The sequence below is a fragment of the Vulpes lagopus genome, chromosome 3 (genome assembly GCF_018345385.1).
Source record: "Vulpes lagopus strain Blue_001 chromosome 3, ASM1834538v1, whole genome shotgun sequence".
Lineage (NCBI taxonomy): Eukaryota > Metazoa > Chordata > Mammalia > Carnivora > Canidae > Vulpes > Vulpes lagopus.
The window spans coordinates 89,772,615-89,843,885 of record NC_054826.1 but is presented as its reverse complement, the minus strand read 5'-3'; the positions used below and the strand labels follow the sequence as shown (position 1 = coordinate 89,843,885).

The following is a 71,271-nucleotide window of genomic DNA, read 5'->3' as shown; positions in this document are numbered from 1 at the left end:
TAATAGTCTCATATAAAAAATAACCACTTACCTGCTTCCTGATGACAATCTGGAAACAAATCCAAAGGCTAACGCCAAAGGCAAAGCCCAAATATATGTAAAACCTGTTTATCCATAATGATATTACAGGTGAAGAGAAGTCCCATGTATCCAAAAAACGATCTAAATTTAAAATGATACATACACGTAATTTTATTTAAAGCTACATATACAAAGCTACTCATCCTTATTTTTTAAGAATAAAAAATAAAATAAAACCAACTTTCGTATTGAACTCGGCTAAGAAACCTATAAAAAGATCAACTCTGATAAAAATAATAAACCACTGCATGTAAACGATAACGATAAAATTAACATAACGATAATGCTAACTCAGAAAAAGACACAGAATTGTTCCTTCATTTGGACAGAGCATTAGGAAGCAAGGGAACTCGAAACTCTTCGTGTGGAATCGTGAATTAACTTTGCTTTGTTTTCTGTGGCCCCTAAGAAAATGAGGGGTTTCAGCCGACATCACACCTGTCTTGGAGGGACGTAGGAATGCAGCCGGCCTCAAATGCTGAACCTGGAGGCAGTTTCAGAAGGGGGGGACCTAAATGCGCAGGCGGGAAGGACCCAGAGCCCTCAACACACGTGGGCAAGCAGAGGGAGCAGTTTTCTCGTCGTTTCACTCGAGGCCACAAGCACAGCTCCCTCTGCGCTCAGCCCCAGGCTCACGAGGCAGAGCCCGGCCGCGCTCAGCGGCTCGGGCCCGGGCGGACGAGCGCCGCCGCCGCCGCCGCCGCCGCCGCCGCCGCCGCCGCCGCCACCGCCTCTGAAGGACGGCCCGGGGCGCGCTCCGCCCCGACAGGCTCCTACACAGACGGCTTCCTCCCCTCCCGCCTCACGAATTCTGCCCGCCGGGGGCCCTTACCCATTCTCTTCAGAGCCCAAGCCCTGCGGCCCGACACACGAGGCCTGCAGACCTGAGAAACCTGGCGGCCGGCGAGGACATCAGGGGACGATTACAGCTACCTCGAAGCACTAGCTTCGCACCCCAAACCCGCCGCGCTGGGGGCCGCCATGCCACTCGCCAGCGCGACCGGATTGGCTCAGAGGGGAAGGGGCGGGCCCCGAGGGAAGCCCCGCCCAGGGCTCCGCGCGTTGGAACCGGAGCCCTCGCGGCCCCGCTCAGATTGGCTAAGAGGGGAAGGGGCGGGTCCCAAGGGAAGCCCCGCCCACGGCTGAGGGAAAGCAGTGCGGAGCCGGTCCAGGCGCTCCTGTTTTGGAGCTGAGGGGCAAGGGGCAAGGGGAGGGGGCAAGGGGCGGGCCCCTAAGGGAATGAGGCCACGAAAGGGGGGGCACAGGGGAAAACCGGGGAAGACAGAGCATTGAGGGGGTATCGTCAACCGAATGCAATGTTCGGTCCCGTTTGGACCTCAGTTGAGACACACTGTAAAAAAGGCACTATTTCGGGGAATCTGGCTACGGCCGCGCTGTTAGAGGGTATTACGAATCTCGGTTGATCTTGTCGGGTGCGTCTGTGAGAATACAATGACGTGCTTAAAGCTAGGAGCTTGTCATTTGCTCTAAACTCCCAACAAAAAATATGACAAGAATGGCAAAATGTTGATAATTGTTGAAGTGGGAGGATGGGCCTAAGGGAGCTGTTCATCATACTTTCTCCTCGACTTGTTTATCTTACAACTCTTCCACAATCAAAGGTGAAGGTGGGTGTGGCCCCGAGCTGCGGCACTCCGAGCCGCCGACGCGACGTTTCCACCTGGCCGCCAAAACATCCCCGTGGCCAGCAAACCAGAGCTCCTGACTCACGGGCGGAACTACGTTACCTCACGGAGGAGCGCCGCCCCTGTCGGGCGCGGAGCGATGTCGTAAAAGCCACAGTGCGCAGGCGTGGCTGCTCGCTTTTCCTCTGCCGGGTTCGGCCACACCCGACGCCTGCGCAGTCAGTCCGCCGGCTGGGCTGTGGCGGCCGCCTGGGCAGTTGGCGGTCGGGCCGCGCGCCCCCGGGTCGTTACGGGCGGTGCCGGCGGCCCCGAGGCGGGCGGCGCGGGTGTGTGAGCAGCGGCCATGTCCATCTTCACCCCCACCAACCAGATCCGCCTCACCAACGTGGCGGTGGTGCGCATGAAGCGCGCCGGGAAGCGCTTCGAAATCGCCTGCTACAAAAACAAAGTGGTGGGCTGGCGGAGCGGCGTGTGAGTGAGCCTCCCCGGGCGGCCGCCGCGAGCCCCCTGCCCCTCCGGGCGGGCGCCTCGTCGCGGCCCTCCTCCGCCCTCCTCCGCCCGGCACCCCCTGCGGCCCCTGCGGCCCCTGCGGCCCGCCTCCCGCTCCCACGCGGTTTTCTCCCGAGGAGAGGTGGGGCCGCAGATGCGCCGCTCAGTTTCCAGGGCTCCCTCTCCCTGGGGGCCATTGGGAGCGTTTGTTGTTTCCTATATTGTTGCCGTCTGGGATCTGTGAATGAATTTCCAGGTTTCTGCTGTGTTCACTTAGAATTTTCTCTTCTGTCCTAAGGGAAAAAGACCTTGATGAAGTTCTGCAGACCCACTCAGTGTTCGTAAACGTTTCTAAAGGTCAGGTTGCAAAGAAGGAAGATCTGATCAGTGCCTTTGGAACAGATGACCAGACAGAAATCTGTAAGCAGGTGAGTTCCAGCAGCTACAGCCTAATCAACCCTAATGTTCTTTATAGCAGAACAACGTACAGGTATGTTGAGCTTTAAGACATTATTTTTGGGGGAGTGAATTATCCTACAATAATTTGACCTAAACATCACCACTTCTTTTTTTTTTTTTTTTTTTTTCTTTTAAGAGAAAGAGGTGGGGGAGGGCCAAAGGGAGAGGGAAAGAGAAAATCTCAAGCAGGCTCCATGCCCAGCACGGAACCCAACGGGGGGCTTGATGTCACATGATGGTGACCTGAGCCCCAATCAAAAGTCAGAGGCTTAATGAGCTGAGCCACCCAGGTGCCTCTGCAGCATCACTTTGTTAATTGAAGTATAATTAAATTAGTGATAAGGCCTGTCACCACCTGTCACTGAAGTGTTATTATAGTCTTACTAAATATAGTACATATGCTGTTCTTTTCATCTGTGACTTATTTTAAACCGAAAAGTTTGAACCTCTTAATCCACCTTATTTCACCTATTCCCCGCCCACCTCCCCTCTAGCAACTAGTTCTCTATAGTTAAGAGTCTGTCTTTTTGGGGATCCCTGGGTGGCGCAGCGGTTTGGCGCCTGCCTTTGGCCGGGGGCGCGATCCTGGAGACCCGGGATCAAGTCCCACGTCGGGCTCCCGGTGCATGGAGCCTGCTTCTCTCTCTGCCTGTGTCTCTGCCTCTCTCTCTCTCTGTGTGTGACTATCATAAATAAATAAATAAAATTTTAAAAAAAAACAAATTCTAAAAAAAATTGGTTTCTTTAAAAAAGTCTGTCTTTTTGTTTGTTCGTCTGCTTTGTCTTAAATTCCACATATGTGTGAAATCACGCAGTGCTAGTCTTTCTTTGACTTCTTCCACTTCGCATTATACCCTGTAGGTCCACCCACATCATTGCAAATGGCAAGACTTACTCTTTTTGATGGCTGAGTACTATTCCATTGTGTATACATCTCCTTCATCCTTTCATCTGTCAGTGGACACTTAGGTTGTCCTAAGTCCAATGTCTAATATCATAGCTGTTATCAGTAAGGCTGCAGTAAACATAAGGGTGCATGTATCTTCTTCAAGTCAATGTTTCTGTTTTTGGGGGGTAAATACCCAGAGATGTGATTACTGGATCATATGGTAGTTCTACTTCTAATTTTTTGAGGAACCTCCACACTTTCCCACAGTGGCTGCACCAGTTTGCATTCCCACCAACAGTGCATGAGAGTTCCTTTTTCTCTACGTCGTCACCAACACCATTTCTTGTTTTATTTTCATCCTAGCCATTCTGACAGGTGTGAGGTGATAACTCATTATGGTTTTGATTTTGCATTCCCTTGATGCAAATCATGTGATGTTGAGCATCTTTTCATGTGTCTTTTGGCCTTCTGGATGTCTTCTTAGAGAAAATGTCTGTTGAGGTTCTCTGTTTTAATAAGATTATTTGGCTCCTTTGTTGTGCAGTGCTGTTTTTAATAATTCAGGACATGAACAATTTTGCCAAGTCTAAAAATTAAATCTACTAAGTTGCCTTACTTTGTCCATTTATATATTTGTAGTGGAATATTCCTGAAAATAGAATTTTTCGGGGTTTTCACCGTTTACAACTTTTACTAAATTGCCCTTTTCTCCACCTAAATAAGTTAAGATATTCGAGTACAAGATAATCCAGTATATCCTTTCGGTGAAGGTCAAATTATTTCTTGTATATCAATAGCTGAGAAGGATGGAATTTAATTTTCTCCCCAAGTTCTTAATTCCTGTGGTTAGTTAACAAGTGATGTGCAATAAAGATATTGCTTATTTAAACCTGTTGGGTTTTTTTTTAGATTTTAACTAAAGGAGAGGTTCAAGTATCAGATAAAGAACGGCATACGCAGCTGGAGCAGATGTTCAGGGACATTGCAACTATCGTAGCTGACAAGTGTGTGAACCCTGAAACAAAGAGACCATATACTGTTATCCTTATTGAGAGAGCCATGAAGGACATCCACTATTCAGTCAAAACCAATAAGAGTACAAAACAGCAGGTGAGTGGCTTTTAATGTCAAAAGGTGTCCACGTGAAAATCAATTTTCTCTGAAGAAAACATTAAAATAGTCAGTCTGTAATAATAAAATACTAGTTGGAAGCACTTGGGTCGGAGATTTGGGGGAGGGAGGAGAAGATGGGGCCGGTAGGGAGGAGCAATGGAATTTTTTTTAACAAAGTACAAATGTACTACAACTCTCATCTCCTTTCCAAATCAGACCTTTAGAGATAAAACTTGGAGTTTTAAAGAGTTATTCCAACTCTGTATTTTAGATTTTATTTATTTATATGTAATTCACATGCCACACGAGTCATCTTTATAAAGGGAACAGTTCATGGTCTATTCACAAAGTTCCTGCAGTCTGCCCTAATTTGACAATATTTCCATTGCCACCAGAAGAAACTCTTGTCAACATTAGCAGTCACTCCTTGTTTTTCTCCCTCTTACAAGTGTTTGGCAAATTTGTTTTCTGTTTTCTGTGGACTTTTCTATTCCAGACATTTCATATAAACGGAATCATACAAAATGTGTCCTTTAAAGGTTCTTACCTGTTATTGTACATGTCAGTACTTCATTCGTTCTTAGGACTTGATAATAACTTGTGTGGAAATACCATATTTTGTTCATGAGTATTGGAGTTGTCTAATCCACCATTTTTATTACAGCCAAACTGGATGTATCATTCTGGTTTTGATTTGCATTTCCCTGGTAACTATGATTTCAGCATATTTTCATGTCATCTTTGGAAAAATCACTACTTGGACAATTTTTCAATCATTTGTGTTTTCATTATCAAGTTGTAAGGGTTCTGTATATATTCTGGATACTGATACCTCATCAAATGTGTGATTTGCTAGTATTTTCTCCTATTTAATGGGTTGTCTTTTCACTTTGTTGTTAGTTTTTTGAACCACAAAAGTTTGTATTCTTTAAGTGCAATTTATCTATTTTTTCCTACTGATGTTTATGTTGTCTGTGTCCTGTTGAAGAACTGCCGCCTAATTCAGCCAGGTGGAAACTGCTTTGTTTTGAATCCCTTAGAAAGTAATGCAGCAGAAGGGGCAAAGAAGTGGCCATTGTTTTCAATTTTGTCTTGCTAGGCTTTGGAGGTGATAAAGCAGTTAAAGGAGAAAATGCAGATCGAACGTGCTCACATGAGACTCCGGTTCCTTCTCCCAGTGAATGAAGGGAAGAAGCTGAAAGAAAAGCTCAAGCCACTGATCAAGGTCATAGAGAGTGAAGACTACGGTCAGCAGTTAGAAATTGTAAGACAAAACACTCTTACTCTTTTGCTTCCTTGTTACCAAAGTAGTCTGTTCTCTAGTCGTAAATGTGTAACGAATATTTAGAAGGTAAGGACAGTAAGACATTTCCAGAAACCTTTTATTAATTAAGTAATAATTAAGTAAAAATGTAAAGGTTTAAGTAAAATTAAGTTGTAGCTAAACACACTTTGGATTTTTTTTTAGGTGATTCTATGCTTATTTTGGATGAGAGTATATGTTTTACAGTGAGTCTCTTATTAGGAGGAAATTGGAAATAAGACCAGTTGAACAGCCTCATTTACGACAGAACTTTTTTTTTTTTTTTTTTTTTTTAAAGATCCATTTATTTATTTAAGAGAAAGAGAATCTCAAGCCGACTCCCTGTTGAGCTTGGGGCCAGATACAGGGCTCAATCCTACAACCCTGAATTCATGACCTGAGCTGAAACCAAGGTTTAGGTGGTCAACCAACTGAACCACCCAGGAGCCCTATCACAGAACATTTTATAGAAGCAGCCAAAGCATTTTGTCTTAGAATCTCACCCTAGTGTCAGACACAGTATAGATTCCATTGTCTGCAAACTCATCCCTTAGGACTTTGCGGCAGCTTCAGTTCAAATGAGCTCTGGACTGGGATTGTTGAGCATTTCATTCTAAACGTGAAACAACACATTTGACATTCTGAAGTTCTCAAAGGCAGGCGCTAAACCGCTGCGCCACCCAGGGATCCCCTGAAGTTCTCAAATCTTTTCAAAACTTTACACATGATTTCTAAATGGGCCTTCAAGATTTTCTCCTTCAGATGTCAATAAAAAGAGGTACTTACCTGGAACTATAAATGTTCATGCTAAATTTTAGTACAAAAAGAACTATACTTTTCTAGTCCCATTCACTTTACAGCCAAGAAATCCAGAGAAGTCCTCAGACAGGGAGGTTGATGCCCGTCACAGGGCCTACATGCATAAAGACAGGAGGAGCTGACTCTGGAAGACAGTATGAAGGTTCCTCAGAAAGTTGAAAATTGAAGTACGCTACAATATAGCAATTGCACTACTAATTGCACTACTAGGCATTTACCCAAAGACACTGATTTGAAGGAGTACGTGCACCCTGGTGTTTATAGCAGTATTATCAACAATAGCCAAACTATAGAAAGAGCCCAAGTGTCTATCATCTGATGAATGGATAAAGTTGTGGTGTGTGTGTGTGTGTGTGTGTGTGTGTGTATACACACACACAGTAGAATATTCAGATATCAAAAAGAATGAAATCTTAGCATTTGCAATTATGTGGATGGAACTAGAGGGTATTATTCTAAATGAAATAAGTCAGAGAAAGACAAATATATGATTTCACTCGTGGAATTTAAGAAACCTAGCAGGTGAAAATAAGAGGGGAAAGACAGAAATAGAGATGCAAGCCATAAGAGACTCTTAATGATAGAGGACAAATTGAGGGTTGATGGAGCGAGGAGGTAGGTGGGGGATGGCCATTAAGGAGGGCACTAGTTGGGATCCCTGGGTGGCGCAACGGTTTGGCGCCTGCCTTTGGCCCAGGGCGCGATCCTGGAGACCCCGGATCGAATCCCACATCAGGCTCCCGGTGCATGGAGCCTGCTTCTTCCTCAGCCTGTGTCTCTGCCTCTCTCTCTCTCTGTGACTATCATAAATTTAAAAAAAAAAAAAAAAAAAAAAGGAGGGCACTAGTTATGATGAGCACTGGTTGCTATTACGTAAGCTTGAGTCACTAAATTCTACTCTTGAAACCAAAATTTCATTGTTATCTAACTAGAGTTTAAATAAAAATTGGCGGGAGGGGGCGGGGGAGACACTGGACTAGAACCCCGTCTGCTCCCCTGTGCATTGTCTTCGCTCTTTCATTGTAGAACTGTAGCAGCAGGGACATCCGAAAAGTGTCATGTGTTTGTCTTAGAGGAGTTAAAGCCGTGTTCATACTGTTGCTTTGCTCATCTTCATGTGGTGAGCAGCTGTGTTCCGTGTTTCAGGTGTGTCTAATTGACCCGGGCTGCTTCAGAGAAATTGATGAGCTAATAAAAAAGGAGACAAAAGGCAAAGGTTCTTTGGAAGTACTCAACTTGAAAGATGTGGAAGAAGGAGATGAGAAATTTGAATAACATCCATCAAGCTCTTCAGCTCTAAAACACTAAAGTATTTTCTTTTCCCACAGTCCTCTTTTCTGTGGTCTGCTAAATACTTTCTCAAACTGTTGGACATTTTCCGTCTTTGTGGTAACATATACACAAAAAGACTTTCCTAATGAATATTACACTGTGGGATTCATTTAGTTTTAATGATAAAGTGGGGTTTTAGGCAAAAACGAAAAATCCAAGCTGCAGAGGGCAGAGTAACATGTTGCTACTGTCTCGTGCCTTGTACTTTCCAATGTGCAAGTTATCTGAGGCAACTCTTGTGGGTAAAAAGTTAAACTTTGCACATTATATGTGATAAGATAAATGCGGGAGGGTATGACAATATGACAAAAAGGGAGTGTTTGCTGAAGAAAACATAATGTCTTATATGTACTTAATGAAACGTGGCCTAATACAAAGTTTGGATGATGACTTCCTGATTTGAAAAATAGTTCTGTGATGACTGCAGGACTGAAGGAATATTCGTTAAATGTGCTGCCATAAACTAGATAATTCTCGGTAAAGAATAAAGTCATTTGTTTCTAATCCTTAAAGTTTATAATATATATTAATATAGCTGAATTATATGTAACCAATAAAACCACTCTTTATTTTTATTAAACTGTGTCTTGTGTTTCTAGACAGCTTCTAAGCTCCCTTTTCTCTGCCTTCTGTCTGGTAGGGTTGGAGAGTTCTCAGCAGGATGAAATAAGTCCTTTGAGGAATGGGGAGTGGTTAGAACAGGGCCTGTTCTGATGGACACCTGATAAATCTTAATCGTTTAGGAAGTAATTGAATATAAGTATTTTAGTACTTAAACACTCAAATGGACCACGTGCAAGTTTTTAAAAATCTACTTGTCTTCAAAGGTGATACTCTATAGTGTTTTACTCAAAATTAACATGTGGTTGTATTTCGTGGACAGAACTTTTTAACTGAGAGTTTTTTAATTGAACAGGTCCAGATGGGTTTTATAAGCACATAGAATTCACTGCTGATACAAGCACTCAGAAATGGCCCATTTGAAATTATGAAGTTAAAGTTGCTTCTCATAGTGTTAGAAGAAATACTCCTGCTTGATAAGTTGAGAACACTATATGTAATGTTGAATTACTGTTTTGATACCAGTCCTTAAGATGGCCCTCTGACTGATTCCATTTTACTGGTACAGATGATTGTTTCATAAAGATGATCTAAACTCAAAGGCCCAGAAAATTATTTTAGCCAGTGAAGCTTATCTCCAGCTTAGATAATCAGTGTTTCAGTTTGGAAGTCCTCAAGATTGGAAATGTTCAGTAGCTGCATCTTGAGTAGGAAAGTTCACCAGTTAGAACATCTTTAGTTTTTCTCATCCTCATTATTCATCTCCTAAAAAGCCAGACCTTTAAGAAATGTCAAATGTAGATCACCTGTGAGTCACACATTAAACATTAAAAACTGTTTGCCTTATATAAATCTCATTAAAAAATTTTGGTTCTCAGTCATGCTCCCAGGACCGGTGCTATAATGGGTTGTTTTAAAGTTCTAAGGATTGAGCTGTTTTTTGCTTTTTCAATACAAGCTGTATTGTGTATGTTTGGTCAAAATGATATTTTAGAATTAGTCCTTTCCTGTTGGCATAGCTTCCTTCTGCGAAGCGTTGCTTATACCCATTCACAATTGCTCCAGCCCATGGACCTCACACCACTTTGAAACCCCTCCTAGGCCTGGATTTCACCCTATGTTGCGTTCTGGACAGCGGCTTACAAAATTCCCACCTGGCATGCTAGATGGTGAGTTCCTCAAGGGCAGGAGATGAGCCATTGTGCCTTTGGACCCAATAGACGTGGGATAAATATCTGTGGAGTGATACGTGCTCTCTCAGTGAGGGCTGGCAGAGGTGAGGATGGGAGATGACAAATTTGTCCAGTGAATGACTTGGTCAAATCCCTCTTTAAAGCTAGAACGGGTGTCAAGCTTTGAGCTAAGGCTTCCCACCCTTCATACTGATGCATGCTAATATGCCACTTGGTTTCTGGTCTGCACAGATGCACAGATTTCCCCCACCCCCACCACCCCCAGCCCTCAGAGTCTCTCTGCCTGCAACCAGTCTCTCTTATATTTATTTGCCCCAGGCTGTCATAAACACCTATACTCTATGGACTGTGATGGGAAATAGGGTAGAATTCCCTGGGTGGCTCAGCGGTTTAGTTCCCGCCTTTGGCCCAGGGTGTGATCCTGGAGTCCTGGGATCGAGTCCCACATCAGGCTTCCTGCATGGAGCCTGCTTCTCCCTCTGCCTGTGTCTCTCATGAATGAATAAATAAAATCTTAAAAAAAAAAAAAACTCATAAGCAGTAGCTAGCACCATTGATTTTTTTTTCCTGCATGCTACCCTCAAGCCCACATCTTGAGGTTCTCTACAACTTTGGTAGTAATGAGTCTCGTTATCTTTGTAAGTTTTTTGCCAGCCTGCTCTCACATTACTGAAATTCAAAGTATTGGTTATTGGAAAACATTTTTCGGCTGCTGTACAATGGTGGATGGTTGCACAGATTTTGCCATTGATAGTAATAGCTGAGGGGACAATGGCCATTGATTTTTCATCTCCATGTGTATATACCTACCATGGTACTTGGAAAGTTAATAAGTGGAATTTTATGGCAACAATTCCGAGCTAAAAGTATAATCTTGACCTAAATATCATTTGGCTATTGCAGCTCCTACAGAGGAATGATTTCACAATACACCTAATTGAGTTGCTGGGAGCCCTTTCCAAATACCCTGGAAGAGTCTTCGGTTTCACCAAATTCCTAGTTGGATAAGATTTCTGGTTAACAGAGAGTGGAGGTAAATGAGTTGTGGAGTTGAAGAAGGCAGAGTCATTTTTACTGCAGAGGAAAGTAGACCTGTTTCCTACACTCACACCATATCTCAGGATGTTTTTCCATCTGTTGAGCCACTTGAATGCCCAAAAAATTCATGGTAGAACTCTTCTTGTGGTCACCAAGGATAGTTAACATACTTTTCAAGTGATGAGGTCCACAGGGTTATTTCTTACTGTCACATGGAGAGAGAGAATGCATCAAGACTAGAAATCTTGCATGTAATCAAGGTAAAATAGTTTATGGATTTACAAATAAAACTGCAGATTATATGGATACAAGAGTGGTTCAATATTCAATTTCACATCAAAAAGAAAGGATAAAAACTATATGATCATTTCAATAGATGTAGAAAAACCATGTGACAACATATAATATCCATTCATGATAAAAACTCAACAAAGTAGGTTTAGAGGGAACACATCTCAATATAATAAAGGCCTTATATGAAGAACCCACCACTATCCTCTTAACTCGATGGCAAGAAAGAGCTTTTTCTGTAAGTTAAGGAACAAGACAAGGATTCCACTCTCACTTTTATTCAACTTAGTACTGGAAATCCTATCCACACCAATCAGACAAGAAAAAGGAATAAAAGGCATCCAGATTTCTTTCTTTCTTTCTTTCTTTCTTTTTTTTTTTTTTTTTTTTTTTTTTTTTTGGCATCCAGATTTCTAAGGAAGAAATAAAACTCACTATTTGCAGGTGCCTGAGTGGCTCAGTTGATTAAGCATCTGCCTTTAGCTTGGGCTGTGATCTCAGGGTCTGGGATCGAGTCCCTCATCCACCTCCCTGCTCAGTAGGGAGCCTGCTTCTCCCTCTGCCTCTCTCCCCCTTCTTGTGCTTTCTCACTCTCTCTCAAATGAATAATTTTTTTAAAAAAAATTCAATATTTGCAAATGACATGATACTAAGAAAACCCCAAATAACCCACCAAAAAACTACTAGAACTGATAAATGAATTTGATAAGATGCAGGATACAAAATAAGTGTACAGAAATCCATTGCATTTCTATACACTAATAATGAAGCAGCAGGACACCTGGGTGGCTCAGTTAAGCGACCAACTCTTGATTTTGGATCAGGTCGTGATCTCAGAGTCATGAGATTGAGCCCTGTGTCAGGCTCCTTGCTCATCGGGAGTCTGCTTAAGACTCTTTCTGCTTCTCTCCCTGCCCCCTCCTCTCCGCCACTCAAACAAATCTCTTTCTCTCAAACAAATCTTAGAGAAAAAAAAAAAGGCAGCAAAAAGAAACTAAGAAAACAATCCCATTTACAATTGCATCAAAAATAATAAAAATACCCAGAATAAACTTAACCAAGGAGGTGAAAGACGCTGTATCAAACCTATAAAGCACCAATGAAAGAAACTGAAGATGACACAAACAAATGGAAAGACATCCCATGCTCGTGGACTGGAAGAACAAATACTGTTAAAAAGTCCATACTACCCAGAGTAATCTAGAGATTTAATGCAATCTCTACCACAACACTAACAACATTTTTCACAGAACAAGAACAAATAATCTTAAATTTTATATGGAACTACAAAAGACACAGAATAGCCAAAGCAATCTCAAAAAAGAAAACTAAAGCTGGAAATATCACAATTTCAGATTTCAAGATGCAATACATCAAAACAGTATGGTACTAGCACAGAAGTAAACACATAGATCAATGGAACAGAACAGAAAGCTCAGAAACAATCATGTAGTCAATCTTCAACGAAGGAGACATGAATAAGCAATAGGAAAAAGTCTAACAAATCGTGTTGGGAAAACTGGACCACTTTCTCATACCATGCACAAAAATAACTCAAAATGGATTAAAAGACCTAGATGTGAGCTGTGAAACCATAAAAATCCTAGAAGAGAACACAAGCAGTAATTTCTTTGACATCAGCATCTTTCTAGATATGTCTCCTGATAAAAAGGAAACAAAAGAAAAATAAACTGTTAGGACTACATCAAAATAAAAAAAACTTCTGCACACCAAAGGAAACAACAAAACTAAAAGACAACCTACTGAATGAGAGAGGATATTTGCAAATGACAGATCTGATAAAGGGTTAGTATGCGACATACATAAAGGGCTTACACACGCAATTCAACACCAACCCCCCCCAATAATCCAGTTAAAAGGCAGAAGACATGAACAGACATTTCTCCAAGGAAGACATACAGAAGGCCAACAGACACATAAAAAGATGCTCAACATCATTCATTATCAGGGGAATACACTCCTGAATACAAAGAGATATTACCTCACACCTGTCAGAATGGATAAAATGAACAACATAAGAAAAAACAAGTGTTGGGAAGGATGTGGAGAAAAACCCTCATGCACTGTCAATGGGAATGCAAACTGGTACAGCCACTGTGGAAGACAGTATGGAAGGTCCTCAAAAAATTAAGAATAAAAAAAAAAAATTAAGAATAGAATCCAGTAATTTACTGGAACTGATCCAGTAATGACACTACTAGGTATTTACCCAAAGGATACAAAAACACTCATTTGAAAGGATATATGCACCCTTTGTTTATAGCAGCATTATTTCCAATAGCCAAATTATGGAAGCAAATGTCCATCAACTGATGAGGGATAAAGAATATATTTTATACATACACACACACACACACACACACACACACGAGAGAGAGAGAGAGAGAGAGAGAGAGAGAATGGAATATTATTCAGCCACAAAAAGAATGAAATCTTGCCATATGCAACATGAATAGGTCTATAAGGTGTAATACTAAGTGAAGTCAGTCAAAGACAAATACCATATCACTCATATGGACTTTAAAAAACAAAACAAATGAGTAAAGAAAGAGACAAAGTAAAAAAACAGATTCTTAATTATAGAGAACAAACTATGGTTACCAGAGAGGAGTGGGTAGGGGATAGACAAAATAGGTAATGCAGATTAAGCTGCTTGCAAATATAAACCCCCTAATCCAAAGACACAAGGGCAATCAATCACAGGTATTTATAAAAAATAATAATAAAAATAAAAAATCACAGGTATTTATCACAAAGCTGTTTCTCACAGGGGCAACTCTACATAGTGTGTTTTTGTCTCAAAAGTACCAGATTTATGTATAATGGTTCATTCTCCCAAGCAACCCAAGGAAGCCAGCTAGTCCTTAATAAAATGCTGCTTGCCAAACTTCAAAATCCTTGTTCTCAACAATAGTCCCAATGTTTATGTTTATGAGTTTATGTATAAGAATTTTTTATAAAATGTTTAGCATAAGAATTTTTATAAGATGTTTAAAAATGTTTAATTTTTATTAAAAAATAATTGCATGATTGCTTTCCCAACTCCCTGCTAGGGCGACTCCAAACTTACTAACCAAATCACTTTGGATGAGATGAGGAGCCTGGAACAAAGACTGCCCAGACAATTTTGAAAAAGGTCAATCAGGAGAAAGTTGTCTTACCAAATAATAAAACCATCTGTATGGCTGCTATGATCAAGGCAATGTAGATCAAGGCATAGAATAGACAAGTCAACCAATGTAATAGAGCAGAGCCCAGAAATGTGGGGCCCAAACCCAAAACAGATGAATATTTAATATATGATAAAAGAAGTTCTGGTAGGCAAAATAATGCCTCTGCCCACCTACCCACCCAACCAAAATGCCCATGCCCATGCCCTCATTCCTGGAGCTTGTGAATATACTTCTCCACATGGCAAGAGAAATTTTGCAGATGGCATTAAAGTTACTTTAAAATGGGAGATTATTTTGGATTATCCAGATGGTCCCAGTATAATCATATGTGCCCTTAAAAATGGAAGAGGAAAGCAGACTGACTGGTTCAAAAATGTACAGGGGAAAGGCAGCCCCGGTGGCCCAGAGGTTTAGCGCCGCCCTCAACCCGAGGTGTGATCCTGGAGACCCGGGATCGAGTCCTGCGTCGGGCTCCCTGCATGGAGCCTGCTTCTCCCTCTGCCTGTGTCTCTGCCTCTCTCTCTCTCTCTCTCTCTCTCTCTCTCTCTGTCTCTATGAATAAATAAATAAAATCTTTTTTAAAAATGTACAGGGGAAAAAGAGGCAGGAAAGGGTTGCAGCATGAGAGGTACTTTACCTACCTTTGCTGGCATTGAAGATAAAGGAATGGGACTGTAAGCCAAAGAACTCAAAGGGCCTCCAGAAGCTGGGAAGGACCCTCCACTGGAAGCCACCAAGGAAATTGGCAGCTGAAAGGAACTAAATTCTTAAAAAAAAATCTGGAAGAGTAAGGAAACAATTTTCTCCTAAAGCCCCCAGGATGGAACACAACTCTGCTGACCCTTTGATTTTCCGCAGTGAGGCCCATACTGGGCTTCTGACACACAACATTGTATGAGCTTCTGACATACAGAACTTCAAGGTAACCAGTACATTTAAACTGCTAAGATTGTGGTAATGTCTTAAGTAGAAATTCTAGGGCAGCCCAGGGCATGATCCTGGAGACCTGGGATTGAGTCCAATGTTGGGCTTCCTGCATGGAGCCTGATTCTCCCTCTGCCTGTGTCTCTGCCTCTCTCTCTCTCTCTCTCTCTCTCTCTCGCTCGCTCGCTCTGTGTCTCTCATGAATGAATAAATAAAATCTTAAAAAAAAAAGAAATTATAGATTACAAATGTTTCATTATGGTGACCAAAAAATGGCTGATTGCTAAATAACATTTGCATAATCTGCTGTGTATCTAAACAGACTCCTACATCTAACATAGAGGAAAAATTAATTTTACATGCACTATAGAACTAAGTGTAGAAATAAAGCCATGAAAAGGGTCAGAAAATATAGGAAAATATCTAACCCAAGAATAACATAGTCTTTCTTAAGGAAAACAGAAACCTGGAAACTATAAAGGAAAATAGTAAGAGATTTAACTACATGAAGGTGACATTTCTGAATGACAAAAGACATTTCAAGAAAGTTTAAAGAAAATATGGTTGGAAGAATAAGACAGGTGGAATGCCAACAAGTTAGGACAAACCATTATAAAGCTCCTATACTCATCCCAAGCACTTGGATGGACAGTAATTTGAAATAAACACAGAATAAGATAGTCAACTTCTCTCATAGAAATGCAAAGTAATGAGAAATCATTTTCTATCCATCATATTGAAGAAAAAGTAAAAGACTATTTCTGATACTGTCAAGAATGTGGAGAAACAGGCACTTTCATGCATTATCTGATAGAAGTGTAAATTGCAACAACCTTTAAGGAAAACAATCTGGTGATATCTCTCTTTTTTTTAATTCTAGTATAGTGAACATACCGTGTTATAATAGTTTCAGGTGTATGATATCCTGATTCCACAATTCCATGTGACCCAGTGATCATCATGCTGAGTCATCACCTATTTCACCCATTCCTCCACCCATGTTCCTTCCATAGTTAAGAGTCTGTTTCTTGCTCTCTCTCTCTCTCTCTCTCTCTCCCCTTTACTCATTTGTTTTGTTTCTTAAATTCTACACATGAGTGAAATCATATGGTATTTGTCTTTCTCTGATGGACTTTTTTCACTTAGAATTATATACTCTCTAGATCTATCCATGTCACTGTCAATGACAAGAGTTTATTCTTTTTTATGGCCAAATAATATTCCATTACACAGGTATACCACGTTTTTCTTTATCCATTCATCAGTCAGTGGACATTGGGGCCCTTTCCATACTTTTGCTATTGTTGATAGTGCTGCTATAAACATTGTGGACCATGTTCTAATCACTGTTTGGATCTTTTAGATAAATACCTAGTGTTGCAATTCCTCCATCATACAGTAGTTCTATTTTTAACTTTTTGAAGAAACTCCATAGTGTTTTCCAGAGTGGCTGCACCAGTTTGCATTCTGACCAACATTGTAAGAGGGTTCTTCTTTCTCCACAACCCCCCCACACACCTGTTTCCTGAGCTGTTAATTTTAGCCATTCTAACTGGTGTGAAGTGGTATTGCATTGTGGTTTTGATTTGTATTTCCCTGATGATGAGCGATGTTGGGTATTTCTTCATATGTCTGTTGACCATCCGGATGTCTTCTTTGGAAACAAGTGTCTATGTCTTCTGCCCATTTCTTAACTGGAATATTTGGGTTTTGGGTGTTGAGTTTGATAAGCTCTTTATAGAGCTACCAGGCACCCCCTATTTCTCATCTTCTGCTGCTTTTAGGGTTTATTTGCTCTTCTTTTTCCAGCTCCTTTAGGTGTAGGGTTAGATTATGTATTTAAGACTTTTCTTGGGGATCCCTGGGTGGCTCAGTGGTTTAGCGCCTGCCTTTGGCCCAGGGCACAATCCTGGAGTCCCAGGATCAAGTCCTGCATTGGGCTCCCAGCATGGGGCCTGCTTCTCCCTCAGCTTGTGTCTCTGCCTCTCTCTCTCTATGTCTATCATAAATAAATAAAATCTTTTAAAAAAAAAGACTTTTCTTGCTTCTTGAGGAAGGCCTGTGTTACTATATACTTCCCACTTATATACTTCTATACTTACCTCTTTTGCTGTGTCCCAAAGGTTTAGGATTGTTGTGTTTTTTTTTTTTTTAAATTTTTTTTTTTTTTTTTTTATCTACGATAGTCACAGAGACAGAGAGAGGGAGAGGCAGAGACACAGGCAGAGGGAGAAGCAGGCTCCATGCACCGGGAGCCTGATGTGGGATTCCATCCCGGGTCTCCAGGATCGCGCCCTGGGCCAAAGGCAGGCGCCAAACCGCTGCGCCACCCAGGGATCCCGATTGTTGTGTTTTCATTTTCATTTGCTTCCATGTATTTTTTTAATTTCTTCTTTAATTTCTTGGTTAACCCATTCATTCTTGAGTAGGATGCTCTTTAACCTCCATCTATTCGTGGTCTTTCCAATTTTTTTTCTTGTGGTTGACTTCAAGTTTCATAGTGTTGTGGTCTGAAAATATGCATGGTATGATCTCAATCTTTTTGTACTGCTTTGTAATGTTGCATGTGTACTCAAAAAGAGGGGATGCTCTGACTGTGTCTATTAAGTCTACCTGGCCCAATGTGTCATTCAAAGCCCTTGTTTCCTTATTATTTTTCTGCTTAGTCGATTTGTCCATTGCTGTGAGTTAATGTTCCGTAGTATTATTGTATTATTATCAGTGAGTTTCTTTAAGTTTTTTATTAACTGCTTTCTATATTTGGCTGCTCCCAAGTTGGGGGCATAAATATTTACAATGATTTAATCTTGCTGTTACAATTATTAGACCCTTTTATCATGATATAGTGTCCTTCTTCATCCCTTATTACAGTCTTTAGTTTATAATCTAGTTTTCCTGATATAAGGATGGCTCCTCCAGCTTTCTTTTGATGTCCATTAGCATGATAACTGGTGTCCACCCCCTCACTTTCAATCTGGAGGTGACTTTGGGTCTAAGATGTGTTTCTTATAAGCAGCATATTGATGAGTCTTGGTTTTTTTATTCATTCTGATACCCTATGTCTTTTGATTGGAACATGAAGTCCATTCATATTCAGAGTAAATTATTGAATTCAGTACCATTGTATTCCCTATAAAGTTGCTGTTCACGTAGATTGTCTTTGTTCCTTTCTAGTCTTTGTTGTTTTTGGTCTCTCTTCCCCACTTAAAGGGTCACCTTTAGTACTCCTTTCAGAGAAAGTTTAGTTTAGTGTTCATGAACTCCTTTAGTTTTTGCTTATCTTGGAAACTGTTTATCTGTCCTTCTATTCTGAATGATGGCCTTGCTGGATAAAGTATTTTTGGCTACATATTTTTCCCATTTAGCACAATGAATATATCATGCCAATCCTTTTTGGCCTGCCAGGTCTCTGTGGATAGGATACTGACACCTTATGTTTCTATCCTAATAGGTTAAGGATCTCTTGTCCTGATGTGCTTTCGGGATTTTCTCTTTCTCTCTGAAATTTGCAAGCATCACAATTGTATGTCAAGAAAGTGATGTTTTTGTTGATTTTGAGGGGAGTTCTCTGTGCCTCTTAGATTTGAATGCCTTTTTCCTTCCCTAGATTAGGGAAGTTCTTAGCTATAATTTGCTCGAATAAACATTCTGCCCCCTGTCTCTTTCTTTGTCTTCTGGGACGCCAACTATTCAGATCTTATTTCACTTTATGGTATCACCGATTTCTCAAAGTCTGCCTTCGTGATCCAGTAGTTGTTTTTCTTTCTTTTTCCCAGCTTCCTTATTTTCCATCATTTTGTCTTCTATATCACTGACTCTCTTTTGCCTGGTTTATCCTCATTGTTAGAGCCTCCGTTTTTTACTGCATATCGGTAATAGCATTTTTCATTTCAACCTGATTAGATTGTAATTCTTTTATTTCTATAGTAAGGGAATTTTTAGTGTCTTCTGTGCTTTTTTCAAGCCCAGCTAATATCTTTATCATCATTGTTTTGAATTTTAGTTCTGACATCTTACTTGTATCTATTTTTATTAAATCCCTGGCAGTGAGTACTTCCTCCTGTTCTTTCTTTTGGAGTGAGTTTCTCCCTCTCATCATTATGTCCAGAAAAGAAGAGAGGAAAGAGAGAGAAAGGACAAAAATAACAACACCAGGAAAAAAAAAAAAAAACAGAAGAAAACACAAACAAAACAAAATAAGAAAAAAATCAAACAAGAAGTAAAACACAACAAAACAATTAACCAGATCCTGGGTGTGTTTTGGTCTGTTTGTTAAAAGAAATTAGATCCCAAAATAAGAAAGAAAGAAAAACTTATATATGTGTATATATATACAAAAATAAAAATAATATACAACAAAAGGAAATCAAAAGTAATATTCATATATATCATGTGTATTAAAATAAAAACTATAAAAGAATTTTAAAAAATAAGAAAATAGCTGAAAAAATAAAACTTAAAGACTGAATAATTTTTTTAAAAACCCATGAGTGCTATATACTGCTTTCTCTAAAAAGTGAAGTTTTTCAGTTCTCTATGATTGGTAAACTTGGTGTTAGTTGGTTGTTCCTGCTAGACTCCTGGGGAGAGGGGTCGATTGTGTTGATTCTTAGGTATCCTTGCCTGGTGGAATTGTATCTCCCTTGCCAGGGGGCCAGGCTCACTGTAAACTGCTCAAAATATTCAACTAATAAAACAGAAGTAAGGGATCCCTGGGTGGCGCAGCGGTTTGGCGCGTGCCTTTGGCCCAGGGCGCGATCCTGGAGACCCGGGATCGAATCCCACATCAGGCTCCCGGTGCATGGAGCCTGCTTCTCCCTCCGCCTGTGTCTCTGCCTCTCTCTCTCTCTCTGTGACTATCATAAATAAATTAAAAAAAAAAAAAAAAAAAAAAAAAAAAAAAAACAGAAGTAAATTGAGAAAGGATAGCTCTTCCTGGAATAAAATGGTTCACCACTGAAGATTTTTTTCTTTAAAAAGCTTTTTGATGAATTTAAAGTGACTTTCAACCTTTATTCTCATCAAGATTCATTTTCAAGGAGCTCTTCTGCCCTGCCCTTTGGATATTGTGGGTGAATTCCATGGTTCTGGGAACTGTTCTTCATGTGACTTGGACTTTAGCAGGTGACTCTGGCCCTGCGAAGTAAGAGAGCAGAAAGCCCAGGAAAGAGCCATAGATGTCTCAAGTTGAGGTCTTGGACCCACTTTGAGGACTAGGAAGCATTTGATTTAATAACTACTGAGGACAGTTGTTAGGGAAGCCATGAAAAGGATTTAAAACAAAACAAAATAAAAACAGATACACAGGGAATGGGTAGAAGGCTCCCAATGAAGAGAGAAGACTGGAAGGTTTGCACAGAGTGGTTACTTCTTACTGCAGTTCATCTCCCCTGGGACAGAGGTTGTGTATGGGCACCAGATTTTCTTCATGTGCCTCTCCTCCCAGGCTGGGGTCCAGTGGCTCGAGGACTTGGTGCCAGTGAAATACTGCCTATTCTCTTGTCCTTGAGTCTCAGGCTCAAGGCTTGGATCTCAGATTTGAGCTCTTTTAATCAGTTTTCAAATGTTTTGCTTTTCTCCAAGCAATCCAGCCTATAGTAGACCACAGAAGGGCACATAGTGGGGCACCCTACCCAAACATTTCTAGACTAACGCACTGTCACGTCGTTTTCCCTTTTCCATCCTGACCTAGTGTATGTGTACAGATATTATTCAGCTACAAGTTTTTCCGAGAAAAAATGCCCTTACTACGTGTAGTGTACTCTAATGTTTTCTATTTTTACTACTGTTCTTTTTCCCTTTTTTATTGGTTTTCATGCTGGCCATGACCCGAAGCTTGAAAACCACTGCTCTACGTGACATCATCCCAGATCACAAGCAGAGGCTTTGGGGGAAGGGTTGTGTTCTTTTTTCCACTGTCCTTTTGCTTCTGAAATGATATTTTAACAGCAGTCTCATCTCTCATCCCCCCGTCATCTGTTGCCTCTCCTCATCTGACGCTGACCCAGATGGAGACATGGAATCCTCAGCCACGCACCCGTATACTCACTCCAGCTGTGCGCCTACTAGCGCTCAAATCTTGGCATTTTTACACCAAGCCTACCCAACAGGCACACCATATGGTTAGTGTACATGACCCTTCCTGCCCTGAGCCTGAAGGCTTCAGAGGGCAATTTCTAACAGGTCCATTGTATCATGAATGGCTTTTGCGAAAAAAAAAAAAAAAAAAAAAAGAATGGCTTTTGCAAAGCTCAACATCTCTCTTTTTGGTCTCTAATGAGAGAGTCTCTTTTTAGATCCCCATCTCTCAAATCCAATTTCCTTTTTCAAATGCAAAGTCTCCAATATCATTTGGAGTTGAAAACTGTTGGGGATTATTGCACAAGGGCTAAAAAAGATAATCAAAGGATGAGGGGAGAAAAAAGAACTTTTGTCCAGCAAACAGAATTTCACCTGTATTCATTCCTACTTCTTTGCTTCTGTGCATTCAGTTGTTCTATAAACTATGGAAGAAAGGGTATGGACTCCAGAATCAGAAAACCCTGAGTTTTATCCCAGCTTTGCTGGTTAATAGCTGCGTGACCTTGGGCAAATCACTTGATCTCTCTGTGCCTTTATTTCCTCATCAGTAAGATGGAGCTGATAGTGCATGCAAAGTCTAAACCCATCCCAGAGCAGATGCACAATAAATTGTTAATATTACTTCAGAGGAGTTTAGTGATTCATGTCCACAGCCACAGAACAAGCTGTTGGCTGAACAAGAGAACATCATTTTCCCCAGGGGCAGAACAAGGCATGGGGGACCAGGCTCCAACACCGAACTGCTATAGAACTCAGGGCAAGGTTATTTAGTCTCTCTGGCATTTGGTTTCCTCACCCCTAAAGTGGAGAAAATACCCTATCCATCTCACATGATGCTTAAGTGACATCATTCCCTAACAGGACATCAAAATCAGACTCATTATGTCCTAAATTACTCTTGAGAACAGTAGGTGACAAGAACTCCTGAGAGAAGTGTTGGACATCTACACAGGACATGCTAACACTGATGGATAAAAGCCAGAAGGAGTTGAAGAGCTTTGAGATTTGCATGTCCCTTAGAACTTTAAGGACAAGACTGATTCCTGCCTCTTGTCTGGAAAAGTCTAAAGGCAAAAAGCTGACAGCAGAGGAGAGAGAACTTCATCAGAGTAAAGGACTTGGGTCAGGGCCAGGGTGGACATTCCCTTCATGAAGGTAGTCGACCCAAACCATCTGCAAAGGACCCTACCTAAGAGGTACCCCAATTGCCACAATCAGGAGCAGAGAAGGACGCTGTGCTCTGGCACTTGAGCAGGAACGGTCATAAGGGAACCATGCATTCGGAGCCCCCACAGGGTAGTAGGGCAAAAAAAAAAACCCACAAAAGTACCCCACAAGGCCATGAGCCAACATTTGGGCAGCTGCCACAAGCGGAAGATACCAAGGTCATATGACAACTACCCAGTCAAGTAAAACCTTTTCAGTCCCCTTTACATTTCCTTCCTCCTTTCCTCCCTGTCATCAGAGCAAGTGGGTGAGGAGGCGGCCTGAGGAGAACCTTTCTATGCAGCAGGATTCTGGGTCCAGATCAGGAGGGGAGCCATGGGAGAGGGGAGGAGCTTTAAATTGCCTTTGTTTCCTTGTTTGCAAAATGAATGGGGTTTCGAATATCCCCAACCTCCCAGAGATGAGGACCAAGTGAGGTAATACACATGATGTGCTTGAAACAGTGCCCAAAAGCCCAAAGTAAGCCCTGGACCCTGGTCAGAATAACAAGCCCACAGGCACACAAGTCTGGGTTATAGCCTGGAGCTTCCAGGTGGCTCTTCCTTCAGTTTCTCTGGCATTTTGTAGGTTTTGTCTTGGAAGATCAGCCTCTTTGGGCCTATTCAAAGACAACATCCCTGAACTGAGCAGTGACACAGCCCAGCAATTCCTGTCAGATCAGGACTTGTCTGGACTCACTGGCCCCTGTGTCCCCAAAAAGGGCAGCTTCCTCATCCTAGCCTCCAAGCAGTCAGAGTACAGGACAAAGGTACAATATAGACAGCTGCCAAGGCTGCCAGGTGTGGCCCACTTTCTCCCCAACTCCTCTACTGCCATCTTCCCTACTGATGGGACCACACAGACGTGTAAGCCTCCTACCCAGATAACTTGCCACTCCTGTCCTTTGGAGACTGGTGTGATATGCATGGAGATGGTAAACCCACATTAACACTGAAGGATTCCAAAGGTGTGGCCTCCATTTTTTCAATTCTTCTGGTTGAGGGGAACACCTAAGATCGAGTCACCATCTCTAATAAACTACTCTGATAAGTGTCAAAGAAAAGGGAAATTTCAGGGATGCTTGGGTGGCTCTGTGGTTCAACGTCTGCCTTCAGCTCAGGTCGTGATCCCAGGGTCCTGGAATCGAGACCCGCATAAGGCTCCCCACAGGGAGCCCGCTCCTCCCTCTGCCTGTATCTCTGCCTGTCTCTGTGTGTCTCTCATGAATAAATAAATAAAATCCTAAAAAAAAAGGGAATTTCAGACTCAGGAAACCCCACAAACACCATTCAAAGCAATAATAACAACAGCAACCCACATCTCCAGGCAGTGGGGTGAACCCTGAGCATCCAATTCCAGTCCAGTCCTTTATAGGTATGTCACGCAGAGTCAAGAAGAGCAAAGGCTCAGAGATTGTTTAGACTAAAGGAGTTGAAGGACACAGGACAGCTGGATGCATGTGTCATCATGCATTGGATCCTAGGGGAATAAAGCTGTTCGTGACATTATTGGGTTTCATCTCACAAAACTTGAATATGGGTAAGAGATTAGATAACAGTATTGGATCAATGTTAAATTTCCTGGTTATATAACTGTGGTTATATAAGACGATGCCCTCGTTCTTAGGAAATACAGAAATATTTACGAGCAACAGGGGAGGGATGATGTTGCCAATTACTCAAATGGTCCAGAAAAAAATATGTTCTACAGAGAGAGAGAGACAGAGAGCAAATGGACCAAAGGTAAACAATGGTAATTCTAGGCCAAAGATAAACGAGAGTTCTTTGTGCTATTCTTGCAATTTTTCTAGAAGTTTGAAAGTATATCAAAATTGAAAGTCACAGGAAAGCTAAGCCACAGTGAATGGATAAATGTCCTAAGGTCCTGCCTCACAAACATTTCCGTTGCTCCCAGATGAGACAGACAGGCTATGGAATATTCCCACTTCAAAAAATTTTTTAATTTTTATTATTAAGGTACAGTTGACATCCAGTGTTATATATTAGTTTCAGGTGCACAACATGATGATTCCGCACTCCTGAGTGTTCATCACTGTAGGTGCACTCCCCACCCCTCACCAGACGACATCATCTCAACATCGTTGACAATTTTCTCTACGTTGTACTTTCCATCCCTGTGACTTATTTACTAAATTATTTTTTTCTTAAAAGAAAACATTTTTTTAATTTTTTTTAAAAATTTATGATAGTCACAGAGAGAGAGAGGGGCAGAGACACAGGCAGAGGGAGAAGCAGGCTCCAGCAGAGAGCCCGACGTGGGATTCGATCCCGGGTCTCCAGGATCACACCCTGAGCTGAAGGCGGCGCTAAACCGCTGAGCCACCCGGGCTGCCCAAAAGAAAACATTTTTAATTGTTTTGTAAATTCAGGGCTGCAGTTTAGTAAAGATATTACTTACAAGGGAAAAAAGGTAAACCTAAAAATAGAAGTATTACAATGCATAGAGCTTTCAAGGATCTTATATTTAGGATACATAAAAAACTTCCACACATCAGTAAGAATAGGAAAGAGCCAAATAAATGGATATTTAGAAGAAGACTTCAGAAGAGAAGATAGTCAAATAAACACGTGAAAAGTAACTCAATTTCTTTAGTAATAAAGAAAATGCAAATCTTTCTTGTTTTGATTGTCATAGTTTTTTTGTTATTTATTATTTCTTATGTATTTTTGGTTTCAGAGGTAGAGGTCAGTGATTCAGTGGTCTTATATAAAACCCAGTGCTCTAGGACACACTCAGTGATTGAGCATTTGCCTTTGACTCAGGTCGTGATCCCGGGGTCCTGGGATCAAGTCCCGCATTGGGCTCCCCATATGGACCCTGCCTCTCCCTCTGCCTGCATGTCTAGCTCTCTCCCTGTGTCTCTCATGAAAAAATAAATAAAATCTTAAAAAAAAAAAAAAGGAATTTCAGACTCAAGAAACCCCACAAACATATCACATCAAGTGCCCTCCTTAATGCCCACCACCCAGTTACCCTATCCCCCCCTCCGACCTCTCCTCCAACAACCCTCAGTTTGTTTTCTATGATTAAGAGTCTCTTATTGTGGGCGCCTGGGTGGCTCAGTTAGTTAAGCATCAGCCTTCGGCTCAGGTCATGATCCCAAGATCCTGGGATTGAGCCCCATGCCAGGCTCCCTGCTCAGTGGGGAGCCTGCTTCTCCCTCTGCCCTTTCCCCTACTTGTGATGTCTCTCAAATAAATAAAATCTTAAAAAGAAAAAAAAAAGAGAGAGTCTCTTATTGTGTGGCTTGTTCGTTTATTTTTGTTTTTAGGTTCTACGTATGAGTGAAATCATATGGTATTTGTTTTCCCTGACTTACTTGACTGGCACCATACCCCGTAGCTCCTCCGCGCTGTGGCTGGTATGAAGCAGACAACCCAAAGCAAGTGGGTGAGGATGTGGAGGAGAGGGCGAGGGCGCTCCCGGGGCCGCGTGGAGGCGCCTGCATCCCGGCAGGGCAGCCGCGGTGGAAAGCAGGAGGGGCGTCCCTCGCGGGGCCTCGGGAGCCTCCACGTCCTGCAGCTCCAGCCACAGCTGTGACAAGCAGGCAGGGACCGCCAGGCCTCACCCCACCTGCCCCTGCTCCGCGCAGCCCCACCCCAGGTGACGGCACGCAGGAAGCCAACTCACGAGCCCTGGAGGAGATGAGGGCCTGTCCCCGCCCCAGTGGTTCTAGAAATGCACTCCGCATTGTCAGGCCCCAACCCAGACCCCTTGGGTCAGAAAAATCTAGACGTGGGACAAGGAAGCTGTGTTGTAACCCCCAGGGGGTTCTTGGAGAGCCACAGCTCTATGAAATGAAAGCTGTGTTAAAGGTATCAGTTGAAGCTTATTTTCTGTCCAGTTCTTTATTTTTTAAAAAGATTTTATTTATTTATTTATTTATTTATTTATTTATTTATTTATTTATTTATGAGAGAGAGAGAGAGAATGAGCACATGTGGGGGAGGGGCTGGGGGGCAGCAGACCCCCCACTGAGCACAAAGCCTGATGCAGGACTCGATCCCAGGACCCTGGATCCTGACCTGAGCTGAAGGCAGCCGCTACACCGACTGAGCCACCCAGGCAGCCCTCTGTCCTGTTTTGTTAAATATTCACAGAAGGAAGACCCAGAAATATTCAAACTTCTCTAGAACATTCCCTAAGGAAAGTGACCAAGGAGAACCCGGAGAGGGTTAAATGAACAGGGGATGTGACAAGAGGAGCACTTATCTCCCTCCTCTGCTTCCACAGAGAGCAGGAACATTCCAGCCTTTCTCATCCGTCCCTGATGCGATGAGGGAGCATATGGCTGGTGACTCTAGGGAGAGGTTTGGCCCCTTTCCAGGGGGGTGTGCGTGCCCCCCTCGGCGGATGCGGCCCACGCCTGTCATGCAGGAATCGTTGAACCAGGTAAGCTGGGTCTTTGACTATAACCTCCCTCGGGCACCAGCTGATTTCTGATCTCTTTTCAAAGAGAAAACCTTTTATTAGACACACAAAACCCAACCGGGAGGCAAAGAGGCTGCTGGAGAGCGCTGTTTAGGTTATTGGGCCTCTGGGTAACAGTATGCATGTCACTGGTAGTTAAGTGTTTGGAGAGTCAAAAGTTACATGTGGAGTTTTGACTACTTGCTTCCCTTGGTGGGCGGGCGGGGGGGGGGGGGGGTCTGCACTTATAAGTCCTGAGTGGTTAAAGAGTCAACCATACAACTATACTAACAGAAAATACTAAATTAGCAAATATTCAGGGAAGATCCAGCCATGTTCATTAGTTTATTTGAGCAAATTTGGTAAAGAAATGGCTCCGAATTATTTCTCTGAAAAGCTCTGGGTACATTCATAATATTTCTGCAAACCTTGGAAATTTATTAATTCTTTTTTTTAAAGATTTAATTTATTTATTCATGAGACACACAGAGAGAGAGAGGCAGAGACACAGGCAGAGGGAGAAACACGCTCCCTGTGGGAAGCCCCATGTGGGACTTGATCCCAGGACCCCAGGATCACGCCCCAAACCAAAGGCAGATGCTTAACCACTGAGCCACCCAGGCAGCCTGGAAATTTATTAATTCTTACTGCAGAGAGCTGGAATCAGAAAATGCAACCGCTGCAATGAATGTGTAAAACGATAAAGAAATCAAGAGAGAGAAGTATGTCATTTGGATTCTTTGGTCCTTTGGAAAGGCAACTATTTTCCTACAAACACATTTAAGAATGTAAGGCACCCAGGAGCCCTTGGGTGGGCTGGGGTGGGGTGCTACGGTGTGAGGTAAGCAGAAGGGCAGATTCCCTGTCCACCCTGCCCGCCCTGCCTGCCAGGGCTTCTGAGAGAAGAGGGTGAAGTAAGCGTGGGTGCTGGAGGTCAGGAGGCAGAAGGCTGGAGGGTAGGTGAGCAGTGGCACACTCTGCAGGTCACAGGTTCTACAGCTGTGTTTTGGAAATCAGAATATCTTTATGAGGACGAAAGTGGACTTTTTTTGAGAGGAAATAAATGAAAACACAGGCCAAGGAAATGGGACTCAGGAAAACCTGAATTAATCCTCATTAGAAATTCTGCGTTTTGCACTACACTTGGTACGCTTAACTACCTGAGCCACCCAGGCACCCCTGAAGGAACTTTCTTAATGTAAAGCAACAAGTGAAAAGGTTAACAAGCTTTATTACATGGAAATTAAAAAAAAAAAAAAAAAGTTCTCATGGCATAAAAAGAAAACACCCTCTCAAAGTCACTCTTAAATGTTGCTGGTAAGGGCCAAACGGTACTTGTCGGAATATATTTTATTTTATAAATTCAAATTTGAAACCACTTACTATTTTACATAACCACAGATCAAAATTAAACTACGTGTGACTGATCCAACAATCAATTCCATTTCTAGGAATCTATCCCAAAGTTATCTAGGCAAAAATGCAAAAAGATATGCACAACAATATTTGTTGCAACACTATTTGTACTCGCAAATGACTAGAAGCAAAACAAATATCCAGCAGCAGAGGATTAACTAAGGGAAGGGAACTTTCCCAGGCTGAGAAAAGACATCTATAAAAGCCCACAGCTAACATCATACTTAATAGTAAAAGGCTGAAAGCTTTCCCTTTAAGATCAGGAATAAAATATGGATTGCCTGCTTTCACCTTCTATTCAACTCTATTATTCACTTCTATGCTACTGTACTGGAGGTTCCAGCAAGGGCAATGAGATAAAAAGAAATATATTAAATAAATCAATAAAAGGCATTCAGATTAGAAAGGAAGTGAAACTCTTTGCATGACATGATCTTATATAACAGAAAACCCTAATGAATCTACAAAAACCTATTAGAGCTAATAAATGAGCTCAGCAAAATTGTAGGCTTTAAGATAAATATAAAAAATTCTGTTGCATTTCTATATTTCTATTTCACACTAGCAATGACCAATCTTAAAATTAAAAAGCAATCTCATTTATAATAGCATCAAAAATAAAACAATTCTTTGGTATTTATGTATTTGGTATTTATGTATTTTAAGATTTCTACACTGAAAACTATAAAATATTGTTGAAAATTTATTTGGTATTTATGTATTTTAAGATTTCTACACTGAAAACTATAAAATATTGTTGAAAATAATTAAAGATCTAAAGAAATGTTTATGGATTGCAGGACTTAATATTGTTAACTTGGCAATATTCCATAAGAGGATTTACAGATTCAATAAAAATCCTGATCATAATTCTGGATGCATTTTTTTCCCCAGGAAGTTCCAATATGGAACTGACAAAGTGACATAGAAAAGTCAACACAGGGTAGCCCAGGTGGCTCAGAGGTTTAGTGCCTCCTTCGGCTCAGGGCGTGATCCTGGAGACCCGGGATCGAGTCCCACGTCGGGCTCCCTGCATGGAGCCTGCTTCTCCCTCTGCCTGTGTCTCTGCCTCTCTCTCTCTCTCTCTCTCTCTCTCTCTCTCTCTCTCTGTGTCTCTCATAAATAAATAAATAAAATCTTAAAAAAAAAAAGTCAACACAATCTTGAAAAAGAAAAGTTGGAGGGGTCACACCTCCCAATTTCAAAACTTACAACATAGCTACAGTAGTGAAAAAAGTCTATAGACAAAATAAACTAAATTAAGAATCTAGAATTAAACAGGATTGCCAAGGCATTCAGTGGGGGAAGGAAGACCTTTCCAACAAATGGTTTTGGGACAGCTGGATATCCATGCACAGAAGAATGAATCTGGACCTCTTCCTCCCACACAAAACTTAATTCAAAATGTGTCATAGACATGTGAAAAGTTTTTTAAAATGTATATAAATAAATGTCCACTGTCAGCTTAATGAATAAACTGTGGCATATACATAAAATGGGGTATTTTTCTCCATTAAAAAGAAGGAAATCCTATCACATGCTACAACACGGATGAACCTTGAGGACATTATGCTGTGAATTAAGCCAGTCACCAAAAGACCAATAATGTATGAAGCATATAAAGACATCAAACTCATAGGAACAGAAAGTAGAATGGTGGTTGCCAGGGGCTGGGGGAGACAGAAGCAGGGAGTTGTCCAACAGGTATAGAATTTCAGTTATGCAAGATAAAAATTCTAGGTATCTGTTGCACAATATCCATATAGTTAACAATACTGCACTATACACCTGGAAACTGCTAAGAGGGTAAATTTATGTTATGTGCTTTTTACTATACACACACAAAGAAGAGGGCAGGGCAGTGTCTTAAGCAGATCTGTTTAAAATGTTAGAAGGAGAAAGAAGACAAAAAGTAGGAAAAGAAAAGGAGGAGCAGTTCTTGCCTCTGCCTGCACACAGACATGTGTTTCAAATCAATAAACATGGTTTCTTAACTCCTAGACATCTCTGTAAAGTTACGTGCTGCTGTGCATTGAGACCCTGGGACAGGGAAATTTTATGAAAGCAACCCAAGTGTCCAAGCGAATGGAGAAGCAAAATGTGGCACACACATACAATGGAATATTAATCACCTGAAAAGGAAGGAAATTCTGTGTTGCCTCAAAATTCATGTTGAAACTGAACCAATCCCCGTATGATGGTATTTAGAGGTAGAGCCTTTGTGAAGTGATTCAGTCATGAGGACAGAACCCTCAAGAATGGGATTAGTGACCTAATAAAAAGACTCCAGAGAGTTTCTTTGCCCCTTCTGTCAAGATGACTGTCCATGAACTAGGAAGTAGGCCCTCACCAGACATCAAATCTACTGGAGGCTGGATCTTGGACTCCTCAGTCTTTAGAATTGTGAGAAATAAACTTCTGTTGTTTATAAGCCACTCAGCCTATGGTAATCTGTTACAGCAACTCAAACAGAATGGACACAATTTGTTTACATCTGAAGTCATTTTCAGTTTGGGGTTATGGTGAATAAAGTTGCTGTGGACATTCACGTACAGGTTTTTGCATAAACATATAGTTTTCATTTCTCTGGAAAATGCCCAAAAGTATGACTTCTGGGTTGTATGGTATTTACAGGCTCAGCTTCATAAAGAGTTCCAGTTTCTCAGAGTGGGTGTACAATTTTACATTCCCATTTGCAATGTATGAGTAATTCAGTTTCTCTTTGCTCTTACCAGCATTTGAGGCTGTCACCATTCATTCATTCATTCATTCATTCACAATTCAGATAGGTGTATAATTGTATCTTGTGGTTTTAATTTGCATTTTTCTAAAGGCTAAAGATGTTAACCATCTTTCTATGTGCTTATTTGAAATCTCTTCAGTGAAATGTCTGTTTATATCTTCTGCTCATTTTTTTTAAAGATTTTATTTATTTATTTATGAGAGACACAGAGAGAGGGGCAGAGACACAGGCAGAGAGAGAAGCAGGCTCCATGCAGGGAGCCCGATGTGGGACTCGATCCCGGGACTCCAGGATCATGCTCTGGGCCAAAGGCAGGCACCAAACCGTTGAGCCACCCAGACGCCCCTTCTGCTCATTTTCTAATTTAATTGCTCTTCAGTTTTTTTTTACTGTTGAGTTTTGTAAGTTCTTTACATATTGTAGATCGTAGTTCTTTGCTGGGTATGTGGTTTGCAAATATTTTCTCCAAGTCTGTAGCTTGCCTTTACATTCTTTTAACAATGTCTCTCATACACCAAGCTTTACATTTTGATGAGGTTCAATTTGTCAACTTTTCCTTTCACAGATTATGTTTGTGGGGTCGTGTCTATGGCATTTTTTCCTATCCCTAGATCCTGATTTTTTCCTAAAGTTTTATAGTTTTACATTTTACATTTAGGTCCATGATCTGTTTTGACTTAATTTTGTGTGACACGTGGGACTTGCACCAGGGTTTTTTTTGCTATGAATGTCCAATTGTTCCAGCACTATTTGTTGAAAGGACTATCCTTCCTTCACTGAATTGTTTTCTGCAGCTTTGTTAAAAAAAAAAAATCTGACTATCCTGTTTCTGTAGCTATCTAGAAAGCCTTAATATTGGGCACAGTGATTCTATTCCTTTTATTCCATTTTAAGATTTTTTTAAAAGATTTTTATTTATTTATTCATAGAGATGCAGAGAGAGAGAGAGAGAGGCAGAGACACAGGCAGAGGGAGAAGCAGGCTCCATGCAGGGAGCCTGACGTGGGACTCGATCCCGGGTCTCCAGGATCACGCCCTGGGCTGCAGGTGGCACTAAACCGCTGCACCACTGGGGCTGCCCTAAGATTTTTTTTTAATTGTATTTGTTTATTCACAAGAGATACACAGAGAGGCAGAGACATACGCAGAGGGAGAAGCAGGCTCCCTGTGGGGAGACTGGTGTAGGACTTGATCCCAGGACCCCGGGATCACGACCTGAGACAAAGACAGACGCTCAACCACTGAGCCACCCAGATGTCCCCCATTTCAAGATTCTTTAGGGGCACCTGGATGGTTCATTTGGTTGAGCACCCTACTCTTGGCTTCAGCTTAGGTCATGACCTCAGCATCTTGAGATAGAGCCCCATCTCCGGCTCTGCACGCAGCAGGAGTCTGCTTGAGATTCCCCCTCTCCCTTTGCCTCTGTCCTTCCTCTCACTCACACATGCACACCCACTTTGTCTCTCTCTAAAATAATTTTTTTAAAAAAGTCTATGCCTTTTCTTATAAATTTTAGAATAAGTTTATCTATGTCTACCAAACAAACCCTTGCTAGCATTTTGATGGGAATTGCATTAAATCTTTAAATCAATCTGGCAAGCAATGACATCTTAACTATCAGTCTTTCAGTCATGAAAGTCAGCTCTCTATACGCTTTGTTACATTCACACCTAAGTATATTTAAGTGGTTGTAAATGCTACTGTATTTTTCATTTTGGTTTCCATGTTTTGCTGAACACCAGACATTTTTAAAGATTTTATTTGAGAGAGAGAGAATGAGCAGGGTGAGGGGGAGAGGGAAAAGCAGTCTCCCTGCTGAGCAGAACCCTGGGATCCAACCTGAGCCAAAGGCAGATGCTCAACCTGAACCACCCAGGTGCCCCAAACACCAGACATTTGAGATTACACAGCAACAGTGCACTCTGATTTTTCCCCCTGAAGTTTGTTATTGTTATATTTTTAGTAAGTTGCCTAGACTCGATCTTTGGAGTCCATCTCCCCCATGGCACACAATTCATAATGTCTCTACTCAGTTTTTAAATTATTATATTTTCATTTTTTGTAAAATAAAATCTGTCCCCGAGTCTGTCTAGTAGAGTGCTCAGGTAATGACTGGTTAGATTCGGCTCAGACACCTGAGCCAGTGAGGCTTTCACCCTTTGCCAGTGGACCTGGGGGCAAGAGAGGGAGCCTATTCAAAATATGGTCTGTTTCCAAGTCTCTCCCAGCTTTTACTTTCCACCAGAGCCTGAGCCTTCTTGGTCTCCCCTGGGTATGCACACAACCTCCCATTCAGCCAGGGATGTGTGGAAAGCTTCACCCGTCCTCTCTGGTTCTCTGTTTTCTGGGATTTCCCTGGTAAATTTCTAGATAGCCTGCTGGTCCGCCACCTGGCCCAAGTGGGTCACCACAACTGACTACCAAAGCTGTGGGCTTTCAACTTTCATTTCCTACTGAGTTTGCTACTTTTACTGACAATGCCACTGAACATGGGTTTTTCTCCCTCCTCAACAAAGCAAATCCAGCAATGAAACTGCTAGTTTTCAAAGACACCTTCCGCCTGGTAGCATCGTAAGTGGGGCACGGGGAGGAAATGGAAACAGCTCCAGGGAAGACTCCCACTGCTCTTTCCCAAAGTTCAGTTTTTCCATAAGGAGATGCTTCTCAACTTTTTGTCTACTTACCTTTGGTCAACCTCCAGAGCCCTCAAATGGTTGGTTTTGCCAATTTTGTCCTGTTTTGTAGTTGCCTAACACTTCACCAGATACTCACGACTGAACCTTCCGGCCCTGGACATATCTTGGGATGGCGCTGGGGTCCAGACTCTACCCTCCCAGCTCCAGCTGTAGCTCCAGCTCCAGTGGGTCTTCTTTATGTGAAGTGCTCCACTCAAACGCAGATCTCCCTCTGCTGAGGACGGAAGGCTCAGGATGTTTTTGGTTTCCCTCCTGAGCGGTCCCAACACAGTCTATGGCTGCACTCTCCACAGCAGGGTACAAACAACTCAGACAATGGGATGGCACCAGTCAATTCATAAGGCCGTAGAGACTAATATAAAAATTGGATTGAGGCAAGGCACAATAGAGGCCAGATTTGTTTGCTTTGCCAGTTTTCAAAGTAGTGATGTGTTCAATACCATCCTCCAATCATGACCAATGAGCTTTTTGACATAATTATGAACTTAGGAGATTTAATCTAATGCTCATATTATACCATTTAGATTGACTCTTGATTTTTTTTTGACATGTTCCTAGAAATTTTTGGTAGCTTCCTTATTTTCTGGATGATGAATTTTACATTTACCTTGTGTGCTTCCTGCCCAGACCTGGGATCAGCCATTCAAACAAGGAGCCCTGGGACTTTTTAATATGGGAAATGGTATTTAGAGACCACAGTACAATACTGTGGGTGCTCAGTGCTAGGATTGATGACTATTTCTAGGGCTTTTCAGTGAGCAGCATGTAATTTCTTAAAGATAAAACATATTGTGAACTCATGCTGATACATGAATTTATGTCATATGGTCGGGCAGGGCGTGGCTGGATGACTCCTCTGTTCCAGGAGGCAAGAGCAGAGGTCCCTCCGTGGTATTCTGCTGGTGTGTGTGTGTCAGTCTGGAGGGCTCAAGGGGGTTTCATTCTCAAGTCTGGTGACCTGAAGTAGATGCTGGAAGCATGGGCTCAGCTGGGGCTCCTGAGCAAAACATCCTCAGGCTGGCTGGACATCATACATGGTAGCTCCAGGTTCCTGAGATAGCATGCTCACAGAGGCCTCTTGGGATCCAACCCCATTAGAACTAGGATGTCACTTCCATCACATTCTGTGGGCCAAGCAGTTCTCTCAAGTCAGCCTTGGTTTAAGAAGATGAAAGAGTCCACCTCTTCACAGAAGGAATCTCAAAGACTATGGGGCCATCTTCAGGCCACCATTGAAAGCTTATGGTTTTGTTGTAATGGCTACCTTTTTGTTCACACCTGTATATAATATCTGGAGTCTCCTATTTTTGTCTCTGGTCTGAGGACTCCTTAAAATGAGCAATATTGAAATCAGAGATTAACCTCTTCTTTCTACTATTTCTCCAATTTCCTTCCTATTTCTATCATCGGACTTGAAGTAATAATCAGAAAGCTTAGTTTGCCTTATCCACACCTCTTATCATTGCACCACTTGTTAGAGCTGTCCTGCATTTCCCTGTCAGAGTGTAGCACCATTGCACACCAGGCTTTTATCATTATAACCATCTTTTTTTTAATATGTATATTTTTTATTGGAGTTTGGTTTGCCAACATATACTAGTATAACACCCAGTGCTCATCCTGTCAAGTGCCCCCCTCAGTGCCCATCACCCAGTCATCCCATCCCCCGGCTCACCTCCCCTTCCACTACCCCTTGTGCCTTGCCTCCACAAAAGAAACTGCAGGGTAATAGAAGAATTGATGAGAAAAGAATTCCCACTAATAAACAGAAAAAAACTGATCTAATGACACCATCTTAAAACTCCTAGTGAATTAATGGATCTAGGCAATAATAATCACAATAGAAAACCTGACATGAAGTGTATCCCGGTGAAGGACCAACAACATCTATGAAGTTGTCTTGACATTCCCAAAAACCAACTTGAATCTGACTAAACCTCTGCATCTAACCATTAATGGATAGAAAAAAGAAGGACTAGAGAAACATTTTAGGCAAAATCATGGGGATTCCATCAGACTAGAAAATTACAGGGTAAATGTGTTGGTCTCTTCAATAAAAAAATTACAACAAAATAAGAGAGAGATACACAGACCAGTCTCAATGAACTGACTTCGTTGAGTGCCCAGTTTGAATAAACTGTCAGAAAACACACACAATTCACAAGACAATTAGGGAAATGTAAACATTGGCTATTTAGTAATATTTAAAAATTATTGCTTTTAGATGAGATTATATAGCAGCTTTATTAGAATTATTTGTTTTTAAGTCTTTCGTTTTTTCCTTATCTGTCAGATACATACTGAAGTATTTAGAGATAAAATTACAGAATTCCTGGAAAAAAAACTAGATTGAAATGAGGCTCCACCCAGATTAAGTATACAAGTTGACATCATCACACTCCCTTGGGCTGTCAGTTGGGTGACATGTGTCACACGTGGGGTGCACACTCCTGCAGGTTCCCTTGAGGGAAGGGAACTCACACTTCATCCATTTTCAGCTTACTAAGAGGTACTGCAGTGCATATGGACACTAGTAAGGGTTGTCACCACTTATGTTAACTGGTTTATTTTTTTTTAATTTTAATTTTTTATTTTTTATTTATGATAGGCACACAGTGAGAGAGAGAGGCAGAGACACAGGCAGAGGGAGAAGCAGGCTCCATGCACCGGGAGCCCGACATGGGATTTGATCCCGGGTCTCCAGGATCGCGCCCTGGGCCAAAGGCAGGCGCCAAACCGCTGCGCCACCCAGGGATCCCTGTTAACTGGTTTAAAACTTAACACCCACAACATGGACAAATGGGTTAAAAAGACTCCTTCAAATAAATCACTGATTGAAAATAATACCTAAGTACAAGCAAATGACAGGTAATAGTGGAGCCAATTCCTCCTCCTCCTCCTCCTTCTCCTACTGAGAGGTCTTCCCAAGTTCTGTTAAGAGCTCAATAAAATGATCTGATAAGAAGGCAATCAGAAAATAATGTCTAATTAATAAGCACAATTTGAAACAGACATTGATAAATTCTGAGTGATGAATCTCACCCTAAACCACTTAAGTGGCTTGAGATATTAGCTAATGGATACCATGATGTCATCACATTGTCAAGGCATTTTAAACTGCTGTATTTCGTGTTTCTATTTTTATGTGTATTAGGCACATGAGTCAAGCACATACATAATATTCTCAGCAAATTCATATCTAATGTGTGCGGTAAAACTCATCACCACTAGAGGTGAGAGGTAAAGTCCCACTGGTCTCTGGGGTCTTGCACTGGGATCCCATGTTAGTACACGTGCCATGGTACCAGCTGGGGACTCTGCCACAGAGCTGGCAAGTCTCAAGCACTCTTCATGCGAGGCTCCTGTCAGGAGTCATGTGCTTTGGGCTGAACTTGCCAGACCAGAATCAAAACATAAGCAGCAGGGATCCCTGGGTGGTGCAGCGGTTTGGCGCCTGCCTTTGGCCCAGGGCGCGATCCTGGAGACCCGGGATCGAATCCCACGTCGGGCTCCCGGTGCATGGAGCCTGCTTCTCCCTCTGCCTATGTCTCTGCCTCTCTCTCTCTCTGTGACTATCATGAATAAATAAAAATTAAAAAAAACAACCCATAAGCAGCAGACTGTGTCCTACAGCCTGATACCACTCCTCTGCCCCAATCCATCAGTAGGGACTCAGGACTAAAGATGGGCGACCTCCTAGTCCTCCACATCTCTAATCAGAGAAGTCCTGAGAAATGTCATCTGTCACACAGTGTGATCTGGACAACGGAGATCTCTGTAGAATTAGACTGTTAACCATTAACATGTCCAGGGACCAAAGCAGTGAGGGTGTGACCAGGAGAGCATTACGGGGCCTGTGGGCTAAGCTCCGGGCCAGGTCTCACCAACCAGGAGAACCACGAGCTCTCCTGCAACCCTGGCAGATTCCCTGCATGGATGGTGTGCAGGGTAAGCAGGCTGACTCCAGGTCTCCACCATCACAGCTAACATTTATCATCTGCAGGCTCCACTTCCATTCCTTTAAACTTTTCAAGAACCCTAGGGAATAAATACTGTTATTAGTCATTGTGTTTACAAATAAGTAAATGGAGGCAGAGTACACGTGAGATTTGCCCAAGGCTACCAAGAGTCAAGTGTCAGTGCCAGAATTAGAACCCAGAAATCCTAAGCCCAGCCTCCTACCCATTATGTCCTCCTGCCTCCTTCTAGGCTACTGTCCATGACCTGGTCACAGCAATTGTTGGCACTAGAAACGGCTACCAGAGGGAGAAGCAGGATCATCTGCTCTAGATAAAGTATGCGTGTTGCAGGCTTTGTGTTGGGGCTTAACATACACAAAGATGTATTCTGGAGGGTCCCATCTAAAATCTACACCACCACCACCCCCCACACACATTTTGCTTCATCCATTTGTTGCCAACACATTCAAGTCCTGGGCAGATGATCCTCAAAGATTTTGCTTTGCCTGCCTTGCTTTGATTTTTAACATCTCATTTTCTTGAGTCCAACCCAGGCCCAAATCGTTATCACTAAAAGTTGCATATCCTGCATTCTCCAGGTATTGTGCATTTCTAGCCAAATTCTTGGTATTCCACTGTGTATTTCTGACGTTTTCTGTTCATGCGTCTACTCCACAAATCATCCAACCCCCACTCCGCAGACCAATATACAGCATGTTTGTTGCACTAGCAACGTTAAGGGCAAAATTTTTTTTTTTTTTAAGATTTTATTTGAGAGAGAGTAGAGAGAGCGCACACGTAAGAGCAAGCAAGCACAGCAGCGGGGAGGAAGAGAAGCAGACTCTCTGCTGAACAGAGAGCCTGACTTGGGGCTCAATCCCAAGACTCCAAGATCATGACCCAAGCTGAAGGCAGTTGCTTAACCAACTAAGCCACCCAGACGCCCCTATGGGCAGATTTCTTACATGCTGGAACCACAGGCTCATCTTTCTATCTGGGTATGGCAAAAATACACGTACATACATGTGGGTAAAGAGCAGTCACTCCCTTTTCTTGCTCTCCTGGTGTTCTGTATGTGGGGGTGCGGGTGCATACAGGAGGAAGGATGAGGCAGGACATTCACCACCTGTTCCCCACTCCCAATGCCTGCCTGAGAGAATCCTGGCTTTCAAGAGCAGCCAGATGGACATCTTCGAGGCTGGAGGCAAATCACAGGCCTGCCCCTGCCCTCCTGGAGGACACGGGCCAGGGCAGTGCCTCCCAGCCCACGGCATCATCTTGAAGCGTGCACCACAGTCAGGCAAGCCGGGAAGAGGCAAGGCTCACACGGTGGTGGACCTGGACCACACAGAGGCCTGGGGATGGCAGTCGGTCTAAGGGTCCAGGGTTGACTGGAAGCCAAAGGCTGAGGCATCAGGGAGATTTCAGTCCGGGGCAGAATGCACGGGGGTCAGTATGCCGGGGATCAGGTCGTCAGCAGCGTGATGGCATCCTTAGGGGACACTCTGTTCAGGGGTGTCTCACTGGTTATCACAGTAATAGGGAGCCTCTCCTTGGATGCAGAGGCCAGCCCCAACACTGCAAAGGCCTGTCTCATTCACAAGCCTTCTAGTGTCTTATTTGTCCTTCCTGTAGGGATGCAAAATGCTTATAACCATTTGAGCCTGGAGCTCAACTCTATTTGACACAAATATTTTTTTTCGACATACCCTGTGCTTTCCAGGAACACAACTAAACTTGAGGGCAGAGGGTACTTTGTTTTGCTGGTTAACTTAACAAAAATCCCATCTCCAGCAGTCCTGCCGCAGGCGTCGGAAACCCAGCCTGTCACTCTCCCTGCAGGCCTCTTGCAGGAACAAGATTGAACCTCCAGGTCATCTCTTCTAGGGTAGTCACGCCCAGACCTTTATGTAAAACACACCTGAGTTCAATACATGTTGCCTTTCTTTTGTTTATATTTCAGTAGTTTTTTTTTTTTTTAAATTACATGTTGGTAAATGATACGATCTCTCTTTTCAGGATAGTAAAATCTATAAAAAGAAAAGGTTAGGACTGTTCCAGTTGAGCTCAAGGTTCTAGAGAAAGCCGTAGGGTCCCTGCTGCCCTACGTGTGTGGCCCCCGGGCAGCGCGAGAGCAGGAAGGCAGCCAGGCAGCCTGGAAAGGGTGCCCTGGACCGGAGGGACAGGAAGAGGTCCCATTCCAGGTGCAGACGGCTGCAGTGTTGGTCACACGTGCCCGGGTGGGGACCCCGGTGCCCAGAGAGCCTGTGCATGGAGGAGGCACGTGAAGCAGTCACATGGTCAAGGGTGTGGTGCATGGTAGGCGCCAGAAGCAGCTGAAGGACAGGGACAGAAGAGGGAGAGTCAGGTGTCCTTGGGTAGGAAGCTTTCCAGACTCGGGAGATGAGCTAAGAGCCAGGCAGGGGACTGACGTGGGACAGAGAACCACAGGGCAGGAGAGTTATTTTAACTGGAAGTACCTTCCCCAGCTCCTTCTATGTGCCTTGGTATCTTTTTTTTAAAGGTTTGTTTAGATTATGAGCTACTTCACCTTTAAAATGAAGGTGTGGTCAATGAGATTTGAAGATGTCAGACTCCCATGTGCAGAGACCCAGAGAGACTGCAGCTTTCTCAAAACAGCAGAACGAACCCTCGGTAGCTACAATTGCAGAGTTCAGGCTGAAATCTCCGCTGTAAGGGCTCTCCTAAATGACCCACAGGCCGGTGGTTCTCAAACTGCAGGCTGCCTTCCATTAGTTAGCCATGTGATCAATTTAGTGGTGAAGTTCAGGTTTTAAATTAAATAGAAGAGGGAACCCTGGGTGGCGCAGCGGTTTGGCGCCTGCCTTTGGCCCAGGGCGCGATCCTGGAGACCCGGGATCGAATCCCATGTCGGGCTCCCGGTGCCTGGAGCCTGCTTCTCCCTCTGTGTCTCTGCCTCTCTCTCTCTCTCTGTGACTATCATCAATTAATTAATTAAATAGAAGAAACTGAAATTTAAAAATATCGGTGCCTGTCATGATGTTTATTGCCATTATGTAACTTCCCTTCGGGCGTCAGTTCCCACCCTTGACAGGTGAGAAGCAGCCGTGGTGCAGGCGGCACCCGGACCACGGAAGCCAAACGCTGAGAGGAGTCACTCTGCATCATCAGTTCTCACCTCCCCGAAGGTACAGGAGGTGACCCGCTGGCCTTGCCCTTGCACACGTCCCCTCTCCACTTTGCTATAGTCAGCATTTACAGAGCACCGCTCTCAGCACCTACTGCTAACTTGCTGCATGCATCCTCACTGCATTCAAGTGAGTGCCATCACCCTTATTTTACAGGTGAGGAAGCTAGGCCACAGAGAGGTTAAGCTGCTCAGCCAGTGACACACAGCATGTGGGAGCTGGGGCTGGGGCTCATCCCTGCCACGCTGGACTTCAGGTCTGAGAACTCTCTTCCTGGACCAGACGGGGGTGCAGCGTCTCCCTGCATGGCCCCTGGCCAACCAGCCCTGCGGAGCCAGTCTAGCAGCAGCCCGGAGGAGTCCCGTCCTCAGGAGGGGAGCCAGGTCCCTGCAGGCCTTCCAATCTCCGTGCAGCAGTGAGCCAGGGCCCCTGGAGCGCAGCCTTGCCCTCTGCACCCAATGGCCCCATCCCCGAGTATGTTCAAACTGCACCTCTTCCAAAGGGACATCGGCATGCGACACCCCGAAGTATCACAGCCATCATCCTATCCTGGCAAGCCTAGCTCACCACTATCTGCCATTAGATTACAAATATTTGTTTATGAACTGTCACTCCAACCAGAAGGAAGTACCAAAAGGACAAATGTTTTGTCCATGTGCTGCTGTACCTCTAGCTCTTAACAGCCATGACATTTAAGAGAAACCCCAGGAATATATGTTACTGAGTGAACAAGTGTTTGGAGGGAAGAATCTGCATAAAACCAAAACCAAAACTCAATCCCCTTCCTCTCAGATATAGCACAACTCTTGCCATCTGTTCTTTCAATGGGTAACCACTCTGGTTCACCCATAATCAACAACTAGCATGGTGGGAGGAGTCTGGAGTCTTCAAAGGTTCAGGAGATGAAAAAAAAGGCTCTCTCAGCTGGAGAGAAAGTTTCTTTGAGCAAGTTCACCAAGACTTTGAGGGGGCTCCACAGCACTCCCCGTCCGGGTGCTCACTCTGCTTTCTGTGCTGCTTGCCCCTGTGGGAATCTCGGGAATCTCTGGAACCTCAGGCTCGGTGTGCCCACTGGGAAATGAAATGCTTTCAAGCACTCTCCTTAGCCTGACCTGAGGACTTGGTACACGTCAAATTTTCCAGAGTGGACAGATGGAAGATGTGAGCTCTTTCTGCCCAAGGGCTCTTGTTCATCTGCGCTGTGATGAAGAAGCGGGACACACTGACCTAAGAGCACTGGAGAGCTGTGAGTGGCGCGGTGCTGCAAGTACGGGGTGCCACTGTTGGAGGAGGCAGGAGAGGTGAAGGAGGTAGAAACAAATGGGCCCGATGAGGTGTCCTGTTCAACACCACCCTGTCCCAGAATGCCTAGAAACTGACCTCTAGGACCCGGCGCCTGCCGGGAAGGGAGAAAAGATCCACAGAGCCCCTGCCCATTGGAAGTGGCAAGAATTCGTGTTCGTGAACATGCTCTCACCTGACAAAGAACAGAGAGGATGCACCCCGTTGGCCAAGGAAGCACATGTAGGAACTCTGTAACAGGAGAAGGCAGAGAGGGCTGGAAGGCCGCTTCTGGTAACTCAGGCCAAATGTAACTGAGAAGGGGGTATCTTCAAATGCTCCCTAGTGGGTCTGTATTCCTTACTTTGCCTACTTCTGGGTAGGACTGGGGTCAGCTCTGTGAGGACCCAGTGGTCCACTGCAGTAAAAGAGGTTCTAGACTCTTCTGGAGAGAAGACCCATGTGCTTGCTGAGGCCAGCTTAGCAGGAAGGGTGGTCCACCCCACGTCCTGATGACGGGTGACACTTGGAGGGAACAGCTTGCCAAACACCCTCAATTACTCATCACATATATTCTCCCCTTAGAAAACACCCATCAGATGGCAGGAAACGGGAGACACGGCAAATAAATTCAGAGGTTTTATTCTGTAAAGCACATATGCACATATTTCAAACACAGAAAATTAATCTGGGAGTGAATGCCATAACAGATCAGCTACTGACCATCATGCAGCAAGGTAAGTGAGGTGGGTCCGCTGGCCCTCGTAACCCCACAGTGCCTGCAGGAGGGTTGAAAACCAGGATGCTGAATCCCTACATACTGCCAAAGAAAATGCAACCGAAATGCAGGCGCCTAGTAACGAGAAAAACTTACAAATAGAATCAAAACTGATTCAAGTCATACAGTGAAAGGACAAAAGGAAAAAGGAAAGAGATCAATATGATCTGAAACAACCATTTAATAGTAAGTTGCTAACCTTTTATTGGACCTCCAGTCCAAGATGCCTGAGGACGCGCCAGGGGGTCCTGTGCAGGGTCACTCGGAATGGCACATGGGCCCCAGATGGGATGCTTTTCTTATCCTGAGGTCCCCCAGCAGGATGTGGCAGAGGACTGGGCCTTGTCTGCAAGTGCCCGGATGTGAACAGGACTCTGGACTTCCTGAGATTCCACGGGAGTCTCTTCAGTTCCTAGACCTCTTCACTCATGTCCATGGCCACCATCCTTTATATGCCTGCCTGACTCTGGGTTTCCATAAAGATCTTTGAGAATTACCTGCTAGACAGACTGAATGCTGGATTTTAAAGTGTGTATCCTGGCCTCATGACAAGTCATACTGTCCAGGCATTTTTGGCACTTCCTTCCCTCATGCCTAACAGAGTCCTTCCTCCCCTGGCTACAGATTCCAGCTATTCCCTGTAATTAAAACAAGGGTAATTAATATTAGCAACAAGCTGGATTGAACAAACCAGTGAAATTGACTTTTGTCACCTTTCTCCTTCTCTGTTACTCTGCCAGTTATAAATCCATCCCTTTAACTCCACTTCACTGGTACTTTAATTCGGTAGCAGCTTAACCGAAAATCTGTTGGTCTTAATGATACTGATGTTTCTAAAGGCCAAGCTAAATTGCTTTTTCTCCATCTTGTCTCATAAAAGCCTCAAAGTCTCTAAAGAGAAAACTAAATGAACAGGTTAGCCACGCATCATGTAAGCAACTCATTAAAAAACTGGAGAGACAAGTATGATTACTGTGCTTGAAATGTACCAAAATGAAAAAAGGGGGGGTTATTAACATATTAAGTTACTACAGTGATTATTTTAACAGTCTTCAGTAAGAGCCCACAACTGTTTTCCATTCACGAATGCCTGGGATCACATGTTCTAGGCCAACTGTCTCAGGCTGCAGGACTGATTCTAATTTGGAGCAGACTCCAGACCTGAAGTTGAAGAAGAGAAGTGCTGACGGTCACGTTCAAGGTTTTAATTGCGCTTCTGCTCTACAACATTGCTTGGGAGAACACAGAAGTCAGTAATGACAATGAATTGTTAAGGCAAAGCGCTATTAGGAAAAAATATAGTAACAAGAAAGGACTAGAAAAGGTAATGTAGTTTGGTTTTTTTTTTTACATGAAACTGGATTAGAAGGAAAAAGGGATAAAGGATCTAGATCATCCAAATGCCACAGGAAAGAAAAATGCTTTTGGTTTTCCTCAAACATGGCAGATCAGAACTGCTTTCCTTCCAATTTCACAGGCACCGTTTCATGTTACTGATCTGCCAGTTGCCCATGTCCTTCTGGAGATATGTTCATTGCATAAAAATATATGCAAAAAGTAAAAGGAAGAAAGAAAATCCACTCCCTCTTCAAAGAAGACAAGAAACTCTGCACAAGTATTAAACTAAGTCATCTTTCTGTTTCCATTCTGCCGTCTGCATTCCAGAAAACAGAACAGCTAATTTCTACTCTACTCAAGAGCCATTTACTTAATTTTTAAGCTCTTTGGAGTGAGGGTGCTGCTTTAACTTTTATAACAGAGGGAAGGGACAGAGAGAAAAGACAGTGAACATCCTGTCCCAACTCAACTCAGACAAGACCAGGTTCCTCACCATCCATGTGGAAAATGAAACTTAGATCTTTACTGTGTAGGTGATTTTCAATAGTTAACTTTTTACTCAAGATAAAAGCACAAGTCTGTCCTAACTAGAGTAGTATTAAAATGTGACTATTTTACTTTTCTTCTCAAAGAAAAAAACAAAACAAAAAACTAAGAAAGATAGGCATGTTTCCTTGCAAGCAAAATGGAGAAAAAGGGATTATTGTTGTTACCATGATTATTAAAGCCACAGACACATAAAATCCACAAAATGGATTGGTGGCTTTGGAAATGCAATATCACATCAAAGGTGCAGACTGTTTTGAACATTCTGTACATATCGGGCTGAAACAAGAACCAAAGCAAACCTCAACCCCACCCAGCAATGAAATGCCCCTGTGACCTTGGTGAAGACGGCATGGTCTGCTCCGCAGCAGGGAGATCACAATCCTTGCTGGCGCTGTGCAAGATCATCACACCAAGTCCACAGGTGAGGCTGAAGGGTTCTGGCTGCACCCAGTGCGAAGCACGTGCATCATTGGACCAATTTCTGAATAGATTTTTTATAAATATATACAAATCAGTTACAGGCACTTGAAATGTCTTTGGCTGGAATAACCCAACATTGCAAGATAATATATTCACAGAGTGTCCAGGCCCAGGCTGAGTTCAGCAGGCAATGATTATGGTTCTCTCAGTCTCTCTTAGAAAACACGCAGTTGTGGGATTAGGCATCAGCCAAAGCCACCTAAGAGAGAACAAGATGAGCGATTTCATCACACAGCAAGGCCCAGGTAACTCAGCCCCACCAGCACCCTTACTAGGTTCAGGTCTCCAACCAAACAGCAGGGAGCCATATGGCATGCATCAATCAGGCAGAGGAATTACTAATCCTTGAGAAAACAATCTCGCTTAACAGGGAATGAACATAAATCTCAAGTCTCCTGCAGGAAGCGGCCAATCTAGTGGAACCACCATGCTGAGACAGAGGTCACAGTTTTGGAACCATGGTCAGTTTTCTATGTGATGATTTCTCAAGCTGATAGAGGGGAAGCAGTCCTCGGGGTCCACTGCTCTCCAATAGGACTCGGAGAACAATTCGCAGTCAGTACCTCAAACCAGCTAGGGCATGGGTGTGGCTCAAGGTCCAACACCATGATTTAGGCTGAGGGCAGACCCATTTTCTCTGGAGGAAAGGTCCCACCAGCAGTAAACAGAAAAAGGACTAAGCAGGACTTGCTGTCTCCAGAAATGTCCAGCAAATTGCTGGGCCAGCCCCCCTCCACGGCTCACCTTCTCAGGACAAAAGTCAGGATTGCTCTGACGCAATTTGCTGGGTCTGCCTTTGATAACCGCATAGCAAAACATTGTTATCACCATCACGAAGAGGAAGTAACTGGTGTGCATGAGATGCAAATTTATTAATGAACGGTCATCCTGAATAAAGAGAATAAACCAGACACATCTGCACTGAGTTACTGGAAGATTTTAATGCTAGGTTTCTAGAAACAAGGTTTCTCATAACCTCCAGACTTGCCTCAACATTAACTCTTAAACTGGAATGAGAGAGGTTTCTCTTTTGGTCGTCTCAACTATTAAAGCTGGATTGAAATCAAGAAGGCGTTCCTGGGACCACCCACTCCTTCCTAACATGGCCCTCTGCCCTGGCTTCTGCATTCCCACTGCCCAAGAATACCCAGCCCCCGGGAAGCCCCAGATACCCCAGAGACCCAGAGGCTTTAACTCCTCCTACCTTTCTCTTCCATCCTTGCTCTCAGGTCACAAGGCTAACAGCCAAGCCTGTGTTCCTTCGCTACTCCTCCACCAAGAAGGCCTCTCCCCATGGGCAGCTTCCTTCCTTTGCCTTTCCCTCCTCTCTGACCTGCCACATGAGGTCAGTCACCAGGCCCGCCAGGCACTGTGTCTGGCATGCTTCCATTCCTTTTCCTTCACACACCTTCAGGCCTTGAAACATCAGCCTTGGGCTCCATCCCATAAACACATCATCAGATAGGCAGCCCAGTCTTCCTAACACACTGCTTTACTAAGACCATACAGCCCAAATGCAGAAAGTCTAAGCACCTCAGTGAGGAACAAATGGACTTCTGGGCCCTGGCATCTGCCCAGCATCCAGCCTGATCATTGTTCACTCCTGCAGGCTCCTAGCCTACCAAATGCCAAAACTTAATAGATGGAAGAGAAAAGAATCAGGCAAAAAGAAAAGAAATCTACCTAACACATACTGTCAGGAACAGAAGTAAGGACATTTACAAAAATCTGTGCAGTCTGTTAAAAGTGGGTTCAAGTCTAAGCAGGAAGCTAAATGAGCCCTTCAACTACTGGTCCAGATTATGGTGTCTTCCTCCTTATTAAGTAAAATCCTATCCAGTCCTCAGTATCTTTTTTTTTTTTTTATTCATGAGACACAGAGAGAGAGAAGCAGAGACACAGGCAGAGGGAGAAGCAGGCTCCCTGCAGGAAGTCCGATGTGGGACTCAATCCCAGATCCCAGGATCACGACCTGGGCCAAAGGGAGGCGCTAAACCATCGAACTACCCAGGCGTCCCCACCAGCCCTCAATATCTAACCAAAGACTCATCTCCTCTGATTTACTTCTACCTTTCTGAATTCCAAACTATTTACTGCTCATATTGGCACTAGCCAAATACTCCCCGAGTGTCTGTCCCAATGAGTAGATGGTGCGAGCATCCCTCGTGACCCTGATGAGTCAGGCACAGGATGGCTGCTTGACAAATATCACTACTGATGGCCAACACAGAAAATGAAGAACACAGGCAGAGTTTACTTAAACTAAAATGGTGGCATATTTTTCTAAGCCTCCACTACTCCACCTAGTCTCCTAGCCCAACTGGAAATCTAGCATGGCATGGGCTAAGCTAACACAAGGAGGTAAAGAGGACCTATACTAACAGTTCTCAGATACAGGAAGACAGACAAACAGACACACACACACACTATTCTTCTCACTTACGTCTGGAACAATAACTGTAAGCTTGGGATTTAAAGCATGATAGACTTTTCCAATGGCCCCCTTATAACACCAGAAAGGATTGTAATCTTGAGCGTATTTTGTGTTGGCATCTCTGGCAGTTGTGAAGATCTTGTACCAGAGCGTAGCGTTGCTGTAAGTGTCAGGAACACAGTGTGGTGGCTGTCTGCAGGGGAAGAGAAGAAAAGACTCACGCTCAGTGGCCTGAGACCTTACCTGGGTCTCCTCCACAGCCCTGGCGCAACACTGAGCACAGCCACAGGTGAGGAAAAGAGAAATCAGAGACATACATTTCCTTAAGATGAACACCATTATAGTTTTAGGTCAGATTTTTTTTTCTTTAATGTAATAAATACGTTAACAGAATAAGAAATAGGCATCCACACCCATGGTTCCCTTGCCTATGATGTAGCCAAAGAGAGAATTCCTTTTAAGCCCATTTTTATAAATTATCTAAATTCTTAGTCACAACTGGAAGTTTTATATACAAACTTCTCCATCAGATATTATAACCAACAGCAAATAATATTTACCTTATCTGATCTTGTCCTACAAATCCCTAAGTGTCTAGAACAGATAAATCTCAAACTCTTTTTTTGTTTTTTTTTGAGAGAGTGACAGGGCAGCCTGGGTGGCTCAGCAGTTTAGCGCTGCCTTCGGCTCAGGGTGTGGTCCTGGGGACCCGGGATCAAGTCCTGTGTCGGGCTCCCTGCATGGAACCTGCTTCTCCCTCTGCCTGTGTCCTGTGTCTCTGCCTCTCTCTGTGTGTCTCTCATGAATAAATAAATAAAATCTAAAAAAAAAAAAAGAGAGAGAGAGAGGGAGAGAGTGACAGAGTCCGCACATGTATATATGGGAAGGGGCAGGGGCAGAGAGAGAGGGAAAATCTCAAGCAGACTCCACGCCCAGTGCGGAGCCCTACGTGGGGCTTCATCTCATGACCCTGAGATCAAGACCTGAGCTGAAATCAAGAGTTGGATGCTCAATAAACTGAGCCACAAAGGTGCCCCCCAGGGTAATTATCATTATAGAATTAGTACCCTCCGGGACTTACATGCGAAGCTCTACCTTTAAGATTCTAAATTCAACTTAAGTAATCCATAGACAGGTCTGGCTATGAGAATTCTACAAAGTACTTTACTGCAAGCCATCCTGAGAACCTGCTGAAGCACCCCAGTCATAGTCATGGTAAATGGAGCCTCTGACATGCACCCGCTAGGCTAAAGAAAACACTTACACAGTGACAGGGAACACCCCAGGGTTGGCTGTGAGGGTCATGCAGGCAGTGAACACCACCTGCTCACAGTGGCCATGAAGCGCACAGTCATCTGAGCTCCAAGCTGTAGGCAGGGTAAAGGTAATGTTTATCTCCTCATGGGCTTCTCTGCCTATGAAAGAGAAATGTGGGGGAAGGGGTTGGTAAATAAAGGTAAGAACTCATATATTTATTATACCCAGGATTTCAAAGAATCCTGGAATCAAACCCACCCAGGACCCCCTATCAGCCCAAAGTGAGATGTTTGCCTTTGTGGGATTTCAGGAACAGGAGTTCTGAGTGGGACTCTGAGGCCTGCTCACCTGGGAGAGCCATAGTGTGGCAAACAGATGGGGTCTGCTGTTAGCCTGGACCTGGAGACGCAGGGCAACAAGGACCCACAGTGCCCAAGGCGGAAAGCTGGGGGCTGGGTGAGTTATTATCATTGCTGTTTTAGCACTTGTACAGCACTCGTGCCGTTTTCAAATTGTTTCTTATATGTATCATTTCACATAAAACGTACCACTATCCCACAAACATGACCAAAGAAGCATTACTGTTCCCCTTTCAGATAGGGGCAGACTCGAGGATCAGAGGGTCTAACAAGACTTTTCAGGTCAGGGAACTGGCGAGGGATTAAGAAGCTTCACCAAAAACCAAGGTGCTCTAACACCACAGCAGAAGGAAAAGGTCCGTCTGCTACCCAGAAGTCACCCTTGCCTCTTTCCTGTGGGAACAAATCTCACCTGTAAAAGCCATCAGGACAATGCCAGGCACTCCTAAGTTCCTCTACGGACTTTAAGAGGCTTTTGGTAACAAAGGACCAGAAATTATTCTTCAAGGTCCAAGGCTCCATATGAAGCCTTTCCTAATTACTGCAGCTTCCATTACTTTCTCAGCATTCTCTTGAATCACTGACAGTCTGTCATGGTCAGAGGGCACTACTGGTCAAAGGGCAGTATTCAATGTTTAGATATTTATTTTTAACATTACTCAATTAACAAGCACTTAATGTAGAATTTCTTTTGTACCAGGAACTATTGTGTTTGATAAATTAACTCACATTATCCTTTTCTCTTCCATAATCTTAAAATTCTAATTGGACAAATCTTAGGCTTTCTTTATAGTTCTTCACAGCAGCTAGCACAGTGCTGAGCTAATGTGGGCATTCAAAACTCTGTAGAACAGTAACAATATTTGTAGTATGTATTGAAAACTCCAAGATGAAAACCAGAATAAAAAATTTGTGTTTGTAAATATTAAAACCAGAGCTAGGCCTTAAAGTCTCTTTTTAGTTGCTTTTACTGAGAACTCACTATATACAAAGCACTCTACGTGAAAATGTGGTAGACACAGAACGTTCCTTCTTGACTTCATGTAGTTCAAACTCAACAAAAAAGGAGTATGTAAAAGTAAAAATAATCTGATGAGTGAAAACCACATACTACTCTACTAATACTCTGCCTTCAAAAGAGTTGCTGCCAAAGAAAATCTGAAAGGAAAATGGCTCTACTCACATACCTGAAAGTCCAATCTGATGCCCTAAAATGGTCGAGTACAGATGAGTGACGTTGCGAGAGTACCCTCCAAAGGGTTTCAGTGGGTCCAAGGTTAGGGTGATCGCAACTGAGATGTTCACTGGGCCTGAGTCCTCCAGGGCCTGCGGGGACTGGGTGGACACTCTGGCCTGCCCACTGGTCACTGTGCTCTCCGGAGTCGTGGTGTCATTTGTGAGGTGCTTCAATGTTTCGTTCTCTGATACACACAAGTCCAAATCGTTAAACCGCAGCAGAAATGTATTCCAATCCTGCAGTATAATGAAACAGAAGGAAATGAGTGTGAGCAGTCTAAAAGCGCCGCCACCGCACCCTACAGCCATGACCTCTGGGTAGTGTCACAGGGCCACAGAGTTAATCACTGAAAATAACAATGACAATATAGCCATCAGCATCTTCTTGCATTGGTATAATAGTGCTGGTTTTCCAAACCACTCGCATAGTCACAATCTAAAATGTGAACTATTCACTAGTATGAGATATTAAATAAAGTAGGAGATTAAACCTACTTATTCAAGAAAATGTGTAAAAAAAAAAAAACAAAACAAACCCAAAATAGCATATTATACTTATAGAAAATGATCTAGCTTGAGAACCAAACTTAAAAACAAAGCTTGACTCAAAGTAGTAAAACATTAAAAGCATTAATCCAAACTCCTAAGCAGTTATGATTATTTTTTATTTTTTAAAAGATTTTATTTTGAGCACAACGTGGAATGGCACTCAAACTCACAACCCTGAGATCAAGTTGCCCACTTCACTGACTGAACCAGCCAGGCGCCCCATGTTCGTTATTTTAAATAAGGCTGCGTTGGAGCACCCAGCTGGCTCAGTTGGAAAAGCATGTGACTCTTGATCTCGGTGGGAGTCCTGAGTTTGAGCCCCACGCTGGGTGCCGAGATTAAATAAATAAAACTAAAAACAGATAAATAAATAAGGCTGCCTTAAAATAATTCCTCAAAAGGTCAGTTCTATACATCTTACTCTCTCAGAATTTAAAAGTGCAGTCAATACCAATGTTCACGTGGTCCATTTTCTCTCTTGTCATGGACTTTGGAACATAACCACCTTAGGAAAAGTTTCAAAAAGGACGAGAAAAGATGTTTTCAGGCATATCTTAATATCTGTCTTGATGGTTTAAATCATAAGCAATTTTAAAAACACATAAGGCTGATAATGTCATGATTAACCTGAAAGCAACATAGTAAAGTACCCACCTAGTTCTATTTTAATTTAATTTTCACAGAAACACAGAGATGAAGTCAGGCTGAAATGGCAACCACAAACTAGCCTAGGCTGTCACATTAACTTCTTTCTCCATGCAACATTAATCTCCAAAAAGTTGCCAAATGTGAAGACAAACCAAGTCACATTCCCAATTACTTTACACCAGCCTTGACTAAAAATGCTACGAGGTATCCCTGGCCTTCCTTCAGGGAGATGGATCTGAGGCTCAATCTCCCATCCCCTTATCAGGCTACCTCTTAAAAAAACCCTTTCCTTGCTGCATTAAAAAAACAAAAAAACAGCCATCTGAGCAACCCTCAAGTAGTCAAGAGAGTCTACCTTTTTTCTTTTTTTTAAAGATTTATTTATTTTATTCAGAGAGAGAGAGAGAGACTGAGAGGTAGAGACACAGGCAGAGGGAGAAGCAGGCTCCACGCAGGGAGCCCGACGTGGGACTCGATCCCGGGTCTCCAGGATCACACCCCAGGCTGCAGGCGGCGCCAAACCGCTGCACCACCGGGGCTGCCCAAGAGAGTCTACCTTTAAAGCATCGATGTGTATGGCATTTAGTAAGACTGCAACTAGATATACCAAATTATGGTTCTCCCCAATCCCACAAACTTAGACTACTCAAAAACATTAGGTTTGGAAATGAACATTCTAGTCTCGGATCCCTTCAGATTCCAGACATGAGAGAACTGAGGCCCAGAGCAACTTTATGGATCCCCTAATTCCACAGTTGAAAGCAGAAGCAGGATTAAGTTTCTTGATTCACAGCCCCAAGCTTTTCCCATATTCCTAAGATCCTCATTTGAAAATAAAATCACTAAGTTAATCATAACCAGAGTTCTGCAGCAGCTTGGTGCTGCTTTCCTGGCGACCTCAAGTCCATTCTGGACAGTCAGCTGAAGCCAATGTCAAGGCTGCATTTTGACTATTAAGGACTAATTATCCAAGTTACTTCTTAATCACTTGCCTTGGCCAAGTGTTCAACATGGCCTTGGGCTCTAAGGGAAAGCAATGCCAGGATGCTGCAGAGCCCTGGTTGTGACTAGAATATTCATTTCCAGTCCTAATGTGGGTGCAGCAGCCTATTTGTACAGCCTTTAAAGATTCAGGCAGAGTCAGAAAAGAGGGAGAACTGAGCCAGCCAGTATGTTTCTTGGTTAGAAACTCTTTAAAAGGGTTTCATGAAAAAAAAAAAAAAAAAAAAAAAAAGGGTTTCATGGCAGAAATAGCTAAAGCTCGTTACTTAAACTGTGTGAGAGAGTTCACTCGTGAAGGTGGTCCCTCCTGCCAAGGTATTCTAGGATTCAGAATACCACAGAGAAAGCCCTGATCCCCCTGACACTGAGTAGCACCCTCCCCTCAGGGACAAGGCACACACAGTGCAGGAACAGTGTGATCTCAATCTCCACCCCCATTCCCACTCCCACTGAGGCACACAACCAAGAAGAAAAAGGATAAGAGAAGGCACTCCAGGAATCTAAGGCAGGAACTCACTTGTCCTAAAAGAAACTGTGCCCACAAGTAACTTTACCATATCATTAATTCAGCATAATTTCTAACATGTAAAATACATTTATTAATAGGTACATTTTTAATGTTATTACCTATTATTAATAGGTACATTATCATTCCCTACATTAGCAATACCCTAATAATTTACTTAAATTGACCACAATGTAAAATCTAGAAGGCAAGGTTGTAGGTAACTGAAGTTCAGCTTATTAAAAAAAGACAAATATATGTGGAAATAAGATTGAGCTTTCTATTTCTTTAGTATTCCTTCTCAGGCAATGATAAAACTATCATATTGGTACAGCTAATAAAACTCCATGAAGAAAAAAAAAAAAAAAAACCTCCATGAAGACATATGGCTTCAAGAAAACAAATGTCTACAGTTTTTAAAAATAGCAATTAGCTAACTTAAGACTTTAATAATAAATTTATAATTTATTAATTTAATAATAGCAAATATGTTAGTTCTCTATGTTCTTGACACAATTTACAAATATACTTTCCAAAATACATTATTTCATTACTGAAAGTCTGAAACTGGCAGCATTGCTTGTCTGACCAGATACTAACAAAGAGAGTCACAGGGAGATGGAAGACAAAAGATTCTGAAAAAAATGCTTGCTTTTTCACTAGGTTAGAAAGAAAGGTGTGTGGAGCGCCCAAGGGTATTCTCTGTCAAGGTCTGGCCAGCCTGAGAGAATGGAGAACCTACATACCTCTGCCATTTCCGGTGACTTAATCTCCTTGATTTTGAAGAAATAGCCCAAGGTCAGGAAAGCTATTGCCATGGCGCTGACACTGATCATAAAGACCACGAGGGGAGGCCGGCTGCTGATGTACAGCTTCAGGTTCTCCAGGGGGTTGATGCTGAACATTATTCTGATCAGCTCCACCTGAAAGGGATTAATCATTAGACTTACGGATTGACTTCCCCATAGAAACCCTACGATCCCTACAGTTGTTTCCTTTAATGGCGCTGGGGGGTGATGAGGTCACTCACCACTGAACTTGAGAAACGTTTAAACCACTCCAAAGACAAAGGAAAAAACACAAAATGTGAACTGTCACTATGCCAAAGTGGTAAGATCTTAAAAGCTATGCATTTCCCTCTTTCCATTTAAATCTTCTAATTATTCTACAATGAACACTTGCTGTTTCCATAAAGACTATTATAATAGCACTTGATATTTCCGCTTAAGATAATGCTGAGGTAGGTCCGTCTTGGGCCACAAATGATGCTAACATGTACAGAAGGAAAGCGAGGGTGTTCTCATTTCCTACCACTGAAGGGTTCTGTCCTGTTCACTGCTGCCCTCACACCCATCCCAGCAATTGGCACAGAAAGACACGTGATAAACGCTTAATTGTACCATTCCCCTGCTTAAAGCCCACCACAGGCTTCCCGTAGTACCTAGGATAGGACTAAGGACAGCTCCATCACAGCCCACAGGGTTTCAGGACCCAGAAGACCCACCAGCTCAATGACTACATGTCCAGCAACTTCCCGTTCTCCCTCACTGGGCTCTGGCCACACTGGCCTTGCTATTTTCTAGGACCAACTTGTCATGGTCTGCAAGGAAGTCAGCTGGGACTTGCACGGGGACTGTACTGAATCTATAGATCAGTTTGAGGAATACTGCCTTCTTAACAATACTGTCTTCCAGTCTGAGAACCTTCCCATTTTTTCAATTTTCTCTAATTTATTCCAACCAGTTTGTAGCTTTCAAAACATATGTTTACACTTTTTTTGCCAAATGTATTCCTAAGTATTTTATTCCTTTTAGGATTTTTGGACATGTTCTACATGAAGGCATTGCCCCAAAATTTCCATGTGCTGGCTCTTCTTAAAATGCAGGTTTCCACTCAACAGTCAACTCCTCAGAGAGGCCTTCCCTGACTACCCTCAGCCCCTACCTCTCAGCATTCTGCTTTAATTCTTTCATACTGGTTAGTGCCAGTCAAGAATACAACCAATTTTCTACTTGTTTGCTGTTTCTCATCCCTGGTTTCTGAGCTCTATGACAGCAGAAATTTTTCCAATCTTCTTCACTGCTATAGCTCTGGTCCCCAGCCCCTAGAACAGGAGCTGACACATATGAGCAATTATCTATATGAACAGATTATAACACTAAAAAAAAAAAGCAACTAAAAAATATCTGTAACAATTTTTTTTCAAAGGTTTTATTTATTTATTCATGAGAGACACAGAGCGAAAGGCAGAGAGGTAGAGGGAGAAGCAGGCTCCATGCAGGGAGCCTGATGCCGGACTCGATCCCAGGACCCCGGGATCACACCGAGCCAAAGGCAGATGCTCAACCGCTGAGCCCCCCGGGTGTCCCTGTAACAACTTTTAAATTTAAGAGGGAAAAGGTTCATTAACACCCTCTAAGAACTAATAGCAACCACTTGCAACAAGCCAGGCTGTGTATTCCTTCATCCTTACAAGTGTCCTGTGAAATGGAAAATAATATCCTTTGTATTCTTCCCAGAGCAACATCCATGCATGTTTTGTGCTTACCACAGACAGGTCTCTCTATATATATGTCCAGATACAGTTACTGGTATTGCATATGGAAACTTGTAGAAAATGATATATTGAGTATACCCTTGTGCTACTTTCACTCAACATTCTGTTTCTGAGTTTTATCTCTGATCTATGTAGATCAATCTACTGAATTTACCTGCTATATAGTATACAACTGTTTTCCTGGACGGAGGAGCCCAGCAAGGTTCTTCCCAGTTTCCTCACCAAGGCCCTGCAGCAGGCACAAGAGTGGCTCTAGGTCACAGGGTGGGCCCATCGACAACCTAACCTGGTCATGTCAGGCAGCTCTCCAAGGAAGTCCTACCAGCAATGAAAAGGCTTGCTCCATTTCCCAACATTCATACCAACACTTGATAATCTAAAGCAAATCTTATTGATTTGGACCAACAAGATCGATGTGAAATGTTATATTATTTTAAATTGCATCTCCCTCAAACTGAGTTTCTTTATCAGCCATTTAGGTTCTTCCTAAGTAAACCGCCTGAATCTTTGGCCACTTACTAGTTAAGATGCTTGTCTATGTCTTATTAACATTCAGGAGTTCTTTTTATATTCCGGATACTAAGGCTTTTCCAGTTTTTTACATGTAACTTCTTCAAGTCGGTGGATTTCCTTTTATATAGTTTATGGTATCTTTCTCCATTCAAAAGGTTCTTGAATTTTTAAAACAGCTTTATTGATATATAATCACATACCACACAATTCATCCATTCAACATATACAATTCATAGAATTTGGCAACCTTCACTATAATCAATTTTCAAACATTTTATCTCGTAAAGAAACCCCATACTCTCTAGCAATAACCCCCTATTCTCTCCAGCACGAAGGCAACCGCTAATATACCTTGTCTCTACAAATTTGCCTATTCCAAACCTGTCAAATGAACGGAATCATAATACATGGCCTTTGGTGACTGATACAAAAAGATACCCCCACATCATAGGTCAACAGGAAATACAAATTAAAACAACTATGTAGGGGATCTCTGGATGGCTCAGCCGTTTAGCGCCTGCCTTCAGCCCAGGGCGTGGTCCTGGGGACCCAGGATGGAGTCCCACATCAGGCTCCCTGCATGGAGTCTGCTTCTCCCTCTGCCTGTGTCCCTGCCTCTCTCTCTCTCTGTCTCTCATGAATAAATAAATAAAATCTTAAAAAAATAATAAAACAACAGTGTAATACCACTACATTTGCTAGAATGGCCAAAACCTAGAACACTGACAATACCAAATACCAAGAAGGATGTGGAGCAACAGGAACTCTCATTCACTGCTGGGAGAAACGCAAACTGGTACAAGCCCCCAGAAGACAGTTTGGTGATTTCTTACAAAACTAAAACATACTCCGAACCGTAAGATCCAACAACTGCACTGCTTGGTATTTGCCCAAAGGAGTTTAAAACTTATATCCACCCAAGGGCACTGGAGTGGCTCAGTCGGTTAAGCATCCAACTCTTGATTTTGGCTAAGGTCATGATCTCCAGGTCCTGAGTCAAGCCCCAAGTCAGGCTCCCTCCTGGGTATGAAGCCTGCTTGGGATTCTCTCTTCCTCTGCCCCTATCCAGCCCTTAAAAAACTTATGTCCACACAAAAATCTGCACATGGATGTATATAGAAGTATTATTCAAAATTGCCACAATTTGGAAACAACCTAGCTATCTTTCGGTAGATGAATGGATAAATTGTGGTATATCCTAACAACAGAATATAGGATTTGCCACTAAAAAGAAATGAGCTAGGGGTGCCTGGGTGGCTCAGCAGTTGAATGTCTGCCTTTGGCTCAGGGAGTGATCCCGGGTTCCAGGATCAAGTCTCTCATCAGGGTTTCCTGCAGGGACTCTGCTTCTCCCTCTGAAATAAATAAATAAATAAACAAAACAAACAAATATATAAATCTTTAATAATAATAAAAAGGTAAAAGGAAATGAGCTATCAAGCCATGAAGGGGGGGGGGCTTAAATGCATATTACCACATGAAAGAAGCCAATCTGAAAAGGCCACATACTGTATATAATTCCAAGTATATGACGTTTTAGAAAAGGCAAAACAATGGAGCCAGTAAAAAGAATAGAGGTTGTGGGGCGGGATGGGAGGTAGTGATGAACAGGTGCAGCACAGAAGATTTTTAGGGCAGTGGAAATACTCAGTATGATACTACAATGGTAGATGTCACTATAAAATTGTCCAACCCCCAGAATATACAACACCAAAAATGAGCCTTAATGTGGACTCGGAATGATAGTGATGTGTCAAGGTATGTTTTATTTTTACAACTTTAACAAATGTATCACTCCGGCAGAGGATGCTGACAACTGGGAAGACTGTGAAAGTGTGGGGACACATTGTTTTATAGGAAATCTCTGCACCTTCCTCTCAATTTTGCTGTGACCCTAAAACTGCTTTTAAAAACTTGTTTCTTGGAAACTACAAATGTTGGAGAGGATGTGAAGAAAGGGGAACCTTCTTGCACTGTTGATAGGAATGTGAACTGGTGCAGCCACTCTGGAAAACTGTGTGGAGGTTCCTCAAAGAGTTAAAAATAGAACTGCCCTATGGCCCAGCAATTGTACTGCTGGGGATTTACCCCAAAGATACAGATGCACTGAAAGACCTAGGCACCTGCACCCCAACGTTTATAGCAGCAATGTCCACAATAGCCAAACTGTGGAAGGAGCCTCGTTGGTGTCCATCGAAAGATGAATGGATAAATAAGATGTGGTATATATATACAATGGAATATTACTCAGCCATTAGAAACAACAAATAAAAAAAAATAGAAAGAAAGAAACAACAAACACCCACCATTTGCTTCGACGTGGAAGGAACTGGAGGGTATTATGCTGAATGAAGTAAGTCAATCGGAGAAGGACAAACATTATATGGTCTCATTAATTTGGGGAATATAAAAAATAGTGAAAGGGAATAAAGGGGAAAGGAGAGAAAATGAGTGGGAAATATACCAGGGAGGGAGACAGAACATGAGAGACTCCTAACTCTGGGAATGAACAAGGGGTATTGGAAGGGGAGGTGGACAGGGGGATGGGGTGACTGGGTGATGGGCACTGAGGGGGGCACTTGACAGGATGAGCACTGGGTGTTATACTATATGTTGGCAAATTGAACTCCAATAAAAAAAAAAAATACAAAAAAAAAAACCCCAAAACTTGTCTTTCTTAAAAAAAATAAAATAAAAATCTAGAAATAATATTACTTAAGAGTCATAAGATTCAGAAGCAAAACATCAACAGCAGAGTTCCATACATTTATTTAAAGTTACGAGCCTCCAGTGGTTTAGTGCCTGCCTTCCGCCCAGGGTGTGATCCTGGAGTCCCGAGATCGAGTCCCACATCGGCTCCTTGCGTGGAGCCTGCTTCTCCCTCTGCCTGTGTCTCTGTCTCTCATGAATAAATAAAATCTTAAAAAAATAATAAAGTTATGAGCCTCTTCTATATGTTTATATAGAGTTTACTAAGAAAACAAAATCTGAATCATATGTAAAAATAAACATCTGGAACTACAATTATGAAACATCTATAAAAGCAGAAAAATCTAAAATAAGTTCACTTCTAGAGAAAACTAAGTCATTAAAACCATGTCACACCAGAAGGTAAACATAGGTACCTACAAATTGGCAAATAATGTCAACACAACTCTTTTAATTAGAGAAAGTTCCAAAGGAGGCCAATTGTATTCACTTAAAAGTAAAAGCTTTATTTTGTTATTTATCTTTTTATTTTAAGGGAGAACGTGCGTGTACATGCATGAGCAGGGAAGGAGCAGAGAGAGAATCCCAAGCAGCCTCCACACCCAGCCCAGAGCCCAACACAGGACTTAATCTCAGGACTGAGATCATAAACTGAGCCAAAATCAAGAGTCAGACGCTTTACCGACTGAGCCGCTGACTGCTAAATCTAAATTTAGCAGATCTTAAATTTAGCAGATTTTAAGATCTGCTAAGCCACTACCTGTGACCTCAAGCTTTTTATTTTTTAATAAAACAATTAAAAATCAAAATATTTCAAACTTAAAATTCCTACCATTTAAAAGCACTTTCAAATGTGAAATTAACAAAAGCTACACAAATTCATTTCCTCTGCAAAGAATTACAAGAAAATTTCTGTAATCTTCGCTATAGTAAATGTTACTTTTAATTAAAGATTAAATTGAGTTCTGTAGAAGAGGAAAAGTAGAGAGAAAGCACACTATCTGGCCCCCTCCCCTAAATTTATCCCAACTTCAATTAGAGACTTTCACAAAGATAAAGAGAGAAACCACCAGGGCTGTGACGCTGCCCCCTGGAAAAGTCCAGAGATTTAAGAAACCCAGAGCAGAGCCAAGAAGCAATTTCACGAGCACGTGATTAAAGTCTATTGACAAAGTACCTAGAGCTCTGCGATTAGTTCAATGACAACACTAAACATTAGATGGCAATTTAAGTAGGCAAAAGGCAATACTAAGATTATCAGAAATTTACCTCAAATAAACCACAAGTTAGGAAAAACACCAGTTACTTTAAAAGGGGAGAAAAAGGGCTATTAAAACTTTCTAGAGATGAATTTGGCCACACATATCAAGAAGCATTAGAACCCAGCACCCTTCTACTCTGCTAGTTGACTTCTAAAACTTCACCTGAGGGATCCCTGGGTGGCGCAGCGGTTTGGAGCCTGCCATTGGCCCAGGGCGTGATCCTGGAGACCCAGGATCGAACCCCACGTCGGGCTCCCTGCATGGAGCCTGCTTCTCCCTCTGCCTGTGTCTCTGCCTCTCTGTCTCTCTCTGTGTGACTATCATGAATAAATAAATAAAATCTTAAAGAATAAATAAATAAATAAAAATAAAAATAAAACTTCACCTGAGAAAAAACTTAATGCTGGAAAACAGAGATTTAACCTAAGATAGTTATCTCAGGACTATTTAAAATAATAAAGGAAAAAAAAACCCAAAAAACTGGATATCCAACAACAGCAGGGCAATGGTTACAGTATGACACATCCTCAGAAGAAACACTACTGTCATTAAACACACAGGATCTACAATAACACACACAGAATGAGGCTCTTCAGGGTTCTTTAGAGCATGTGTGTATACGAGCACCCATATAGGAAATAAGGCAAATAACATAACCTTGAAATGTAAACAGTGGTGGTTTTCTCTAGCTGGTGAGATTACATATATCTTCTTTCCCTTTTTAAAAAATTTCCGGAAAAAAAAAAAAAATTTCCGGGATCCCTGGGTGGCACAGCGGTTTGGCGCCTGCCTTTGGCCCAGGGCGCGATCCTGGAGACCTGAAATCGAATCCCACGTCAGACTCCCGGTGCATGGAGCCTGCTTCTCCCTCTGCCTATGTCTCTGCCTCTCTCTCTCTCTCTCTCTCTCTCTCTCTCTCTGGGTGACTATCATAAATAAATAAAAATTAAAAAAATAAAAATAAAAAAATAAAAAAGTTTCCATAAGTATACATTCCCTTTGTAATAGTTTCCTACAATAAAATGTATAAATATGAATATCTTTGATAGATCCAGCTGGTCTTGCGGCCAAAATAAAACTTCATTAAATTGTAATTATATTCACTTTCTTCATTAATAAAAGTGATTGGGGTGCCTGGGTGGCACAGTCGGTTGAGCATTCAACTCTTGGTTTTAGCTCACATCACGATCTCAGGATCGTGGGATCTTGAGCCCCTTGTTGGGCTCTGCACTCCATGCAGAATCTGCCTGAGACTCTCTCCCCCCCCCCCTGCTTGTGCTCTCTCTCTCTCTTAAATAAATCCTTAAAATAATAATAATAATAATAATAATAATAAAGGTGATAAATAGGAGAAATAACAATTTTCTTAAACCAAACTAGAAAAAAACAAACACAGGAAACAGGATGGTCCTCCAATATACCTGGGTGCTAAAGAAAGACAAAGCTTAACTTGCACTGATTTGTACTCAGAGGGATCTATGAAAAACCCATGAATAAAATACCAAAGAATATTTAGGTGAGGTTCCTCCAGACAACCCCGTACTGTGTGCTCCCAAGGCAAGTGGTGCACAGGGGGAGACCACAGAGGGGAAGAGGTGACCATGAGCCACAGAGGTGCCCAGGATGGTAAGGTAAGTCTTGCGAGGCAAGAGAGAAAAGCTTCGAGAAAGAGGAGATATTGAGAAGTGAATCAGGAGCGAGAAAAGATCTCCGAGTCTCTCAGAGTACTTATACTCAGGTGAAACTGAGCTTGCATTATCCTCCACCTGGCAAGATCTCTGGTGACCTCTAAAACCACAGTCCAGCAGAGGGAAATCAAATGGAAGAACAGGGATTAGAGATAGGCAACAGGTGAACACCACTGCTTCAAATAAAAGGGACCAGAGACAGTGAGGAAATTGACACTGTGATTGCAACCAAAATATGCAACTTTGTAACATGGTTTAGTATTTTTTTTAGAAAGAAAGGAAGCTAACATTGCTTGTGCCAGATAATAAGCCCTTTCGCAGGGTCTTCCTCTCTCCAAGTATACCACAGAGCTGCCCGCCCATGTTTAAAACTGCAATCTAGGGCAGCCTGGGTGGCCCAGCGGTTTAGCGCCGCCTTCAGCCCAGGGCGTGATCCTCGAGACGGGGGATCGAGTCCCACATCGGGCTCCCTGCGTGGAGCCTGCTTCTCCCTCTGCCTGTGTCTCTGCCTCTCTCTCTCTCTCATGAATAAAATCTTTAAAAATAATAATAAAAAAATAAAACTGCAATCTATAACTAGAATTTAAGATCAGCTAAACCACTAACTGTGACCCAAACCAAAAAGTTCACTTTACATGAACAACAAAACCACTGTTCATCTTAAACCGGATTTTCGGCCTAAGGCTAAATGGGAAATTTCTTAAAGTTCTCCTATAAAGTCATGTCCTTTTCAAAGTTTGGAAGAGACTGGGGGAGGGAAGGGACACAGGGACGATGGAAGGGGAAGTTTGGAGAGCCTGTCCTGTATGCCCACCCCAGGAAATACACTGTTCTTGCGCTAAAAGAACAGCAGGAACTCACCTGGATGTGGGAGAGGGGCTCACTTTGAATGTAAAAATTAAAGTAGCAGTTCTCAAATATCCTGAGCATTAATGGATGTGACACCATTAATCGAACACTTAGAAGAGATGAGGGCACTTGCTGGGATCAAAAAAACTCTGGGCAATCTCAAGCACTCAGCTACCATCCTTCTTCCTGAGTGTAGACAGAACAGGCCTTCAGAGAGGCAAAAAAAAAAAAAAAAAAAAAAAAAAAAAATGTAGTCATGATGAAGACAACAAAGGAAAACTTCCAGGTCTCCAGTGAGGTCACAGATGCTAAAGCCAAAATCAGAATTGCAGTCCTTAACTCACCTCCCTGCAGTGTTGGACACAGAGGGTCACGTCTTCCACCTCCAGGGCCTCATTCTCCAGGCTTTCCTTTTGCTCACCTGGCCACCCTTTCCTTCTCATTCTTCTTCTAGAGCTACTGCCCCCCCACCACCACCTCACCACCACACACACCCCCACCCCCCGCCGGAACTCATGGCTGGGCCTCTGCTCTAGGCAGACACACTCAGTCACAGCTTCCTGTCAATTTTCTACATTTGTCTCCCACCCCAGATCCAAATACCCACCTACTTAAGCTCTCAACCTAACCAACCCACAGGTACCTTGGGGCAACAAGGTCAAAACTTATACAACGTTCAGATCAGCTCCTCCTCATGATATGACATAGCCATCTACCCCGTGACCACTGGCAGCCATAGCCATCCCCGAGTCTCTCCCACAGGCACCAGTCTTGGTTCCCACCTGGTAAATGTTTCTCACAAGCAGCTGTTGCTCCAGCCACATGGACACTGCCTTCTTCAGCCCAACTGAAAGCCTAATGTATCCTGCTCACGTTGCCTCCCATTTCCATGTCTCTGCGCTCCCCCTACGTCAGGCACTGCCTGACACGGAGCAGGTGCTTAACAAGAACATCTAACATTATACTGTCCACTTTTTATAAAAGAGGCACACCGTTCTAGGAATTTTGCACATATTGTATACAATCCTTATTTACGACATCTATATTTCAGACGAGAAAATTAATGCCTAAGGAAGTGAGCTAACTTAACCAAGGTCATACAGGAGTAAATGAACCTGAAATCAAATCCACTCAGCCTCCAGAGGCAGCACATTAACCACTAAGCACACTACTGCCTCCCAATAAATGAGACGGGTTTGGATAAGAGTCAACCCTAGTCAACTCCCCATCAAATGAGATAAAACCAGAGTATCCATACAATTTTGCAATTAAGACATCAATAGTTGGAACCCCTGGGTGGCTCAGCAGTTGAGCGTTTGCCTTCGGCTCAGGGCCTGATCCCGGATTTCCGGGATCGAGTCCCACATCAGGCTTCCTGCATGGAGCTTGCTTCTCCTTCCTCGGCCTGTGTCTCTGCCTCTCTTTCTGTGTCTCTCATGAATAAATAAATAAAATCTTTAAAAAAAAAAAAAAAGACATCAGTAGTGATAAAAGCAAAAGCCCTTTCACTAAGGTGATGTGATGAAGGCAGAAACCAGACTACAAAGGGCTAAGGAGAGAGTATCATTTTTAACAGCTACTACTTAAAATATGCCCTGTCCCAGGCACCATGCCAAGTGCTTTACAAACATCATACTCTTTAATCCTCACAAGACTGCTAGGTGGATACTCCTATCCTGATTTTATGGAAGAGGAAACGGAGTCAAAAGAGGTTAAGTAATTTGTGCAAGGTAATAAGTGGCAGAGACAGACTCTGACTTAATTCATCCGACCCCAAAAGCTGTGTCATCAAGCATAATAAATACCAGGGTTGATAAATACGTTTCAAGTCCAACGCCAAGTTGAAAAAAAAGAAACAAACAAAATTTTCATATGCCATAGATATATAAAGTGTTTTTAGTCATGGCCTTCAATAAAAACACAAGATTTTTTTTGAAGTTTAAGACAGTTAACCTATTTTCCATCTCCTTAAGCAAGGCAATTCATATCTCAACTCTCATCAATTAGAGTGTAAAGCAAAGATGAGTAGAATCTTCTGTAAATGAGTTGTTTCTCAAGCTAATACAATCCAGTGTAGAAAAGACTTTCACAAGAACTCAAGTTTAAATGATAAAAAGAGAAATTACAACAAGAAGCATAGAGTTTTCATTGCTAATAGTGCATTTGCAACACTAACACTCAAATATAAACAAAAAAGAAAGAAACATGGGCTGACATAATCACATTTGTAACCAGACTTATTTCCAAAATTCAGACTCAAACTGTATTTCTACTCACTTATAATTAATGAATGCATGGCTCCATTTCCAAAGTCATAATATAAAATCACGGTAACTTCGAACATGCCCCCCTCCCTTTTTAAAAAAATTAATTCACCACAGTTCGGAAATGGAAAATAATTTATCTTTGTTCTTTAATTTTTTTAAATTGCTGACCATCTTAAAAACCAAATTAAAAGTATCCCGAGGTTAACGTTTAATGACCTGGGAGTTTACTTAACAGATATTAAAAAAAAATAAATCATGAGTGATAACAAGATTAAATCAACACTAAACATTCAATATGAAATTATAACAGCCAAATTCAGTGTAAAGACTGGGAGATGTTGTGAAAACAGCACTTTTAGCCAAACAGCATAAAAGTCCGACGGGCAAATGACCATATTTTGTGTCATCACCAAAGGTTGTTATAGTCCCCAGGACTACACTTAGGTCCGTAATTATACACAAACCTCAGACCTCTTGTCAAATTTATTCAATTTGTACTGCGGGAAAGATAATTTAAAGATTTCTATATCAAAATAAATCCAAAATGAAAAATTAATTTGCTAAAAACTCTCTTTCTTCCATTTCCTTTTTTATCACTATAATACTGAGCTCATTTTAACATTTTTATTTTTTTTAATTTTTTTTTTATTTATGATAGAGAGAGGGGGGGGGGGGGCAGAGACATAGGCAGAGGGAGAAGCAGGCTCCATGCACCGGGAGCCCGACGTGGGATTCGATCCCGGGTCTCCAGGATAGCGCCCTGGGCCAAAGGCAGGCGCCAAACCGCTGCGCCACCCAGGGATCCCTCATTTTAACAGTTTTATTTAAATTTTAGTTAACATATAGTAATATTAGTTTTGGGTGTACAATTTAGTGATTCAACACTTAAGATATATCACCCGGTGCTCATCACAAACAGGGCCCTCCTTAATCCCCATCTTCTATTTAACCCATCCCCCCACCCATCGTCCCTTGGTAACCATCAGTTTGTTCTCTATAATTAAGATTCTTGCTTGGTTTGTCTCTTTTTTTCCACTATGATCATTTGTTTTGTTTCTTAAATTCCACATATCCTTTTTTTTTTTTTTCATTTTAACAGAAATGTCATAGTAAATTGCTTTTTAAAAAGCCCTCTTAAAAACAGAAATAAAAAATAAAAAGCCCTCTTACATGGCAACAGAATTCTGCAGTATGTTATTGACAAAAACATCCTGCAGACAGGCCCATCCTTATACTAACCACGGCCTTATACTAACCACTAAACCACGGCCCCTATTAAAACCACTCTTTTTCAGATGTTTGTCTATAACGAGAAGACACAGCAATGGGTAGAAACAGAAGAAGAGGGATCCCTGGGTGGCGCAGCGTTTTGGCGCCTGCCTTTGGCCCAGGGCACGATCCTGGAGACCCTGGATCGAATCCCACGTCGAGCTCCGGTGCATGGAGCCTGCTTCTCCCTCTGCCTATGTTTCTGCTTCTCTCTCTCTCTCTCTCTCTCTCTCTCTGTGTGACTATCATAAATAAATAAAAATTTAAAAAAAAAAAAAACAAAAAAAACAAATAGGATGCCATGTCATTGCTCTGCAACATTATGACTAGTCTCAGGACCTCACTGGCTTAACTTTTTAATGCTTCTTTTAGACTCTTTTTCCGTTTTTTTTTTAAGTTTTTATTTTTATTTATTTATGATAGTCACACAGAGAGAGAGAGAGAGAGAGAGAGAGAGAGAGAGGCAGAGACACAGGCAGAGGGAGAAGCAGGCTCCATGCACCGGGAGCCCGACGTGGGATTCGATCCCGGATCTCCAGGATCGCGCCCTGGGCCAAAGGCAGGCGCCAAACCGCTGCGCCACCCAGGGATCCCATGGCATCCTATTTGAATGGCTTCAAAGGTTCTTGGACAATACTGGGTAGAAAAAATGCACATGTCTGGGAAGTGAACTAAATGTCAGTAAAAACACTTAGGAACTGGCTAAAGATCTTGCCACCCATCACTTGGCTGCAGCCAGAGTGGCAGAGACCACACGAGCTGTGTTCTGGCAGAGACCACACGAGCTGTATTCTCCCAAACTAAACACAAGCACAAAAACAACTTGCAGACACCAAATTTAATTTCCTGATCGTTAATACTAGACAGAAATCACAATCAGCCTCTTTTTCACAGTCCTTAAAATAAGTTAAGCACTGCTTTTTGTCACTGGCTGCATAGCAGAACAAAAGAAACCGATCAAATGAAAACAATTCTTTAGAACCCAGAAATCTACCAGAAGCCACACTGGGTAGCCTATGCTTTTTCTTAGAAAAGCATTTAACTGCTGCTTGGGTGGCTCAGTGGGTTAAGCCTCCGACTATTTCAGTTTCAGATGATCTCAGGGTCCAGGGTCCTGGGACAGAACCCTGAGTTGGGCTCTGCACTCAGCAGGGAATCTTGAGGACTCGCTCTTGCTCTCCCTCTTCTCCTGCCCCCCACTCGCTCTCACTCTCTCTCAAATAACTCAATCTAACAACAAGCAAGAAAGCAAGCAAGCAAACAAGAAAAGTATTTAACCCTTAACTGACTACTGACAATGATTCTAGGCTCCTATTGTCCAGCTACCTAACTAAGTGCTGTCCCACCAACTGAGCCTGGCTTTTTCATTTCCCAGTTAATTCTCAAAGACCCAAATCCTCCAGATGCTGAGCTGAGGTCCACCTCAAAGCCACTTCCTTTATGAAGCCTAATCATAACAAAACCCCTAATAAGGAACGCCTGGGTGGCTCAGCAGTTGAGCGGCTGCCTTCGGCTAGGGTCCTGACCCTGGAGCCAGTCCTGCTTTGGGCTCCCCGCAGGGAGCCTGCTTCTCCCTCTGCCTCTGTCTCTGCTTTTCTCTTTCTCTGTCTTTCACGAATAAATAAGTGAAATCTTTTAAAAAACAAAACAACCCTAATAGTTTTATCTCCATATGGCAATTACATCCTGCCACTTTTTATAACCTATTGCTTTTTCTAAGTAAGTTCCCTGCAAGAAAAACTGTATTTGCATTAAGTTCTTGCCTCTCTTCCTGTAGCAGCTGCAGCTACAGCCCAAACAGAGGTGTGTGCTTGATCAGCATTTGCGGATCTCAGTACCCAGGCGTGGGGGGCAGCCCCCCTTCCAGGCGATCTCAATCAGAACAGAGAAATTCTTCCCGCACCTCCACTAGGAAGTCAACACAACGGCCTCCTTATCCAGGAGAGAAAACATGTTTGGAGTCATGAAGTACGTCTCAGCTACACAACAGGTCTATTTCCCTTTCTTAAATGAGGAAGCTGGAAGGTGTTCTTACCCTTTGCGCAATTCCATATACAGACGGGAGACAGACGCTCAGACCCCAATCTAACCGGGAGCTTTCGGGTCAAAACAATTTATTAAATATTCGTCATCAAATTAATCAAATTCCAGCGCTGGAATTCGTCCTCCCACTGCCTCCCACAGCGGCCCACCTTCGAGGCAGGAAAGTAGCGGGTCGGGAGGAGCCACGATCTCCGGCCTCGAAGCAGGCTGCAGAGCAGCTCCCCATTCATCGCTGAGCGAGGGCTGCGCCGCTGGTCGGCAACAAAACTGCGGGCACCGGGTTCTTGAGCGAAGGCCCCTCACCGGCTGTTCCCCGTCACGGCGTTCACACAATTCAAGACGGCACAACAGGCTCGTTTTTATTCCTAACGGTGCTCATCAAGAGAAACAAAACTACGTGCCTCTAGATGACCCTGAAGCCACTCCTCAGCTTGCTTTGTTAAAATACGAGTGGAGCTCCTAAGCCGCTCCTCTCTGGGTCTTCACCAACTTCCACGCACACAAAAACGCTCTCTCAAGTTTCCGCACAGACGTCTCTCCCCCACCGCCCTCTGAGGACGGAGAAGCGACGCGAACACGACCCAAACTCAAAGAGGGCAAACGACCACATGTTCCGCGGGCCAAGTCCCAGTTACCCAGGCCGCAGGCCCGTAGGTGGAGGCCCGGCCATCTAGAGGGCGGCGGGCGACCAGGCCCAGGCCGGCGGCGCAGGCCAGGCCCGGCCAGCGCGGAGCGACGCCCCCAGCGGCGAGGGCCGGGGCGGGGGCGGGGGCTGCGGCCCCCGGGGGCGCCGGGGACAGCCCGCCAGAGTCCGCCCCCACCCAGCGCGGCCGGCGGCCGGCTCCCGGCGCCCGCCCGGCCCGGCTCACCCCGCCCCGGCTCACCCCGCCCCGGTGGGCAGCGGCGCGCCCCGGGCCCGGCCCGGCCAGCTGCTCGGCGGACGCCCGCGGCCGCTCACAGCTCACTCGCGGCGGCGCGCGGCGGGCCCGGGGCCGCTCGGCACCATCGTCTCCGCGGGGCCCAGGCGAGGCCCACAGGCCAGTCCGGCTCACGCCGTGGCGACAGACTCGTCCCGGGCTCCGGCTGCCGTGGTTTCCGGGTAGGAAAAAACGCCACCGCCAACGCCGCCGCGACCTCCGACACCTGGCGTCCGACGGCGGCGCGGCCGGGACAAGCTTCCGCAGCCGCGAGCGGGCGAGTCCACGCCCCCTGGCTGGGTCACGTGGGGGGTCGGCGTGTGACTGCGAGGGCTGTGCGCGTAGACGTGGGGCGCGTGCCGGGCGCGCGCGCGTGTGTGCGAGTGTGAGCACGGTGTGAGGATGGCATCGCGTCGAGTGCGCGTGTGTGCCCCCGCGCGCCGCCGTGCAGGCCTGTGGACGTGTGCGCGTGCTGGCTGTGAGGGGGCGTGCACCCGCCGCCGTGCAGGCCTGTGGACGTGTGCGCGTGCTGGCTGTGAAGGGGTGTGCATCCGCGGCCGTGCACGCCTGTGGACGTGCTGGCTGTGAGGGGGTGTGCATCCGCGGCCGTGCAGGCCTGTGGACGTGCTGGCTGTGAGGGGGCGTGCACGGCCGCGCGTGCAGGCCTGTGGACGTGTGCGCGTGCTGGCTGTGAGGGGGCGTGCACGCGCGGACGTGCACGCCTGTGGACGTGTGCGCGTGCTGGCTGTGAGGGGGCGTGCACACGCAGCCGTGCACGCCTGTGGACGTGTGCGCGTGCTGGCTGTGAGGGGGTGTGCATCCGCGGCCGTGCAGGCCTGTGGACGTGCTGGCTGTGAGGGGGTGTGCATCCGCGGCCGTGCAGGCCTGTGGACGTGCTGGCTGTGAGGGGGCGTGCACGCGCGGCCGTGCAGGCCTGTGGACGTGTGCGCGTGCTGGCTGTGGGGGCGTGCACGGCCGCGCGTGCAGGCCTGTGGACGTGTGCGCGTGCTGGCTGTGAGGGGGCGTGCACGCGCGGCCGTGCACGCCTGTGGACGTGTGCGCGTGCTGGCTGTGAGGGGGTGTGCATCCGCGGCCGTGCAGGCCTGTGGACGTGTGCGCGTGCTGGCTGTGAGGGGGCGTGCACGCGCGGCCGTGCAGGCCTGTGGACGTGTGCGCGTGCTGGCTGTGAGGGGGTGTGCATCCGCGGCCGTGCAGGCCTGTGGACGTGCTGGCTGTGAGGGGGCGTGCACACGCGGCCGTGCACGCCTGTGGACGTGCTGGCTGTGAGGGGGCGTGCACACGCGGCCGTGCAGGCCTGTGGACGTGTGCGCGTGCTGGCTGTGAGGGGGCGTGCACGCGCGGCCGTGCAGGCCTGTGGACGTGTGCGCGTGCTGGCTGTGAGGGGGCGTGCACGCGCGGCCGTGCACGCTCTGCGCCTGCGCTGGTGCGTTAGTCGCTGCCCGCGGAAGCGTCGCTGTGCGGTGACGGTAAAGTCCTGCGGCGTGACCCGGTGCGCTCGAAGACGCCGGTGCTTCCCGGGGAGTACATCGCCCCGGAGAAAACAGGGGCACGTGTGCACGTAGACACGGAGAAGGCTCGGAGCGCCGCCACGTGCGGTCCAAGAACTGAGAAGGCAGCAAATGCCCGAAGGCCCCACGCGCTTCAATACGATCTTCTGTGGTCTGTTTCAGCGATGAAGACTGCTGCCGCCTGCCGCCTGCCGCCTGCCGACTGCCGACTGCCGTGG

At 43.7% G+C, this 71,271-nt stretch overlaps 3 protein-coding genes across 5 annotated transcripts in view; 1 reads left to right on the top strand and 2 right to left on the bottom strand.

Moving 5' to 3' along the window:
• LOC121487539 (S-adenosyl-L-methionine-dependent tRNA 4-demethylwyosine synthase TYW1) overlaps positions 1-1,100 on the bottom strand; it is a 203,563-nt gene extending 202,463 nt beyond the window's left edge. The window contains exons 1-2 of the mRNA XM_041749378.1: positions 914-1,100; positions 32-162 (exon numbers count right to left, since the gene is read on the bottom strand). Coding sequence (XP_041605312.1) covers positions 32-162; positions 914-917 — 135 coding nt within the window. The 5' untranslated portion in view covers positions 918-1,100. The remainder of the gene's footprint in view (positions 1-31; positions 163-913) is intronic.
• Positions 1,101-1,929: 829 nt separating this feature from the next.
• SBDS (SBDS ribosome maturation factor) lies at positions 1,930-8,706 on the top strand. Its single transcript, XM_041749379.1, has 5 exons — positions 1,930-2,198; positions 2,515-2,644; positions 4,474-4,674; positions 5,777-5,941; positions 7,946-8,706. Exons 1-5 carry the CDS (start codon positions 2,071-2,073, stop codon positions 8,072-8,074), a joined length of 753 nt encoding a protein of 250 aa, XP_041605313.1. The 5' UTR covers positions 1,930-2,070; the 3' UTR covers positions 8,075-8,706.
• A 34,235-nt stretch (positions 8,707-42,941) lies between these two features.
• TMEM248 (transmembrane protein 248) lies at positions 42,942-69,776 on the bottom strand. 3 transcript variants are annotated; one of them, XM_041749403.1, is made up of 7 exons: positions 69,492-69,776; positions 54,197-54,373; positions 50,698-50,983; positions 49,159-49,309; positions 47,904-48,087; positions 46,205-46,348; positions 42,942-45,659 (listed from the first exon to the last, which is right to left on the bottom strand). In XM_041749403.1, the coding sequence occupies exons 2-7, from the start codon at positions 54,353-54,355 to the stop codon at positions 45,639-45,641; spliced, it is 945 nt and encodes a 314-aa protein (XP_041605337.1). In that variant the 5' UTR covers positions 54,356-54,373; positions 69,492-69,776; the 3' UTR covers positions 42,942-45,638. The 3 variants fall into 3 exon arrangements, with proteins under 3 accessions (XP_041605337.1, XP_041605336.1, XP_041605335.1); XM_041749402.1 differs by lacking the exon at positions 69,492-69,776 and adding an exon at positions 68,757-69,234; XM_041749401.1 differs by lacking the exon at positions 69,492-69,776 and adding an exon at positions 63,041-63,189.
• Between the last annotated feature and the right edge of the window lie 1,495 nt (positions 69,777-71,271).

Coding starts and splice junctions, on each gene's coding strand:
- TMEM248 (XM_041749401.1), bottom strand. CDS start 63,127: ATGGTGTCACATCCATTAATGCTCAGGATATTTGAGAACTGCTACTTT. Junction 54,374..63,040: donor AGCCCCTCTCCCACATCCAG/GTGAGTTCCTGC, acceptor AATCCCTTTCAG/GTGGAGCTGATCAGAATAAT. Junction 46,349..47,903: donor TTACAGTTATTGTTCCAGAC/GTAAGTGAGAAG, acceptor CTCTTTATTCAG/GATGACCGTTCATTAATAAA.
- SBDS (XM_041749379.1), top strand. CDS start 2,071: ATGTCCATCTTCACCCCCACCAACCAGATCCGCCTCACCAACGTGGCG. Junction 2,645..4,473: donor AGACAGAAATCTGTAAGCAG/GTGAGTTCCAGC, acceptor GTTTTTTTTTAG/ATTTTAACTAAAGGAGAGGT. Junction 5,942..7,945: donor ACGGTCAGCAGTTAGAAATT/GTAAGACAAAAC, acceptor TCCGTGTTTCAG/GTGTGTCTAATTGACCCGGG.